Below are 72,089 nucleotides of genomic sequence, written 5' to 3'. Positions count from 1 at the left end.
TCGCTACATGGGTTTAACTGAAGCCCTAAACGTCATTTCTAATGATGGGTTCGAGGATTCGTTTTCTTTTAAGAAAGCAATGGAGGATGTTGATAAGGATGAATAGATTAAAGCCATGAACTAGGAAATGGAGTCTATGTACTTCAATAACGTCTGAGAGCTTGTGGATCCGCCTGATGGGGTAAGACCTATAGGGTGTAAGTGGATCTATAAGCGAAAGAGAAGTGTAGATGGAAAGGTGCAAACCTTTAAGGCTAGACTCATGGCAAAGGGTTATACCCAGGTTGAGAGAGTTGACTATGAGGAAACCTTCTCACCAGTTGTCATGCTCAAGTCTATCTGGATTCTCCTATCCATAGCCACGTTTTATGATTATGACATATGGCAAATGGACATCAAGACTTCACCTTTCTTAATGGTAATTTTGAGGATATCATCTATATGACTCAACTAGAGGGGTTCATCGTTCCAGATCAAGAGCAAATAGTTTGCAAGTTTAACAGGTCCATTTGTGGGTTGAAACAAGCATCTAGATCTTGGAACATCAAATTTGACACTGCTGTCAAATTGTTTGGCTTTGACTAGAATGTTGATAAGCCTTGTGTTTACAAGAAGATCATCAACAGCAGCTTTTCTGGTACTGTATGTAGATGATATCCTACTCATTGGAAATGATGTAAGGTATCTGACTGACATTAAGGAATGGCTAGCTACCCAGTTCAAAATGAAAGATTTGGGTGAGGTAAAGTATGTTCTCGGGATCCAGATCATTCAGGATTGCAAGAACAAAAGGTTAGCCCTATCTCAGGCATTGTATATTAATCAAATGTTGATCAGGTACAGAATGCAGGATTCCAAGAGGGGTTTGTTACCCTTCACGCATGGAATCATTATGTCTAAGGATCAATGTCCTAAGACACCTCAAGAAGTTGAGAAGATGAGACGGATTCTCTATGTTTTTGCTGTAGGAAGCTTGATATATGCAATGTTATGTACCAGACCCAACATTTGCTTTGCAGTAGGGATTGTCAATCGGCATCAGTCTAATCTAGGATTTGATCACTGGACAACAGTCAAGACGATCTTCAAGTATCTTTAGAGAACGAGGGACTACATGCTTGTGTATGGAGATAAAGATTTGATTCTTACAGGATACACGGACTCTCAATTTCAAATCGATCGAGATTCTCGCAAATCGACATCGGGATCAATGTTTACTCTGAATAGAGGAGTTGTAGTCTGGTGAAGCATCAAGCAAGGATGCATCGCGGACTCTACTATGGAAGCCGAATATGTAGCGGCTTGTGAAGCAGCTAAGGAGGCTATTTGGCTGAGGAAGTTCCTTTCAGATTTGAAAGTTATTCCAAATATGGATTTGCTGATCACACTGTATTGTGATAACAGTGGGGCTGTGGAAATTCGAAGGAACCTTGAAGTCATCGTCGAGGTAAGCACATAGAACGGAAATATCACCTGATCAGGGAGATTGTGCATCGCGGTGATGTGATAGTCACGAAAATCGCATCGAAACACAATGTTGCTGATCCTTTTACACAGGCCCTCACGGCTAAAGTGTTCAAGGGTCACCTAGAGAGTCTGGGTCTGTGGGACATGCGACATCTTGTCTAGGGCAATTAGGAGATGACATTGGGGTATGCCCTAGTTTATTGTATATTTTACAATTTTAAATTGTATTGTATATTAGTCTCCTGAGTTATTAGGACAAGTGGGAGATTGTTAGGATTGATATTCTAATTCTCCCGGAGTCTCGTTGTTTTGTAAAGATACACATTGTTTAATGAATAAAATAAGTGTTATTTAATTCTGACATTTACTCATATCCAATAAACAAAGCTCCTTAGTTATCTTATGTAAACTTAAGCATGTATATATGATAAACAAGTGGATCATGCCTTAAGTGATAACCTAAATACGTCTGTAGTATAAGGATTAAGGTGGGATACCTGATCCTGGTGACACTACGGATACGGCCCACTTTGTAGAGGTTTGCAAGTGTTGTAAACTACTACAAATGATAGATTCTAACCAGTCATGTAGAGACGTGCGAGCGGGGGTATCCTATACAAAGAGTTTGTATAAGACCTGGACCACGAGATGACTAGACTCTGTATATAACGTCGTTGATACTAGAGACTTATATCTCACCTAAACGACCATAGGTGACACGACTTCAATCTTGAGTGTTTTGGGAACTCCTGCCTTTGAGGGTGGTCCTTTGATTAGTATGAATGAGAGTGACCAGATTGCCAACTCAACATGCCTACCTTTTTGGGGATTTGTCTGATCTGGGAGCTGGGAACTCAATCCACAAGATGGAATTCACTCATTTCCTGAAGTAAGGATAAGTAGAGAAATTGCTCCCTTGAAGGCTAATTCCGAGGCTTCCACAACTTCTCTTTAGAAGAGAAGACTCAGTCATAGTAGGACTATGACTTATGTTCATTAGAGGAATCAGTGGTACTTAAGGAGACAGATGTAACTACAGGGGCATAATGGTTATTAGCTCAGTTGTACTTACGAGCGATCTATGAAGGGTTGTTGTACTGCTTATTAGTTAAGATGGACACATAATATATCTGTGGTAAGGAGAGTTCAGCTGTCGGTCTTTAGTAGAGTGCCTGGCAGTTAACAGATAGTGGATCCCGTGGCTGAAGAGTTTAGCCAGTTATTCACGTACTGTTGGAGCTTCGAGCTACAGGTCCATAAGGTCCCCTTGGTAGCTCAATGAATTCAGTTGAGGATCAGTTCTTGGTGTTGATTTGAAATGTTCAAATTGACAAGAGGTATTTTGATTATATATGATATAATCAGTATGATGTATGAGATACATCTAGTGGAGGATTGATGTAAATGAGATTTACATCAAGTACCATAGAATAGAAAAAGAACTATGGTTTATATGTTTCATGAGATGAAATATTAAAACTATAGGTTATAAATATAGTATGATAAGTTGGTTATCATTTATATTTATAATAATATTAATTATTGGGTAATCAATTCTTTTTCTTTAATAACCAATTGAGTGGGTGGTTATTGGATTCATGGTAACCGTGAGATAAAAGGAAAATGGTTTTCCTAATTTTAGTAAAATTTACAAACTGTTGAAAAGTTTTCATAAAAAGTTTTGAGATTTCTCTCGGCAAAAAAAGGATCTCACGGTAGTCGTCACGTAAATATAGATTTACCAAACGACGGCTAAGGCGAGCTAAACGATCCTGCAGTGGCGAGCTAAACGATCGTATAGCTTTGCTAGATGATCGCTTGCCCAAAGTAAACGATCGTGTAGTGTCTGTAGGTAACAGATAGAACTAAGCGATCGTATAGCTTTTGCTAGACGATCGCTTAGTTTTATCTAAATGATTGGGCATCGACCTATACGATAGGTCTCTGCCATCTCCCACTTGCCAAGTTTTGTACACGATCGGTGTTTCCTCTTTCATCTGCCTCATTCCAAGTACGAATAGAGCCCACCCTCTGGATTCTCACACCGAGAATAACAAGGTAGCCTTGTTGGTGGTGTCATACTTAACTCGACACCGTCAAGGTTCTGTGGAGGTCTTCGTGTTGTTACTGAGAGTTCGTGGCTGAGGCGATCATTGAGGACGAGCGCGAAGTGTTTGTGCTGTGTTGCGGTAGTGTAGATCGAGCGTTCGAGGTTGCTGTTGTTCGAGCAGTCGTGCGCAAAGGAGTGTGGAGACGCATCTCCAAATATTCGTAGAGTTTGCTCTTTGTTCATTTGAGTTATTCATGGTATAATTTCTGTAAGAATTGTATAACTGCTTGTTTGGAAGTCGACTGTAATATGTATGGTTCATTCACGATTGTGATTTGGAATAATCTTATTTCCACTGCTCATGGAAATCTCGAATCTGATTTCCTTCATAGCTACACTCTTCGCGTATATTTCTATGTTTATTGGATATAACCAGTCAACAATGTGATGACCCATCACAAATTGCTCATAAGTACAGTTGGGCCAAAATTACCGTTTTGCCCCTGTATTTACATTTAACTTCTTAAGTACCACCGATCCTTGTTATGAACAATATACGTCATAGTTCAACTATGACCAAACCCTCTTGAACCAAGAAAGGGTGTGGCACCACATTGTTCAAGACCCAAAATCAGTCCTTAAAAGAGCAATTTATCTACTTACCCTGACAGTAGGGAAGAAGTGAATTTCGTCTTGTGTAGCTGTGTTTCCAGCTCCTCAATCAGAAAAATTCCTAAAATTATAGGCCTATTGAGTTGGCGATCTGGTCACTCTCACCCATACATATAAAAGTGTCACCTTCATAGGCATGTCACCTGTGGTCATCCTGGTGAAATGTAAGTCTCTATTATGAACAATGTTATATAATGAGACTAGTCATTTCGTGGTCTGGTCTTATATAAATTCCTTTTTATAGAACACCTCACTCATACATCTCTACATGAATGATCAGGATCATATCATTTGTAGTACTTTACAACAATTGTAACATCTACAAAGCAGTCGTATTCGTAGTGTCACAAGAATAAGGTACCCAACCTTATCCATCTACTATAGACCATTTAGGCTATCACTTAAACACGATTTGTATGTCTCTATATACATGTTTAAGCTACATAAGATAACATTAGATGTTAATTTATTGGTTCGTGGGTTAATGTTACTAAATGTCAAATAAAATATCTCATATTTTATTAAATAAATAAAATATTTGTACATTACAATTACAAACTACATGATCCATGAGATTTAGGACATCCACCTCAACATCTTCATCATTAACAAGTAGGAGGTGGATTATATGGACACTAATATGTGTCATCTTGAGAAACATGGACAATACATAGGATAATGGATAAGTGACACTTAGTCTTTGGACACTAAGAATAGACATCTAAATTACACCTTCTTTTGTAATATTTACAATAGAATAAAGTTTTTTTTAATCTTTCTTAAAAAAAAATAATATATTTTCTAAGATAACATGTGTAAGAGATTTCATAAAAAGAAATAATTATTTCATTTAAGGGTATTATTGCATCAAACGATTTTAATATTCACCAATTAAAAATGTTAATATATTTTAAAAAATAAAAAAGCTAAAATATAACCGATAACGGACATTTCAAACAAAAAAAAACCAAAAAAAAAAAAAATGTAAGGGACTAGGTTACAAAAAAAAAATAACCAACATAACAATCTAGAAGTTAGAGGTTTAATTTCCTACCGTGGTTGTTCACAGCATTAGAATTTAAACATTTTTTTTGAGTTTAAAAAGAAAAATGTATGTGTGGTCAAGTTTGGAAATTTTGGTAACTTGATTTTGATTTTAAGTGTTCTATTGGTGTATTATTTATTTTTTTAATTCTCATTTAATTTTGAAACTGTACTTAGTTCACCATTTATCTGGATAGATTAGAGTTTTTTTTTCTTTGAGAAAATAAAATATACCGTTAAAATTGATTCATCACCTATTGACTTCATATTCTCATGAAATTAAAATGTCAAATCAAATTTAGAATGATCAAAATGACCATAGATTGATTGTTGGCTATTTGTCCCTTTTCACCGAAGGTTAGAGATTCAGATCTATATACCTCTATTTGTACTAAAAAATTCAAATTTGGAACATTTTTAATGAGACAAAATATTTGTGTAAGCGATCTCTTCATGGAGAATAGTTCAACTAATTAATGTGACATCCTCATCCAAGTAATCCAATATTCAAATTTTCATCGATGTTGATTAAAAGAAGATAATTGTTTTTTTTTTTTTTTTTTGTGAAGATGAAGAAAATTGGTTTTGAACCAAAAACGAAAAGAAAAGAAAATTGGTTTCAATTTTATGTTGGTTTATAAAATGTTTTCTCTCGATAACAAAATAAGTTATGATTGTTAAATAGTAGAATATCAAATTTCCAATAGGGTAATTGTTTTAATTGCAAAACTACTGAAATTTTTTCAAATATAGCAAAAAGTCATTGTCTACTCTCAATCATTTTGCTATACTTTTAATATATATATATAACTTCTATTGTTTGTATAAGAAAAGAAATTAATTCATTATTACAATACTTCTAGTTAATATTGTCCAGAAGAAAAGGGGAAAAATCTCCAAAAATCTTTCATATTTCTATTACTTTCCTAACCATGAATGTCCAACATTTTCAACGTTCACATCTTAATTAGTAATGTTTAGGAAAAAGAAATTCGTCAAATGACATATTTAATATTATGCACAAAAGTAAACTATAGGCATATTTTCCTCTCCTAAATACCATTTAGCTAAAAGATATAGAGAGATTTTTGACATATTATGAGAGAAAAAGAAACAAAGAAAACCAAGCAAGTTAAACAACCAACCAATTTTCTTTCCTTACATCAAAGGTTTCTTATAAAACCAAAACAAATTTAGCTAACAAGAAAAAAGTTGTAAAAAAAGAAAGAAAGAATAAATGGATCAGTGTGTCTCAAGAAAACCTGATTATGGCATGTGAAATTTGAGCTTTATTTTTAAGCACTTTTAGATACATGAAAATGCAAAGCAACCAACAACACTTTTTTAACAAAGAGAAACAGAAAATTCCTCATCCACCACAATAATAAAGCTTTTGATGTGCTTCTTCATCAACATTCATTAAACCTCTACACCTTTGGTTTACCTAATGTACAACACAATCTTTCTTAAGCCATTTCTCACTGCTTCTAATGAAAACAGCAAGCATTGCTGCTTCTCTGCCTCCATAGAAATGTAACCTGTTGCAGCACACAAATTTTTGTACAAAGTTTAATGAAAGGCATCAAGAAAATGTCCAAACAATGATATATGTTGTGCAAATATATAGATAGTAAGAGTTGATTCATACAAAATGATCTGAACTTGTGTTGTTGGCTTCAGTTTTGTCAAAAGGTAACTGAACAAGAGACTAAATGAAAAATAGGTTACATTTCGATAAAGAGAGACGGATGGTCGAAGACTCGAACCAATAAACTAATGCTAGTATACAAACATGTATAAAAAAAAAATGACAAGAGAAACAAGTAAAATCAATGTCAAGAAAGTTACTAACGTTATCATAAGAAGTGGGATTAAAGCAGAAAAGTCAAGTCCAAAGTGCGTGAGCTAGGTTGTTAGGAGTTGTGAGGCTTATATGGTTACTTAGGGACATTTAGGTAAGAAGTGGAGTTGTAAAATTTGAACAATTGTTTCGTCATGAGCCCACAATGTAAAGAGTATATAAGTCATGGGATTGATATTTTTCAGTTCTGGGACCCCTGGTAGATCTAAGAACTCCTTGAGCCAAACAAGAACTCCTATTCCTTGGGCCAAAGATGCCCAAAGTTGTGATGTAAACACGAGTAAGGTAATTTGTGAGTGCAAACACATAATGGAGAGTATAAAAGCTCTAGCCCCAGATCTAAATACCAAAACAAATACGAAGAAAAGTAAATGACTAAGTAAGAGAAATAAAATCATTCCAGATCAAACATAGAGAAACTTGAGACCAAGCATAATTTGTACCTCTCTTTTCACTTTCATCTCTACCCAAAATTTTTTCCTCTCTAACTTATTTTCTTCAAAGAGAAATTCTCTCTAAATTTTTTGTCTCTGTCTAATTTCCTTTCCCTTGCTAAAATTTGTTTTTCCTCTACATCTCTAACTTGTTTCTTCCTAAAATGCTTCTTCTTTACCTATAGCTTTTTCTGTCTTAAATTTTCACCACTACCCCTCTTAATTTTATTCTCTTTCCTTCTTCACTTTTTTTTAGAATATAACACCCTCTTTGGTAACATAATTATTCTAAAACCACGTATAAAAACAAACATTAACCATTCAAAAACACTTTTAATTATACCAAAACCACTTTTTAAAATGTAGAACAAAAAATGAAATTACTCTATTATTAAACGCTCTCTACAAAAGCAATTATAATCGAATCAATTTGGCTTAAACCACCTATATTTTTTTATAGAAAAAAAGAATTTGGGTTTAAAACACCCATTCTAGATTCACTTCCAAACATGACCTTATAAGCAATGACATTCCTATTCTCATTGGTGATGTTTTGAAACATCCTCCTAAGTTGTATGTTCAGGCTACTAATTGAAAGTGAAACCTTACTGATTTAAATTAAAACTCTCATAATCTCCTGAAGTTGACCTTCAACCTTGATGAGAATTGGCGAGATAAGGGGTGGATTATGAGCATAATGCAAATAGTGGAGCTCCCGACAATGTATTTGTCATATATATATACACACACACAGATACATGTTGACTATATAGACCGAGGGAAATGGTCAACCTAAGTACAAGTCAACTAGTTAAGAGATACAAATAAGAGATCAGAAGTTCAAATCCTACCCCAATTGAGCTCAAAATAAGATAAATCCTACCCCAATTGAGCTCAAAATAAGATAAAATAAAATAACTAAATAGATAGTGGGAGATGATTACCTTTACGCCTAAAACTTTGAAGCTTTAACCTGAGATGAGTCGTGTGCATCCTTGGTCCCATCTGTGTTCACCCCATTAAGGATGAAATTTTCTACGGCTACTGCATCACTATTTTCCATTGATAATACTAGCTGGGGGTCAGGTATTCGATCACTAGCACTTTTTGCAAATTCTTCTACTTCTTGGTCCAGAGGAAATAGTGGATCAACATGAGGTCTTTCTCCTTCTACAGTCTTCAAATCATCGTCCAGATCGTCATCATATTCCAACCTCCTCAATATCTCAGGGATTGGGAAGGCCTCATCCTCCATAAATCTAGTTCCCCTTTCAAAGTCAATTTTCTCCTTTGAGCTAAGAACACCTTCTTCAAGATTAGGAGTAACGGCCACCATCATGTGATCATCCTCGACAACAGATCGGAACTTATTTGATGAAAGTGGTATCTTTGTGAAAAATACTTCTCTAATGTTCTTTACCATTCCCCTGTTATATGGATTCTCCTTCTTGTCATACCGATACCGGAAATTCTCGTAGGTGGTCTGTATTAGAAGTGACATAAATGTTTAAACTGATTAGTGATAATAGAAGCTGAACATGACTTTATTAGAACAAGCAAGCAAGTAGAATATTCAACAGTTAGCTAGCATTTGTATAAATGGTAAAAAAGAAATGACATTTGTACTGGATAAAAACAACTAAAACGGAACTCTCTAGTATGAGCTGTCTGACTGTTAGGACTTAACCCCGTTACCTTCATCTCTTCAACTAATAAATCTAGCATAAAAGGAATTTACAATTGCTCAACAATAAAATGGTTTGCTTTCTGTTTCTTCTTATTCTATCAACTACCGTGGCATTTCGAGTACTTTTGTTGTTAATAACCTTAAATGCCACAACAGACCATTAACCACCTATTTCTCAAACTTGAATTAGCAGAGGTTTTCCAAATGCATCAGATTCTTCTTATTCTATCATATTTCACATGTATTATTTTTCATGTCTACTGTGGCATTTCGAGTACTTTTGTTGTTAATAACCTTAAATGCCACAACAAACCATTAACCACCTATGTCTCAAACTTGAATTAGCAGAGGTTTTTTAAATGCAACAGAAAAATAAATGACAGTTTCTTCTGCTCGTCATTTAATCACGTCATCCTGAGAAATTTGAAAGGGGTAGAAAAGTCTTCCAAGACAAGTGTCCCCCAACACAAATTTAGCCCCAGCTGGAAGGTTTTCTTGAGAAAGAAAATCTATATGGCTTGGGGCTGTTCTTATTTTTTCTTTTGCAATATTTCATTTTTCTGTATAAAAATAAAATCAATAAGAATAATCCCAAGGTTTCTCTCACCAGACTATTGAAATCTTTTACTCATATATGTGTGTGTGTATTTGTGAGTGTCCTGACTACCTTGCACAAACGTTGGCTATTTCATACTATCAATGAACAAGTTTGTTAATAATCAAAAAGATGTTGCAACCATTTTGGCTTTAAGAGGAGAGCTGATCCTTCTTTTCAATCTTCTTTCTTCCTACAAATTTTACATTTTCCTATAAAACGATTTTGAAAACAAAAAGAAATAAACTTGTTCATAAGTTTTTTTTAATAGGAAACAATTTCGTGATAGTATGAAATGTTACCAAAGGGAGAAATGGCTGTTCTTTCCCCCTTTCTTTTGCAATATCTCATCACATCAATGAAATATTATTTTTCCTGAATAGAAATAAATAAATTAACAAAAAGTACCCCCAATGTTTTTTTTACAAGATAATCATGAAATCTTTTACTAAGTTATTCAATGTTGAAAAGACTTCTGCAACCATTTTGGCCTTAAGAGGACAGCTAATCACAAGTTAGAAACTTACAAAATATAAACCCAATCACATGCAGATACGATTCAAGGAAGTTAGATCATAATATGCATAAATTGTTAATTTAAATGGCAGAGTATAAGAACTCAAGAAGCTTACCTGGTTTGTACAAACAAGATAGGAATGGAATATGGTGAGGCCACCAACGAACCAAAAGGCGATGAAGCAATACACTACTAGAATATCTGAAAGGATATCTTTGGATACAGCCTTGAAAAAGGTTTCTTGATAATGAACAAGAATGGACAACGAAAATGACAACACATATACACACAAGATAGTTGAGGTTGTTATGAACATGAAGAAGAACCGATAATTACGCTGCAAAAGTAACAACAATGGAGACTAAGTTAGAACCCAACAAAAAGTAGCAAATAAAATGAAATAAAACCTGTTAGTACTTTCTGAGGATTTTACAAAGATTAGAATACATATTTCGATATCATCTTCAAAATACTTCATAAGAACCTTTTATCATCTAATCTTAGATGTTGTACCATGCATTCTCAATTATATGAAATAATAAAGGTCCTACCCAATGCCCATGCCCCTTTAAGGCCTTTTAAATCAAAGAATGCTATGTCTTTTAAATCCCATACCGAGTTACTGGTGCTTGAATTCTACTTATTTGTGGATGATTTGACCTACTCAAGTCAACAATTTTATGAAAAATTTGATCAACATTTTGAATATGTGCCAGCATTGTCTCATGGCAAATAGAATATGTAATTTAGAAGTAACTTGGAGCATTTTTTATAACCATTGTGCTTGTTTTCTTTTTATTTAAAAAAACAATAATAAATCTCATTTACTCAATGTCATTGTAGTTGTAGCTACATTTTAAAAATGTTTTCAAAGCTGCAGTAGCCAAGCCAATACTTAAAAAGGAAAGGAAGAAAAAGAAAACAGATTTCAAAACCTTTTTTGTTTTAAAGATTTGATAAAGAATTTAGAAGTGCACCTAAAAGGGTTTATAAAGTAAAAAGACAGTCAGTAAACAAGCCTAAGACCTTAAAATAGAAAACTGAAAATGGAGGAACTTAACTCAATACAGCAACCAACTGATAAAACTAACTTCAGAATTCAAATTGTGAAAGCAGAAAACTTTAAGACTAAAAAACAAAAATAAACCTAGTAAGGAGGTATTCGGGGCAAAGAGTGGAGTTGTTAAGTCTGACGAGTTGTTAAGTCGTGGAGCCCACTATGTAAGGACACAAGATATGAAATTGATGTTTTTTTAGTTGTGGATCCCACGAACTCCCTTGGGCCAAACACCCCAAAGTGTTTTAATCATTACTCAACAAACTAATTTTCATTACTTTAAAAACCTCAGAATTATGGGAACAATGTTTGAGCTAAAGCTTAATCACTTTGTTTAAGCATGAACTTACTATTCCAATGCACTGCCCAACCCATGGACAGTGATGATCAAATCTCTGAACACAATTGTTGCATATGGAACAATGAGATGCACGAGGAGGCCGATAAAACAGACAAGTGTCGCAGTACTTGACTTTTACTATATGACCATTTATAGTCACGTCTTTAGTCCGAGGGATTTTCAGATGTGGGGTTCTTCCATTGATCCATTCCATGGACGGTGTAGCCATGTCATCTGATTCATCTGACTCAAGAGGCCTTGAATTTCGAGGCAGTATTCCAGGATCTCTACTGGAAGTCAATAAGAGAAACGTCAAATCCTGCACATAGTTTACTTGGCGTGTGATTTTCTGATTCAAACAAGAATGCTGTTTGATTTATGAATAATGAAAATGCACTAATTTGACATTCAAGCTTTCATCTAAATTGCTAACAGTGGAAAAAGCTTTTAGAGAGAATTTAGAATGACCTGCAAGAGAATGTTGAAACACTTTTTCAACAAGCATTTTGAGAAATTTTGAGAGAAGTGTTAATTAAGTGCTTACACTAACAATAATTTCTAAAAGGACTTTGTAACCAAATGCTATAAAGATTTTGAAACATGAATTTAATTCGTTAAAAGTACTTTACAGCTTTAACCAGCCATATATTTCCATTTTAAGTTTCCCATCACTTCACCGAAGATCATGCCACATCTCAAATCTAGTGCCAAAATGATTTTCTCAAATTTTCCAATTCTTGATGCAGCAAATACAGCTTAAGAGATACCACTCCAAAAGAATCCTCTGGAAATTGGAGAGGTCATGTGTGTAAGCATGCCTGTTGCCAGCTACAGATTCTCTCTTTTTCTTTATAGGGTTGCCAGCTACAGATGCTCAAAAAGCTTATTATTTATGGCCACTAACTTTCACCCTGTTACTTGCTTACACCACTATGAAATTTAAATAATCAATTAAGTCAAGAGTTATCGATATACACTGCTCGGTTTTAGTTTTTGTTCTTATTTTGTTGTCAATAATCATAGAAGAATAATGACAACTCTAAAGTATTAAAAACACTGAAGCTAATGCTAGATAATCATGGGAGAAAGTATTCTACACAGTCTCATCTCTACAGTTCTCTTTCTTTCATTCTTTCAAGCCCTTTCACACCAATCAAATAGACAGTCCTACTAAGAAAATGGACACATAATATAATAATTTGTCAAAAGAACAGAGAATGGCAGAAGCTATGATTGTGGATAGAAATTAAATGACAGGGCAAGATTCATGTAGCCCGTATAAAAAGAATATTGGGGGCAACTTTAAGTCCAATCAAATCAAAACTCACCAGAATAGTGAGACTGAGACCACCAAATAATACAGGATACCAATGAGTGTTCCCAGGAGGTTTCTCATCATGAATCTTCAAAACTATCTTTACGCAGAAAGCAACAGCAGGTACAACAATAAGACATATGGAGAGAAACAGAGATGATACGTCAGGCCCAAATATCAATCTCCCACCACAGAAAAATCTCTGAAAAGACAAAAAAAAAAAAAAAAAATTAAGTATCGTATCAATTTGAGTAAGTATGCAATATGCATAGAAATATTCATCGGACCAAATAGTTTGAGGCAGGTATTATTCTACAACTCATATACATTTATTGATATCTTCGTCAGTGTAAATAATACATGGGATATTATGACCATCAAGACTTCACAGTCACAAAAGATTTGGAAAAGTTGAAGTACTTATTAAGTATTGAAGTGATGAGAAGCAAGAAGTGTAACACAAGTGGCCTGTCCAAACAAGAAGAGTGTCATTTTTTCGTCAAATAGTATTAACCCTTGAGTATGAGCTTGATTTTTCTTTAATATACAGGAGACAGGAATCGCATTCTTATTATTTTGATATCCAAACACTCAGCTACGGTTTCTAAATTTAAATGCAGATGATCTACACTATTTGACCAATGGCACATAAGACAAAATCTTTCAGCCCCAACCAGAAGAAAAATAGCATGGTATCTGATCATGAAATACACAAGAAATCCACTAGTTAATTCTGTTTACGTGATATTAGAGAAAGCAGAAACACTCTCACATACAACTTAGATATTTCATTCCATCAACGTTCTCAGCTCATAAACAGAGTCATCAAGTTGAACTAGGACAACATCAATCAATTGTAAAGAAAGAAACGTCACTGATACATCAAACACTATCTTAAATTGCAAACGTTGAATCAATCAATCAAACAATGAATTGAAAACAAACCCATCAACAAAACACAAAAAGGCTAAGAACTCACATTACTTCCCCTCCAAACTTGGTAAAGTCTTTTGGGTTTCTTCGGCGTGGCCATACCGAGTCCGGTGAACGATCCACCCAACTCGGAGAATCCTGTACCCAAAACCAAGGAAGAACAGAACAACCCGCTCTTATTCGTTCACCAGAAAAGCCATGGAAGAAAAACAAACGAACCCACCTCTAAAAATCAAAACCCAATTCAAAAGATGATTCAAGAAACCAGAAACACCCCTTCTTTTGGGGTCGATTTTTTTTTTTTTTCTTTTTTCAACGAAACAACGTGCGTACACGTGAGATAAGAGAAGAACAAAAGTTGAATCTAAGAGAAAAACGAGAGAAACAGAAATGGGAGAAAAGGGTTGGGACGTTTTTGGATAAAAAACCAGCTGAGCTTCTGTGATCATGAAAAGAATCGATTTCCAGAATTTGAAAGAACGCGGAGTAACCCAAGACAGAGGTTCCTCCTCTGGATCAAATGGGGTTGCTGGCAATGATGTGTTAGGCGGAAGTTTCAATTACTCGCGGCATTTACGCACGACGCACCCAACATTCTTTGTCGTTTGGATTGGAAATCGAAAGCGAATAGAAAAATAAATAAATGATGGGGGAATTTTGGTTGAGCTTTGAACTTTGCTACCTCCATCATTCCAATCATGAAACGTGCTGTCACATAGTCTCACGCCCTCCTTTATTATCATCTCCCATTCCACGGGAGTTAACTTCACACTCGTCGCTTCACTGCCAAGTCACCTTTAAATCATATTCTTTTAAAGGGAAAGATTAATTAACAATAAATTTTAATATATCTACACGTTAAATTTACTCACATTCAGCATCTCGTTAAATGATTTATTAATTTATTTTGTAAATTTCACATAGTCTTTAAATATTATTTTTATGATAAATAATAAATCCAAGTAGTATGAAAATTATTTATAGTACGGTATTAGAAAATTCTCCCAGATGAGTGTTGACAGGAAATTTGGGACTTTTTTTTAAATATATATTATTGTTATTATTATTATTATTATCATGTTTAAAACTTATTATTAATATGTAATGATTTCAAAATCTATTAGTAAAATATTGTAGTTTTTCATACACGTAGCATCTTATTTAGATAGTTATTTTATTGACTCCAGTTTTTTTTTTTTTTTTTTTTTAAATCTTCGTTTTTAGTTCGGTTTATATTTTTTTAATATATTCACAACATGAATGAAACATTGTTTCTCGTCTTTTTAAGTGACCAAAATGTTTGTGTGGATTAGGAACTACCATATTTAAGTAGTAGTAAGTTTCAAAACTATTATATATCAAAAACTACAATATTATATATATATATATATATATATATATATATAAAAGTTTGAAGTAGATGTACGCTTGTTTTTAGTGTAGATACCGACATAAATGTTAAGTTCTTAATTTCCTTAAAAAATGTCCATAAAAATATTGATAAAATTGATGGATGTTTTTGAAGTCAAAAAAATATAAATATAACAAATTTATAAAAAAATTTAATTAACAAATAAACATTTCACCTATTTTGAATATTTTAAAATTTGTTCTTATTTAAGGTAGATGCGAATGATCTTTTGCTGATGTTTTTTTTTTTTTTTTTTTGATTATATTCCATTGATTTTGTATATGTAACAAAAATGTGTTTTTTACCGTGTATAATGAAAATGTTGATTCATTTCTCATATGCTATTAAAATTATTAACATGTGGAAATGTTTATGTGTGAATGTAAATTTAAAACGTTTAATGATTTGGAGAAGATATTTTATATTTCATTTTTTTAAAATTGTGGGAAACTTATCTGGTAGTATTGTTTTTCAGTTTATTTTCCTTCAATCTTTTCTAGATTTTTTTAATTTAATTTGTTATTTACAATAAGTGAGTTGAGAGAATTGAAATCTACAACCTCAAAGAAAAGATTACATGTCAATTTTTGATAAATTCCGATCAACCTAGCTTTTGGAGATATCGTGGGTTTTCATATTTCAAAAAGTTTATGGTAGATCTAAGTTTTTAAGTTAAGGTGGTGTTTATTTTTTTTTAAAAAAAAAAATGTTAACCAACTTATATTTTTGTCTCTCTAATTTTAATTCGATGTCTATTTGGTCCATAAAATTTGAAGTATGACACTTTTAATCATAAAATTTATTTTAAAAAAATATATACTAAACGATCCTAGGTTAAATTGATAGTTAGTTTTCTTTTTATCTTTAAAGGAATTCATTCATAAAAAACTTAAGAGTTAAGTTGATGGTTAGTTGGCATTGAAGAAATGATGTGGCATGTTAAACAATTTTAAAGAGTGATTTTTTTTTTGCTTACTTTTTTTTTTTTAGCTCATCTGACTTTTTTTTTCTTTTTTATTTTTACAATAGTTGTGGATGGAGGGATTGAATTTCTGACCTCAAAACACGAAGATCATGTCAATACCATTAACTCGCTCACTCTAAATTTTTTTCACCTAATGTTTAATCATTAATGTATGTGTCTAGTTTTTCAATAATAGGTTTAGTAGTTAAGTGGCATGCTTCTTCAAAAATCATGTGGTGAACTGATTTGATTTTCTTTTTCAAAAAAAATTAATTTAGGATTTTTTTTGCCTGATTAATTTAAGTTCCATTTGGTAACCATTTAATTTTTTGTTTTTATTTTTTAAAATTAAATCTTTTCTACATTTCTTATGATTTGCATATTTCTTAAGTACAATGGTTGAATTTTTAGCCAAATTCCAAAAATAAAAACAACTTTTAAAATACTTTTTTTTTTCTCAAATTTTTCTTGGTTTTTTAAACAATTAGTGAAAAGTAGATTAAAAAAAAAAAAAAAAAATTGGAGGTGGAAGTAGTCTCTGTAGTCGTAATTTTCATAAACAAAAACTATAAATAAAATGGTTACCAAATGGGACCTTAGGTATTTGATAGCATACAACTTGCTGAAGTTTATGATAAATATTTGTTAAATGAAATTTTGAAAGGTCAATATATACAATTCATTTTAAAGTTTGGGAACTAAATAAGTTTGATTAAAAAAATGTAAGAATATATATAAAGATTAATATAGAAATAAGTAACTAAACTTATAATTTAAGTTTATCACTCAAATGTTCAACCCATCTTAAAAATATTTTACAAAGAAAATGGCAACGTGATAGTTAAAAGATAATTTGATATTAGATATTCAACTACTTAATAAAAATGTAAATAGTGCCATGTTTTTTTCTTATTTTTTTAAGTAATTTTTTCTAATTGAATTTGGTTAATTAGACTTTTTTCTTTTTTTTGGATACTTAACATATATACCATATATTCATGGAAAATATTAAATTTCTTGTATTCTAACATCAATTTTTATTGAGTAGATATTCGATTGAAAAATATTTTGTATTTACCAGTAAAATAAAAAATTTATAAATTAAAAGAGTTATTTTTAAATATAAGAAAATGAGCAAATTTATTTACAAATATAATAAAATATTACTATTTATCGGTGTCTATCATTGGTTAACAGTAACATTTTACTATATTTAAAAACATTTTCAGCAGTTTTGTCATTTAAAATAATTATGATGACTATATAAATATTTAGTCTTAAATTTACTAATAATAGAATCACCAATTAATTTCTAAGTGTAATTTAAATTTGATGGGTAAACAAAAAATATCTTTTTTAAAAAGACGAAAAATAAAATAAATAAATAAAGGCCACATAGTACAAAATATTGTGAAATTGAGGAGCACAACGAATATGAAGAAAATATAATATAATAACATATCATTATAATAATAAATAAATAAACAAATATGATAATAAAATTAAATAACTAAAATTATGAAAATTTAGTGAAAATTTGAAGTGGATTTCTCATCAATGTCTATGATTTTAAGATTCACTAAATGTCACTATTTATAGGCAAGTAGGGTGTGGTCTTACATGGATACTAAACATGAATAACTACAAAGCACATGGACAACATGAAGATTGACACATGACTTTTAGGACATTAAGTAATGATCATCTATTTATTTTTATAATATTTATAATACTCTCCCTTAGATGCCCATATATATATAAAATATGTCTTGTAAAAATCTTACCGAGAGAAACCCAATGGAAAAAAACCCTAGTGAAAGAAAAAAAGTACATATTTCATATAATATATACTCCTAAAAGAATACAATATATTTAGCATGAAAACATTACTTAAGATCTTTAAGTCGTCGTACTCAAATGTTGTGCACTAATTATTCAAAAGTCGTGGTTGGTAATACCTTTGTAAATAAGTCCGCCAGGTTATCCTTCGAACAAATTTGTTGTACAGTGATGTCGTCATTTTCTTCAAGATCATGAGTATAGAAAAGCTTCAGTGAAATATGTTTTGTTTTATCTTCTTTAATATATTCTACTTTGATTTGACTATGCAAGCTGTGTTGTCTTCGTATAATATTGTTAAAAGATTTTTATTAGAAGACAAGCCACATGTTTCATGAATGTGCTGAGTGTTGGGTTGTATGTCCTAAAACTCACAGTTTGTAATATTAAACATATTCTATTATTAATAAAGATGTTATTCACATTTATTCGATAAAACTGTTATTGAATATGTAGAATGCCACTTGTAAAGACTAAATTCAATAAACTAAAGATTTAGGGCTATTATATGAATACTTGAATTTTATGTGGTGACATAAAGATGGATCAAGTTCGAGTAAAAACCAAAACGGTCTATAGTATATAAATAAAGTTGGGTGTCTTATTCTGGTAACACTATCGGATGCGGCCCACTCTGTAGTTGTTACAATTTGTTGTAAAGTGCTACAAACAAAGTGATCATGATTCGTTCATGTAGTGACATGAGAAGCAGGGGCGTCCTATGCAATGGGTTTGCATAAGATCGGACCAAGAAATAAGTCACTTTTACTTTATAACGTTGTTTACTGTTTAAGACTGACTATTTCAAATCGATGACCTAGGTAACTCGACCTTAATCCTGAGCTAACCATGAACTTCTATTTATTCGACATTATTCTTAGATTTGCATAGGTGAGGATTGGCTCAACAGCGCCAGCTCAATAAGCCTCCCATTTCAGGGGTAAGACCGGGTAGATAGCTGGAGACATAGGGTGCAAGACGAAATTCATACCTACCCAATTTAAGGTCTTGAACAATGGGCCATACCCTCTCATTAGCTCGAGAGGACTTAGTTTAGCAATTGGATTGCAAACCAATTGTTCATTAGAGGATTAGTGGGACTTAAGAAGCAAGATGTAATTTCGGGGGTAAAACAACATTTGATCCAGCCGTTATTACGAATAACCTGTGAAGGATCGACTTACTGATTATGGTTAAATTAAGTGGATAGAAATATATCTATAGTCAGAAGAGTGCAACTACTGAACTATAGTGGTGTGTCTCGGTAGTTAATGGATATTGTTTAATTTGATTTAAAGAGTTTAGCCAATTAATCTCAAATCATTGGAGTCATAATCTGTAGGTCCATAAGGTCCCTCTACTAGCTTGTAAATTTTGGATTAGTGAATTGAGGGGTTTTGAAATATTCAAAATCGAAATTAGGGTTTCGATTTGAAGTATTCAAATTGCAAATTAAGGTTTGAATTTAAAATGTTCAAATTCAATTTAGGGTTGGAGAATTATATTCGATATAATTAACGTTTAATTTATCGAAATTAAACGTTATCGGAAAGATTAAAATATTTAAATGATGATTTAAATAGTAATTACATGAATATGATTCATGTATGATTTAAGTGTTTAGTTAATTTAATATTTGATATTAAATTATTTAATTAATTAATTAAATATGTTTAATTAATTATTTAAAATACTAAATTCATTTTTTCAAATTTCAAATTCATTTCAAAATTTGAATTTTGATTTTAATTAATTTAGAATTAATTAAAATGGAAAATCAATTTGAGATAGTGGGAAATTCCATATTTTGAGTTGCTTGGTGGATTAAACACAAAACCAATACCTAGCCCACTTCCTTGTTCCATTTTGAAACTTTTAATGATCAACAACTGCTCAATTAAAGAGAATAAAAGTACATTAAATATTGGATTAGATTGGAAGCCATATCTCGAAACTTCCCACAAAAAAAAAAAAAAAAAAAAACAGAGATAAGTCCAAGTGAAGCTAGACACATTATATATCTCGATTCAAAATAAGTCCAAGTGTTTGTAATGAGAAAGAGTTGCAGGATTTGAAACAAAGCAAGGAGGAGACATTTGAATAGCTCTGACCCCATTGAGTAACCATTTATTTTTTGGGTATATTCTTTTAAACCTTCGTTTGTAATTATTCTCTAGAATGAGTGACTGATGCACATCAAATTTTCAGCAAAAGTTACTTACAGTTACATTCAGTGTATGATATAGGAATAGGTAAAGTTCATTAATGAAAATATTTTATTTTCAAAAGGATAAATTGGAAATGATGTTGATTGAGTTAGTGGTTGCATGTAATTGTTAAATAAAAACCTTTAATTTCTGAAATTGAAGGGGGAGATCTAAAAAATTTGGAAAATTTCTGCAAAATTTCAACTTCTCTCTCCAACCCTTTCTTCTCTATCCTAATTAAGCTCAATCTAGCGTTTCACCACTCAAATCCAAGTTGGAGAATAGTAAAGAAGACACTCTTGGTGGTCTACTGTTAATTTGGAGGTCGAATTCGTGGAGAGCAGCTTGGATTTCGTGGAATTCTTCAAAGGTATGAGTTTTGAAACTCTTCTCTTTGAAATTATTTTCATGCATGTTTTGAAACTCATATTAAATGCAATTAGAGTGCTTATTGATTCTGATTGCTTCCACCGTATGCTTGTACATTCCATCAACTGGTACAAGAGTGTGGTTTAAGCACTCAATAAACTATAATTTGAGTTGGTGGGTGAATTTCTATGGATGCATGTCTGGTTGACCGATATGGTTCAAATTCAACTTTGGCATTAGATTTCTCTTTGATTATGAAGTTTAATTTGTAATTGACTCTTGTTTGATGAGCTTATGTGTGTTCTCTAGAATCTATATTTTTACTGGAGTCAATAGAGTTAAAATTAGGCTATAATCGAAGATCGAAGCAAACATGATCGGCTGTAGAAACTGGAAGTTCAGCTACTGCCCTCGCAGCGTCATGATGCTATTCATAAAGCATCATAACGTTGTTCATCCTGGAGCTCGAAGCGTTACAATGATGGGATGCAGCATCGTGATGCTGTTCATCCCAGCCTAGAAAGATGCGCATGTTAGTGAGCTAGTTCGTGCTGGTGAAGCCAGTTTGACCAGGTTTGGTTGGTTTTTGGTCTAGTTCGGCCTCGCTTTGAGCCTTGAAGAGCCGATTCAGGCAGTTTGGATCGGGTCAAGTAGTCCAGGTTCTTTTTTAAGCTAATTTTGAATTATTTGTAATAATTAGTTAGTTTTTCTTGCTTAGGATGTCAAAATTGAATCATATTAGTAGTGTTTAAATATTTATGCATGTGATGTATGTTATATTTAAATTAAACATGTATATGCATAATGTATGCCATGTAGATTTAAAATCCCACCATAGGATGCATGTTACTATTGGGATTGGTGTCCTAATTCTCCCAGAGTTTCGTAGTTTGTGAACACTGTATACATTGTTACAAATAAAATAAGAGTTATTTTATTTTGCATTTACTCATATCTAATAAACAAAGATCTGTGGTTATTGTATGTAAACTTAAGCATGTATATGAGATATACAAGTGGATCGTGTCTTAAGTAATAACCTAAAAAGGTTTGTACTATAAGGATAAAGGAAGGATACCTTATCCTAGCAACACTACGGATACGACCCACTTTGTAGAAGTTTACAAGTATTATGAACTACTACAGATGGTCTAATCCTGACCATTCATGTGGAGACATGCGAGCGGGGATGTCCTATACAAAGAGTTTGTATAAGGCTGACCACGAGATGATTCGTCTCTTTATATAACGTCATTGATACTTGAGACTTACATCTCACTCAAACGACCATAAGTAACATGACCTCAATCCTGAGTGAGTTGGGAACTCCTGCCATTGAAGGCAGTCCTTTGATTTGCATAGGTGCGAGTGGCCAGAGCGCTGACTCAAACCTACCACTTTGGGGATTTGTCTGATTTGGGAGCTGGGAACTCAACTTCACAAGATGAAGTTCACTCCTTCTCCAAAGCAGGGGTAAGTAGATAGATTTCTCCTTTAAGGGCTGATTCCCGGGCTTGAACGAGGTGGCGCCACACATCTTCTCATGGCCCGAGAGATGTTCACACATAGTAGGACTATGTTGTATTGTTCATTAGAGGGATCAGTGGTACTTAAGGAGTAAGATGTAACTACAGGGGCAAAATGGTAAATTAGCCAAGCTATACTTACGAACATATGTGAAAGGTCATCGTACTGATGATTGGTTATATCCAATGAACATAGAAATATATTTGTGGTAAGAAGAATTCAGTTGTCGGTCTTTAGTGGAATGTCTAACAGTTAACGGATGGTGGATATCGTGGCTAAAGAGTTTAGTCAGTTATTCATGTACAGTTGGAGCTTCGAGCCATAGGTCCATAAGGACCCCTTGATAGCTTGGATACAAGTTGAGAATAAGTTTTTGGGCCAGTTTGAAATATTCAAATTGACAAGAGGGAATTCGATTATATATGATATAATTGAACTAGTTAATTATATATTATATAATTAACTTTATGTATGGGATACTTTAATTTGGAGAAAATTGGATATAAATAAGATTTATATCTAGTGGAAGAAAAATACTATGATTAATATATGATATTAAACCATAGGTTATGAATATAATGTGACTACATTTATTATCTATTAATTGGACAGTTATAGGATAATTGACCGATGTCTCTTCTATTTTCATAACGAATGAGTAAGATGATGAATCGCTTTGAGACACTTAAATAGCGCATGGTGTGTTAAGCATTAGATTGGGCATATATTGTTGAAGTGTGTCATCGTTTAGTAAAACCAGAGCCTATACGATAGTGTTGAACGATCGCTTACCTATACAATAGTGCTGAACAATCGCTTAATGCTTACACCCGCGCGCGCTATTTACTAAATGATCGTTTAGCGCCCGAGTTTTTCTAAATGATCATATAGACGATCACTTAGCTTTTCCTACACGATCGTATAGACGATCGCTTACCTTTTCCTACACGATCATATATTTCACCTAAACAATCAAGCATTTTGTTTATACGATAGACGAGGCTTTGTCCCACTTGCTTGATCGTTGTATACAATCTCTCTTTCTCCCCTTCTCTACCAAATTCGAACAAAGCCCACCCTTCGGATTCTCACTCCGAGAATACCGAGGGCTCCGAGTGGTAGTGTCGTCCCCGTTTCCTTCTGTTCATGTGGAGACTGTTCGTGGCAGACGATTGGGTGTTGCTGAACGATAGCTTATCATTCTAGCGAAAGTGAGATTTGCTGTGAAGAAAAGGTCTTCAACTGGTATGGTCTCTTGGTCTCTTATTTATTGATTCTCTAAGCATGATAGTAATTTAGCGTTATTAATGCATATCTGTATGTTCGAATGTATATGTAGAAATTTTGTTACAATGAATTGGAAAGATCCGCTTCCGGTCATAACTACTCTTATATAAAAGTTCCTTCAATTAGTATCAGAGTCAAGTTTCTGATATTCCAATTCATTACTACAAAAGAATTGCATTTACATTCTCGGTGGGTGCAGCATGTCTACTCTCTGTTTTAATTGTTAAATCGTTTGTGGATATGTGGATTAATGGAGTTTTCTGGGATGTGACCTCGGTTTGTTAAATTATCCAGTTAATTAAAAAGGCCTCTACATTTTTTGGCACAATTAATTGCTATCAAGTCTGTTATATCAAAGTTAGTTTGAGTCTTTAGTCGTTCATGAAGAATTTCGGAGCAAGGGTTGCTATTCTTCGAGGAAGAAAACGATCAAGCGTAGGTCGAGTCGTGTAGACGATGGGGTAGATGATCACTGAGTATCGGATGCTCGGGTGTCGTTTAATGTGCGTGCGCACTAAACGATCGTATAGCTCAGCAAGCCTCATCACTTGGTTACCGTCTATATGATCGTGGAGTAAATACGTGGTAAATCATTTACCTTTAGCGTGTTAAGCGATCGTCTAGACGATCAGGCTTCGCGGTCTTGTTGTAATCTATGCGATCGTTTAGCTTTCACGCTATCGTCTAGTGTGCGCTACACGATCGTTTACCTGAAGACGTTTACTAAACGATGGATCTTCTCCCGATGGTTCAAGACTCAGTTCGCTTGTGAACCGGTTTGCTCGATGGAAAAATGTAATAGATAGAATTTTCATTCGGGTTTTGTGTTGATTCATCCCGGTCCATTAATCCATGGTTTTATACATGCGATGTATGTTTTTTTTTATGTCATATAGTATGCACGTATAGAAAAATCTCACCTTAGGTTATGCATTGGTCATGCATATTCTCTTTATTATAAGTGTTATGATTTAAAGAAGCATGATTTAAATTACGTAAGTGCATGCTCATGCATCATATAATATAAGGGTTATATTTATATATGCATTATTTATTAAACGTTATATTTACAAGCATTATAAATACCTCGTTGTGTAGAAATGTATATTTTAGTTGTTTCTTTTATAAAGGTTATAAAATGAAATTAGAACTAAAATCAATAATAAAAAGTTAAAGTGTAACAAATCTATCTATAAGGGACCTTTTATCTAAGGCGGGTTCTGTCTAGGCTGGAGCATTTAAGGTGACGGCAACGACACCCCTACCTGGGAACCTACCTGGAAAGGTGAATTAGATAGATTTGACGCATGCATGCAAGTTAAGGACAATTCATTAAAGAGTTTAATATGACTACTTGAACTTTTTTTATTTCAAAGACAAAAGTTATTTTTTAACAAACTTAATAAATGACTTAGATTATAATCAGTAGCCAAATTGTTTAGGTTAATAAACCTCTAGGTAGAACATTCAGTAGAAGGTACTTGGGGCATATGATGCTTCATTTAAACTTTTCACGTTTCTCCCTTATTGTCTACAACGTAAGATCTATCCTTAGCCTCATGACACCTTGGGAGTGTCCCCCTAAAGGATGGTGTTTAGGTAGGTCAATATCAAGGTGGATGGAGAGAATGTTCATAGTAAGTGGGAGCGGGAAGTGCGACAACATATCCCACGGTCTCTCTCGTTGGATTAAATAAAATTTATGTGCATCGCCTTGAGGCACCCTGGGAGTGTCACCCTATAGGATAGCTGTTTTACGCATTTTTTTATTTGATCTCCTGTAAGAGGATATGGTTACTTAGTCTCTTGTCCTAATCTTCTTTTTCCCTATGGTGGGCACATTAGGGCGGGACTCTAGAAAGGGGAAAAAGAAGAATGGTGGTAAAGGAAAGGGAAAGTGCCTGCTAACCCGCCACCTGTCGCCCAGAAGAAGCATCCACCGCCGGTTGAAAAAGTAACATGTTTCCACTGCAACCAAGACAAACACTAGAAGAGGAATTGTCCTTGTTATCTAAAGGAAAGGAAGGCAGCCAAGGCAGACAAAGATAAATATAATTTACTCATGTTAGAAACTTGTTTAGTAGAAAATGATGATTCTGCCTGGATAATTTATTCAAGTGCCACTAATCATGTTTGTTCTTCTTTTCAGGGGATTAGATCCTAGCGACAGCTGGAGTCTGGTGAGATGACATTGTGAGTAGGCACCAGGCATGTCATCTTAGTTGTGGCAGTGTGAGACATCCATTAACTTTACATAATAGGTTTCTTGTATTAAAAGATGTCTTTGTAGTTTCTAAACTAAAAAGGAACCTTATTTTTGTAAAGTATATGCTACAATACAAATACACTATTTCTTTTAAATTGAATAAAGTGTTTATTCATAAGGATGGCATTGAAATTTGTACAGCTAAACTGGAAAATAACTTGTATGTGCTAAGACCGTTAGTCTTAAGTTCCCTCCATAACATAGAGATGTTTAAATCTGTCGTAACTCAATCTAAACGTCAACGGGTTTCTCCAAAAGAAAATGCCCAACTTTGGCACCTTCGATTAGAGTACATCAATCTCAATAGGATTGAGAGATTGGTGAAGAATGGCCTTCTAAGCAAGTTAGAAGAAAATTCTTTACCAGTGTGCGAATCTTGCCTTGGGGGTAAGATGACTAAAAGACCTTTTACTGAAAAAGGTTATCGAGCCAAAAAGCCTCTAGAATTAGTACATTCTGACCTTTGGGGTCCTATGAATGTGCAGGCTCGATGAGGTTATGAGTACTTTATCAGTTTTACTGATGATTACTCTAGATATGGGTATATTTATCTGATGCAACGAAAGTCTGAATCTTTTGAAAAGTTCAAAGTATTGAAAGCTGAAGTTGAGAATGCTTTGGATAGATAGATTAAAATACTTTGATTAGATCGGGGTGGAGAGTTTTTGGATTCAAAGTTCTAAGAATATTTATTAGAACAAGGAATCGTTTTCAAACTCTCGACATCAGGTATACCTCAGTAGAATGGTGTAGAGAAAGGAGAAACAGAACCTTGTTGGATATGGTTCGTTTGATGATGAGTTAAGCTTCCTTACTGGACTCGTTTTGGGGTTTCGTAATGGAGACTGCAGTATTACATACGCAACTGTGTTCCTTCCAAGTGTGTTGCGAGAATACCTCTAAAGTTGTGGAACAGGCATAAAGCTGGTTTACGTCACTTCCGCATATGGGGTTGTCCAGCACATGTGCTTGAGGAAAATCCCAAAAAGTTAGAATCACGGTCGAGGTTGTGCCTCTTTATAGGCTACCCTAAAGGTACACGAGGGGGTTACTTTTATGATCTGTCTGAAAATAGGGTGTTTGTTTCCACAAATGCTACTTTCCTAGAGAATGATCATATTAGAGAGCACAGTCCACTTAGTAAAGTCGTGTCACATGAGCTTTCCAACGAAACTACTGAAACTTCAACAAGAGTTGTTGAAAGACCTGCTTCATCAGCCAGGGTTGTTAATGATAGTTCATTTGGTAGGTCGGTTCTACCTCAAGAGTTGAGGGAACCTCGACGCAGTGGGAGGGTTACGAACCCGCTTGATCGCTATCTGGGTTTCACGGAAATCCTAGTTATGGTGGCAGATGGCGACGTTGAGGATTCGTTGTCTTATCAAAAGGCAATGGAGGATGTTGATCAAGATGAATGGGTCAAAGCCATGAATCTCAAGATGGAGTCGATGTACTTCAACTCAATATGGGATCTTGTAGATCAATCTGATGGGGTAAGACCTATAGGTTATAAATGGATCTACAAGCACAAACAAGGTGCTAATGGGAAGGTGAAAACCTTCAAGGCTCGACTTATGGCAAAGGGTTATACCCAGGAGGAGGGAATCGACTATAAGGAGACTTTCTCACTTGTTGCCATGTTAAAGTCGATCTGCATCCTCCTGTCCATTGCCGCTTATTATAATTATGAGATTTGGAAAATGGACGTCAAGATGACTTTTCTAAATGGTAATCTTAGGGAGACCATTTACATGGTGCAACCCGAAGGATTCATTGCCCAAGGTCAAGAGCAAAAAGTTTGCAAACTGAATCGGTTCATTTATGGGCTGAAACATGCATCTCGTTCTTGGAATATTCAGTTTGATACTTCGATCAAATCGTATTGCTTTGACCAAAATGTTGATGAATCTTGTGTTTACAAGAAGATCGTCAAGAGTTCAATAATTTTCTTAGTATTGTATGTAGACGATATACTACTCACTAGGAATGATGTAGGTCTATTGACTGCAGTTAAGAACTGGCTAGCGACCCAATTCCAAATGAAAGATTTGAGAGAGACTCAGTTTGTTCTGGGTATACAGATCTTTCGGGATCGTAAGAACAAAGTGCTAACGCTATCTCAAACATCGTATATTAATAAGATCTTGCTCAAGTACTTGATGCAAGACTCCAAAAGGGGCCTATTACCATTAAGGAATGAAGTAACTTTGTCTAAGGACATGTGTCCTAAGTGAAGGATCTCTTAACGAAGAGCATCCATGAGCGCATTCGGATCTTTCTGATTTCATCTTGACTAAAATACAACATATACATTCTAACATATAGTTATGTAAATATACAGTAATTAATGGCATACTTTGAATAATAAAATTACAAAGAAAAGAGTTCTCATGCTAGTTGAAGACGCTCTTCAAGCTTTGGAACTCAGATGCAGTGGAAGAACCTCCACCCGTACTCTATCGCCCAGTAAATGCGTCGGCTACAGCAGCACAATCAGTCACGAACAAATGAACGCAACGGGGACGACACCACCAAAATGGAGCCTTTGGTATTCTCAGGGTGAGAATCCAAAGTGTGGTCTTTGAGAGTTTGGTATAGGTAGGAGGAAGAACAAATCGTGTAAACGATAAACAAGTGGGAGAGAAAAGGAAGCTATCGTATAGCTAAATGCTTATCATTTAAAAGAAGCTACACGATAGTGTAGGTTTTACTAAGTGATAGTTTAGGAAAAAGTAGACGATCGTTTAGAAAACACGGCATACTAAGCGATTGTTTAGGAAAGCTAAAAGATCGTCTAGGAACTAGCGTGCGATCGTTTAGGCGCAAGGTGTGCGATCATTTAGGCACTGAGCAACTATCGTATAGGCTCTCGACTATGTGATCGTTTAACATTTCCACACCGATGCCAAAATTTTCCGAACCTTTTGAACTTTTGCAAAATGAAACAAAATTTCATTTTATTCTTCGGTTACAATAACCGACGCGGGTGCTCCCACTAACGCACGTCCGAGAGAAATTTTAGGCCAATTATCATATATCTAAACAATTCAATAATTAATAAATATAATCATATTATATTCTTACCCTATAGTTTGATATCACATATCTACTATAGTAATTTCTCCTCTACTTGATATAAATCATATTTATATCTAATTTCCTCCAAAATAATGTATCTCATACATTTAGCCAATTATATCATATATAATTAACCAATCCAATTATATCATATATAATTGAACTTCCTCTTTTCAATTTGAACATTTCAAATTAACCCAAATACTGATTCTCGACTTTATCCAAGCTACCCAGGGGACCTAATGGACCTGTGGCTTGAAGCTCCAACGGTCCATGAATAGCTGACTAAACTCTTTAGCCATGAGATCCACCATTCGTTAACTGTCATGCATTCCACTAAAGACCAACAACTAAACTTTTTTCTTACCACAGATATATTTCTGTGTCCATCGGATATAACCAATCATGAGTACGATGATCCTTCACAGATGCTCGTAAGTACAGTTGGGCCAAATTTCCGTTTTGCCTCTGTAGTTACATCTCACTCCTTAAGTACCACTGATTTCTCTAATGAACAATACAACATAGTCCAACTATGCGTGAACACCTCTCGGGCCAAGAGAAGGTATGTGACGCCATATCGTTCAAACCTTGGAATCAACCCTTAAGGGAGCTATCTATCTACTTACCCCTGCATCGGGAAAGAAGTGAATTCCATCTTGTATAGCTAAGTTCCCAGCTTCCAAATCAGACGAATCCCCAAAATGATAGGTTTGAATCGGTGACTTCACCACTCATACCCATACAGATGAAAGGACAGCCCTCAATGGCAGGAGTTCCCAACTTACTCAGGATTGAGGTCATGTTACCTATGGTCATCTTAGTGAAGTGAAGTCTCTGTCATGAACGGTGTTATATAACGAGACGTTAACACTTCGTGGTCAAGTCTTATATAAACTCTTCGTATAGGACGCCCCCACTCGCATGTCCCCAACACGAATGATCAGGATCAGACTATCTGTGACAAGTCACAATACTTGTGACCATTCCACAAAGCTGGCCGCATATATAGCATTATCAGGATAAGGTTTCCCTGATATATCCATATACTACAGACCATTTTGGTTATCACTCAAGATATGATCCACTTATATGTCACCACATACATGCTTAAGTTACATACAGATAACCGGGGATTTTATGTTTATTGATTTGTGGTAAAGCAAATAAAACATGCAACTGAGCAAAAAATAAGATGTGAAGTAAATATCATATATTATACAACACAAGCGTTCGTACAAGCTATTTACAAACTATAGGACACGAGACTTTAGGGCATCAACCCTAACACTAAGACGCCTCAAGAGGTTGAGGAGATGAGACGGGTCTTATATACATCTGTCGTTGGCAATTTGACGTATGCGATGCTCTGCCCTAGGCCAGATATCTGCTATGCAGTAGGAATAGTCAGTAGGTATCAGTCTAACCCAGGCCAGGGTCACTAAACTGCAGTTAAGAACATCCTCAAGTATCTTCAAAGAATGAGAGACTACATGCTCGTGTATGGGTCTAGAGATTTGATCCTTATTGGATACACCAATTTTGACTTTCAGATTGATTAGGACTCTCATAAATCCACTTCAGGGTCAGTTTTCACTCTTAACAGAGGAGCTGTGTAGTGTGACGGAGCACTAAGTAGAGGTGCATTGCCGACTCCACGATGGAGCCCGAGTATGTAGCGGTTTTTGAAGCTGCTAAAGAGGTCGTCTGGCTCAGGAAGTTCTTGATAAAGCTGGAAGTTGTTCCAGATATGTCTAGGCCCATCACCCTCTGTTGTGAAAATAGTGGTGTTGTGGCGAACTCCAAGGAGCCTAAGAGTTACAGATGCGACAAACAAATAGAGCGGAAGTATCATCTCATTTGCGAGATAGTGCATCAAGGAGACGTGACAGTCACGAAGATCACCTCAGAGCAAAATATTGTTGACCCGTTTACAAAGGCTCTCATGTCTACAGTGTTTGAGGGTCACCTTCAGAGCATGGGTCTACGGGACCGCCCATGGCTGGACTAGGGCAAGTGAGAGATTTTATTGTACCGGTTTTTATACCCTATTTTATTATTTTGTACTTGTTTTTGTACACCTCATTTCGCTTTAGGACAAGTGGGAGATGTTGGGGTTGATGCCCTAAAGTCTCGTGTCTTGTAGTTTGTAAACATTTTTTTGTACGAAGGCTTATGATGTTTAATATATGATATTTACTTCACTTATTGACTTTGCACATTTGGATGTTTTATTTGCTTTACCACAAACCAATAAACTTAAAATTCTTGGTTATCTTAATGTAACTTAAGCATGTATGTGGTGCATATAAGTGGATCATATCTTAAGTGATAACCAAAATGGTCTGTAGTATATGGATATAGTAGGGAAACCTTATCCTAGTAACGTTACGGATGCAGCCCGCTTTATGGAATAGTTACAAGTGTTGTGACTCGTCACAGATGGTTTGACCCTGATCATTCGTGTAGAGGACATACAAGCGGGGGCATCCTATATAAAGAGTTTGTATAAGACTTGACCACGAAGTGTTAACGTCTCGTCATATAACACCGTTCATGACAGAGACTTCACTTCACTAGGATGACCATAGGTAACACAACCTCAATCCTGAGTGAGTTGGGAACTCCTGCCATTGAGGGCGGTTCTTTGATTTTCTTGGGTGTGAGTGTCCAAAGCGTCGACTCAAACCTACCACTTTGGGGATTCGTCTGATTTGGGATCTGGGAACCCAGCTTCACAAGATGGAGTTCACTCTTTCCCCAAAGCAGGGGTAAATAGATAGATTGCTCCCTTAAGGGTTGATCCCAAGGCTTGAACAATGTTGCGTCATACACCTTCTCATAGCTCGAGAGGTGTTCACACATAGTAGGACTATGTTGTATTGTTCATTAGAGGTATCAGTAATATTTAAAGAGTACGATGTAACTATAGGGGCAAAACGATAAATTGGCCTAGCTTACTTACGAGCATCTGTGAAGGGTCATCGTACTGATGATTAGTTATATCCAATAGACAGAGAAATATATCTATGGTAAGAAGAGTTCAGTTGGAATGCCTTGTAGTTAACGGATGGTGGATATCGTGGCTAAAGAGTTTAGTCAGTTATTCACGTACCGTTGGAGCTTCGAGCCATAGGTCCATAAGGACCCCTTGGATACAAGTTGAGAATCCGTTGTTGGGTTAGTTTGAATGTTCAAATTGACAAGAGGGAGTTCGATTATATATGATATGACTGAACTAATTAATTATTATGATATAATTGACTTTATGTATGAGATACATTAATATGGAGGAAATTTGATATAAATATGATTTATATTTAGTGGAGGAAAAATACTATGGTTAACATATGATATTAAACCATAGGTTATGAATATAATGTGATTATATTTCTTATTTATTAATTGGAATTTTATGGGATAATTGGGTGGTGTCTCTTCTGTTTTCGTAACGGATGAGTAAGATGAAGAATCATTGTGAGATGCTTAAATAGCTCACAGTGTAGTGCGAGATTTCAAGGGAGTGTGTCATCGCTTAGTAAAATCAATGATAGTGCTGAACGATCGTTTATCACTTACACCCATGCGCGCTATTTACTAAACGATTGTATAGATGATCACTTAGCTTTTCTTACATGATCGTATAGACGATCGTTTGCCTTTTCCTACACGGTCGTATACTTCACCTAAACAATCAAGCATTTTGTCTATATGATAGACGAATCTTTCTCCCATTTGCTTGGTTGTTGTATACGATCTCTTTTCCTCCTCCCCTCTACCAAATCTGAATAAAGCCTACCATTTGGATTCTCACTCCAAGAATACTGAGGGCTCCGAGTGGTGGTGTCATCCCTATTTCCTTCTGTTTGTGTGGAGACTGTTCGTGGTAGATGATTGGGTGTTGTTGTACGATAACTTGTCATTCCAGCAAAAGCGAGATTTGCTGTGAAGAAAAGTCTTCAACTGGTATGATCTCGCGGTATTTTATTTATTGATCCTTTAAGCATGTCAGTAATTTAGTGTTGTGAATGTATATCCATATGTTTGAATGTATATCTGAAAATTCTGTCATAATGAATGGGAAAGATCTGCTTCCACTCATAGGTACACTTGTATAATAGTTCCTTCAATTCCATCTCTGAGTTATTGATCTTAGCCATACACATTCTCAACTAATCTCGTGAATTGCAAAAATTTCAGCATGATTTGAGGAAGTGGTCGTTATGGTCTGTTTTACCAAATGCCATGATATAGTTGTTCCTCCACATATAAACAGATAACCTGTTTGAGATCTAACTTTGTGTGGATCAGATAAATATCCATAATCTGCATAACGAACTAGCTTAAAATCTGATTTATTTGAATAAAACAAACTCACATCGATTGTTCCTCAGAGATAACAGAGTATATGCTTAATTTCGTTCCAATATCTTTTTATAGGAGAAGAACTATATCTAGCTAATAAATTTATTGAAAATGCAATATCTAGTCTTGTATTATTAGCAAGATACATAAATCCACAAATTGCACTAAGATATGGTACTTCAGGATCAAGAAGTTCTTTATTATCGTCTCAAAGTCGAAATATATCTTTCTTTATATTCAATGAACGGACTTCCATTGGAAATAGATGTGCTTTGTCCATATAGAATATTTTCAATTTTTTCCTTGTATAAGTTGATTAATGAATAAATATTTCATCTGTTAAATGCTCGATTTGAAAACTAAGGCAAAATTTTGTTTTTCTGAAATCTTTCATCTTAAATTCTTTCTTAAGATATTCTATTGCCTTTGAAAGCTCTTCAAGAGTTCCAGTTATATTCAAGTCATCAACATATACAGTTATAATGGCAAATCTTGGTTGTGATTTTTTTATAAAAACACATGAACATATTGGATTATTTTGATATCCTTCTTTCAATAAATATCCACTCAGGCGATTGTATCATATCCGTCTTGATTGTTTCAATCCATATAGTGATCTCTGTAACTTTATTGAATACAACTCCCGAGAATTTGAAGAATATGTTTCAGGTACTTTAAATTCGTCTATGATTCTCATATAAATATCATTATCAAGAGATCCATATAAATATGTTGTGACTACATCCATAAGATGCATATCCATAATTTCATACACGATCAAACCAATTAAATATCATTGTGTAATTGCATCCACTACTGGAGAATATGTCTATCTATAATCAATACCAGGTCTTTGTAAAAAACCTTGTGCAACTAGTCTTGCTTTGTATCTTGTGACCTTATTATTTTCATATCTTTTTCTTAAAAATACCCATTTGTATTCTACAGGTTTGACACTTTCTGGTGTTCGGATTACTGTTCCAAAAACATAACGTTTTGAAAATGAGTTTAATTCTGCCTCAATTACTTCTTTCCATTGACGCGCCAATCTTTTCTATCTTGACATTCTTCAAAAGATTTTGGTTTAGGATCCTCATTTTCAGATATAATATCAAGAGCAACATTATACGAAAAAAATGTTGTCAATAACTACATTAGTTCAATTCCATCTTTTTCCTGTCATGACATACTTTATTGAAATCTCGTTATTATCTTTAGGTATTTCACCTTCCTTACTAGTAATGTTGAGAATTTCTTCATGGGTATTTACATCCTCAACCAAGTCTTTTTTACTATTAATTATTTTCCATTTTCGAGAATTTTTATCTTTAGAATCTACTGGTCTACCACGCTTCTAGCATGCTTCAGACTCATTAATGACAACTTGTTGTATTGGGATATCAATTTTTTATGGAATATTTGTAGTTAGCATATGTGACTTGGTTACTTTCTTTGCATCTATAAATGCATCTTGTAATTAATTTGCTATATTTTGCAAAAGAATTATTTTCTAAACTTCAAGTTCACATTAATCTATACAAAGATCTAAATGAGACTATAACGATGCATTCTATGCAATTTTTCTTTTTCCAATTTCTTAATTCATCCCCCCTAATGTTGGAAAATTTGTCTCATTAAAATGAAAATCAGCAAATCATGCAATAAATACATCACCTGTCAAGGGTTCAAGTTATTTAATAAATTGATGGGAAATCATATTCAACATATATTCCTAACTTCTTTTGAGGACCCATCTTAGTGTGTATGATGGAGCAATTGGAACATATACTGCAAATCCAAAAATTCTCAGACGAGAAATATTTGACTCATGACCATAAGCTATGTAATGACGAGTACTTATGATAAGCTACTGTCTTAGTACATACAAGTGACATTGCATGCAGAATAGCATATCCCCATACAGATGAAAGAAGTTTAGCTCTCATAAGTAATGATCTTGCAATTAATTACAAACATTTTATAAATGATTATGCTAAACCATTTTGTGTATGGACATGAGCTACAGGTTGTTAAGCACTTATCCCAATTGACATACAATAATTACAAAAAACTTGGGATGTAAATTCATCAGCATTGTCAAGACGAATGGTCTTAATTGTATAATCAAGAAATTATGTTCTTAACTTAATTATTTGAGCAAGTAATCTTGCAAATCCAAGACTTCGACTTGATAATAAACATACGTGTGACCATCTACTAGATGCATCTATTAATACCATAAAATATTTAAATGGTTCACTTGGTGGGTTAATAGGTTCACATATATCACCATGAATTCGTTTTAAAAATGCAGGTGATTTAGTTCTCACTTTAGCTGATGATGGTTTAATTATTAATTTTCCTTGAGAGCAAACATCACATGATAATTCATTAGAATGAAGAATCTTCTGGCTCTTCATTGGGTGTCCACTTGAATTCTCAATAATTCTTCTCATCATTATAGACCCTGGATGACCCAATCTCTTATGCCAAATAGCAAATATATCTGGATTCACGAACTTCAGGTTCATTGTTGCATATGTTTCAATTACTCGTATATGAGTATAATACAATCCAGAAGATAAAGCAGACAACTTTCCAATATATGTTTTTCATTTGAGATAATAGAAATAATATATAATATTCAACATTATTCTTACTATCATTCTCATTATGATAACCATTGCAACGTATAACTTTAAAACTTGGAAGATTTCTCTTTGATTGACTAGAGAACGATGCATTGTCAATTGTAAATTGTGTTCCTCTAGGTAAATAATATTTGATTTTTCAAAACCTTTGATCAAGTTTGCAGAACCTGATATTGTATTTACTTTTGCTTTCAGTATTGTCAATTTGGAAAAGTATTTTTTATTTGTAAATATTGTGTGTGTAGTTATACTATCTGCTAGATATAGATCTTCTTTGCTCATTTTTTAATCACCCAACATATGAAAATGATCTATGTTTCTTCATTAACAAAAAATTATTACAATAAGAAAACAACACTTAAAATATACAAAAATTACATAAAAAAAACATGAAGATAGATAAAAGAAAACAACAACATTAAGTCTAGATGTTCTCAAAGTCAAAAGAAACACCTGAGTTTCGTCAAATGTGCCAATCTTTTTTTCGGGATATTCAAAGAAGCTCACCACATCCAAAATTGTCATATAGGATGAGTCAAATATGTCATTATCCTAGTATGCAAAATTTGCTTCCACATTTTTCTTTTTTTCTTTCAGGGAGGCTTGATAGAATTCAATTAAGTGTATTGACATACGATAGGTACGTGACAAATGCCCAGTCATTTCACATCGAAAGCATCAGAAACATTTATTTTCAACACTCTTTGAACTATTATTTGTGGAGCTTTTCCTTTGTGATCACCATTTTGTGTGATTTTTCTGAAATTTGAATGATTAGAACGATCACCACGAAAATAATAATTATTTCTTCTCTGCCACGGTCATGACCACGACCTCGACCACGATTATTAACATTCACAGTATTCACTTTAGGGAATGGTTTGTTCTAGTTGGTCGAGATTCGTGGTTCTTCATCAATAACTCGTTATTGTGTTCGGACACGAGAAAACATGAAATTAGTTCAGAATATTGTTTAAAACCTTTATCTCGATATTGCTGCTACAAGAGCATATTCGAGATATGAAACGTAGAAAATGTCTTCTCTAATATATCAGCATCAGTAAATTTCTCTCCACATAACAACAATTTTGAACTGATTTTAAATAATGCAGATTTGTAATCACTTACTGATTTAAAATCTTGGGTCTTAAATGCATCTACTCATAATGAGCTTTAGGAAAGACAACTGTTTTTTATGATCATACATTTCTTTCAAATTTTTCCACAAGATACGTCGATATTTTTTTGTAAGATACTTTATTTTTAATCCCTTATAGAGATGATGACGAAGGAAAATCATAGTTTTGCTTTATCCTGACTGGATGTCATATTTCATTTTTTTAATTGTTTCTCCCAAGTTTTTAGCATCTAGGTGAATTTCGGTATCAAGCACCCATGACAAATAATTATTGTCATTAATATCAAGGGTTGCGAATTCTAATTTTGTAAAATTTGTCACGACAACACTATCACAAAATGTTGTATTTATATTAGAAATTTAATATGTACTAAATATGCAAAATAACATTTAATTTATTTATTATAATAAAGAGGAAAAAACTGACCTACTTTTAGGAACTACCTTCAGCGATGAAAGCAACATGAGCTCGTGCTGATAACGTGTTGTAAAATTAAGGAACATAACAGAGCCCAACGGATATGGAGAAAATATAATATAATTAATTAATTAATTAATATAATAAAAAATGAAATAACTAAAATTATAAAATAACTAAATTTGTGAAAATTTAATGGAAATTGAAGTAGATTTCTTACCAATGTGTATGATTTTAAAATCCACCAAATGTCACTATTTATAGGCAAAGCGACAAGTAGGATGTGGTCTTATAAGACATCAAATATGAACAATTACAAAGCACATGGGTAACATAAAAATTGACATATAGTTTTTAGGATACTAAGCAATCAACATATATTTATTTTTATAAGATTTATAATAAAAACAAAATTTAAAGAATACACCAAGTTGTCACCTGTTTTCCCCCTTAAAATAATAATACCAAAAGAAAAAAAAAAGGTTGTCACCAAGTTGTCATCTCCATCATTAAAGGATGCTATATATCTATATATACACTTTTTCTTCCCTTTTTTGAATTTCAGGGTATACATAAGAGGATCTTCAAAAATAGAAAATTAAGGAAATCATTTACATAAAATCGCAAAAATTTAATATTTTTTTATAGAAGCGGATAGAAATCTAATAGAAGTCTATGAATGATAGAAACTAATAGAAGTCTATCACTAATGGACAATAATAGAAGTCTATCCGATTCCATAAAAAAAAAATTATTATTATTATTTCTATAAATAGTTTGACATTTTTTTTCCATAAAAATTTCTCATATATATATATTTCCAGACTTGCATTTCAGACTTCAAATATTTTTCTTGAAAAGAAATAATAACCTTTCGTGTACCAAGTCTTACAAATAGTATCTATCTATTTTTAGAATTTAATTACATTTGGAGCATGATGGGATTGATTAGAAAAAAAATGTTTTTCAAAAAAATAAATTTTTTTATTTTTTTTAAAAAAAAATTAAAATACACTTTGAAAATGTTTTAAATGTTATTTTGAGTTGTTATCAACCACTTCATTTTTTTTTTCAAAATTAAATACTTGAAATATTTTGAATGATTGTGACACTCCACTTTTTTTCAAAATGACTTATTTTCAAAATTAAACAAGTTAAACCAAATACGCGTTTCAATTTATAAAATTGTAATTGATGTGGAGACACCATGTTTGGGAGTTGTCTTCTAAAAAAATAATAATAAAGGTGGCCCCAATTAAATTTTGGTTTTCTATTTTAGAAAATAATTATCAAACAAGTATATTTTTGTTTTCATTAAAAAAACAAAAGTAATCAAACATGATCTTCAAATTAAATTATTTTAGTTGAGTTATTCTTATTACTAAATCTCAAACATTAAAGGGCATAATTAAACACACTTGAGTTTCTAAAATTTGGAGAAAGGTCAATTATGTAACAAAATGTGATTAAAAAAGCATTTTGAAATGTGTTTTTAATCACTACAAACACTCTAACTATTCGTTATTTTTCTGTTGAGAAAATAAAATATAATATAATATAACATTAAATATTTCTTTTTTTTTTTCCAATGTGTGAGTAGAGGAGTTGAACCTCGAAACTTAAAGTTGATAGTACAAACTTATATCAATTAAGCTAGGCCGTGTGAGTGATTACATACTTCCTTTAAAAATACTTTATAACACAGCTGCATAGTTTTGAAATTATAACAAAAAAAAATACATTGAAAAAAACCTTGGCTGACTGTTCAAAGTTTCATCATTTTATACTTTATCTTCATTAATATGATTCAAGTAGTGCATATGGATGTATAGATATATATTTCTTTAGCCATAGGTTTAGAGGAGGATAACATCTAGGTCCACGTAATGAACTTTTAGATATAGAAAGAGTGATTTCTTTAGTTCAATCATTACGGGTGGAGAGTCAAATAATCGATTTTCGAATGATAATTGATGTCGTATCCATTAAGCTATGTTTGAATTAATGCAAAAGATGTCATCTGTAATAGCATGAAATATATTATCTCCATGAGAATGAAATGAAAAGTATCACAGTAAACAATTATATACATTTTGAACAACCATCAAAGACATCCATCAGCAGAACAACTCACTTCAGCAAGTTCAGTCATTCTGATTTCTTCTTCATATTTACTTTCTCCTCTTTCGGTTGTCGAAATAGTAACTTAAACGTCAATACTGCTACTATAGTTCCTTGAATCGGAGCAATCCAGTATACAAGAATATGTTCGATTGTTATATGTTCCCCACGAGCATACGCCCATCCCATTACCTACAAAAGAAAAAAGTTGAAAAAGATTAATCTGTTGAGTCTCCATTTGACGTCGAAAATAGACGCAAATAAAATGATATTGTTGTTTAGATGAAATGTGGTTGTCGACACTTACAGATGCAGGGTTCATACAGCCACCAGTTAAGTCGGAACCGAGAATATGAAGAGTTAACTTGGATAAACTTGAGATCCAAATCTTCATGAAGAAATTTCCAGTGATTTTCCTCGAAAGTCCAAGTGAGATAAAGACAATGGCGAACGTTAACAATCCTTCTGTCAAAGCACCGTGATGGATGCCAACGTTCAAACGAGGTCCTCGTCCTGCTTCGGGAAACGTATAGATAATCAGCCTAACAGCGGTAATAGCTCCCATTACCTGAAGAGTGAAGTCAGAAGCATCGTCTGTTATTGTTGTTGAGATATAGAATTGGAATTGAATCATTGATATGTTTTTGAAAATACAACAAGCATGTAGATCCATGTTTAGGCTATATCTTTTCCTTTCATGTTTTTTTTCAAAGAAAAACTCGAGTATCACAAGAAAAAAAATGAAGGAATATAAAGACAATCAAAAGCTCACAAAAAGGAACCAAGAAAGGAGCCAAACTAAAAAAAAGTCTCCAGTCAAAGAGAAATGAGACCAAGCGAATAATTATAAAAGAGCCTATTAACACAGCCCTTTCTCGTTCATGTTGTCTCACAACCTCACATATAACTTTTGTAGTAAATTACATGTTTGATCTCTAAATCCAAAATCTAACAGAGCAGTCCTGAAGATTTGAGAATGGGTTTAAGATGCTTTGTTTTCAATTTTGTTTTTTATCTCAATAAAAAAGTCAAAAGTACAAAACTATGAAATTATATTAAATATTCCACATCAGCATGAAACTAATAAAACAGAAATGGTCACTTCATTACCTAACATGTCTAATAATTTTTTTATTAGCATTACTAACAATGTATTGACTTCAGAGATCAATGAGTTTTTGTCCAATTTGCATGCATCTAAGACGATTTTCACGGGACAACGATGATATTTGATTGTCAAAGTAATTCATAGAATATCAAATCTTATAATAAGTAGCCATCATGGTTTGAATACATTTTCTGACCCTTGTTCACTAGACCAACTCAGTGTCAGGATTAAAGATGCCAAATTCATTAAACACCATAAACTAGTTCATGGATAACAAAGCTCTTTCCACAAAATGCATCAGATATGTCAGAGAGACCTTCACTCTTTGTTGAAGGAGACCTTAATGAATTCTCCTATATGCGATAAAGGGAGAGTTCTGTGGTAGGTTTGGTGTTTTGTTATTTTGTGGGGAGTGTGGCTTGAGTGGAATGACAGGATTTTTAGAGAGGTTGAGAGGTCTTTGGAGGATGCGTGAGAGGAAGTATAGTTTAATGCATCTTTAAGGGCATCTGTTGCCCTTTTTTTCCCAGCTCAGTATCATTCTATTGGATTGGAGGTCTTTCTTGTAGTCGAGGACTCTTTTTGCAGGCCTATTTTTCAAGCTCTCGTATATTATTTTATTTTTCTCAATGAAAGTTTGGTTTCTTTAGACGAAGTTTACTAATAGATTTCATAAGAGAATAATTTCAGCAGTATCAATGACCAAAAGAAGGACATAGTATTACAGAACATTTTGATGAAAATAGTTCAGGTAAAACAAAACCTCCCGAACCATCCAAATCTCATCTCATTTGTGCTGGGCCTGCTGGCTTTTGGCCTAAGGCTTCAAAATCCCCAGAAAAAGAGGGCTACTGAACTTGATAGTAAAGCAAGTAAAAATCCAGTTCCAAGTCCAGCAGTCCTTTAAATGGTTTTGATGGAATTAAATAAGAGTCTGTTCCTGTAAAAATCTGATTTCAAAGGCATCTTCATGCCAGACCTTATACAAAAAAAATTTGCGTAAATTTGCTTAGACTTGGTTAGAACAAAATCAACGGGTTTTTCATGGTAAGCCCCTCCCTTGGTCTATTTGATTGGATTCAGCTCGTCTTCTTGCCTCCTCTTGGTATTCTCATTCTAAGACTTTCTCTAATTATTCTATTCAAAACATTTGTTTGAATTGAAATGATTTCATTTTCTATATTTAAATTAGTTTATATCTTTTATTTGAACTTTTATTTTCAGTTTTTATTTCATTGTATTTTGAGCCCTACACTCTTTTCATTATATCGATGAAAGGTCTTGATTTTTTTAATTAATCTTTCTTTGGAAAAAAAATGGTCCATAGTGTCAGTCCTCATGTAATACGCATCTGGCTCAAAAGTTGACTACATAAATAATTCTAACCTTCCTCTCATAGAGAATATATATATCTCTATATATCTATATATATAAAAAAATCATCTACTTTCCTAGGACACGATTGTACAGCCTATAGAACGGATCTTGTTCGAGCAATATTATAAAATACTTCTAACCTTCTAAAGTGAGAAAAATAAAGAGGGAGTGGAGGGGTGAGAACCAGATAGAAAATAGAAGAAAGAACAACAAGAAACCCCCAAAGGATGGAGATCCATAGACAAACATCTCTGGCCCCAAGGCGGAAATGGAAGTCAACCAACAATGAAGGCAAGAAAGAAGCAGCAGCATAAGCTTCTCAATAGAATAAAGGACGACCAAAATCAAAGTTGCATTGTATAAGTGGCCTCACAAAAAAAGGGCAGAAGCCATTCATGAAAGTTTCAATGCAAAGAGATAATAAAGAACGAAGAGAGAACTATCCCCAACCAACAATCCTCCCACAAAAGTGAATCACCAAACCATCCCCAGTAGAGATTGAAGAACTTCAAATTCTAGAAGAACATTAGGTCACCAAAAATTAGCCCCCAAGGATGACCACCATAACCACTTTGCAAGAATCACCTCACTCCAAACTTTCAAGTTCCATATACTTAAACACACCCAGAACAATCATAGGCAGCACAATTTCCCACCAAACCAAATGAGACTCCACGATTAAGTATCGATATATGATTAAGGGTGTGTTTGGTTTAACTTTTCAAGTGTTTAATTTTGAAAATAAATCATTTTAGAAAAAAATTGGAATGTTTGGTAATCACTCAAAATAGCTTTTGAAACACTTTTAAGGTTTATTTATAACAATTTTTATCTAAAGAGTTGGAATAAAAATGACTTTTTTGAAAAACATTTTTTCCCTAGTCAATCCAAATGGGCCCTAAATTTATCGCTTTCCATCTACTTAAGTTTTTGGTACAATTGTGATTTATCATGGTATCACAGTATGCTACTCCTATATTTGAATCCTAATGACATTCCCTCTTCAATTAATATTGATAACCATTGGATTTTGTGCAAATTTCTTAGTGTACGAGTGAGAAAGACTGTTAACATGCAAATATAAGAGCAAATTTAAAGGCTTCCCCTCTTCTTTTCCACTCCTGAGCTAACACAAAAATATTAAATTCCATACAATCACCCAAACCAAATGTAGTAGGGTAAAGCAGTTATCCTTTGAGACCAATCTGAGTTTCACACAAGCTTGGCTCAAATATGCACAGATATTAAAAAGAAAACAAAATCATGGCAATGTAAACAACCATAGTACTCAAACTAAGTTTTACAAATATACAAAATGAACGGGAAAAGAACCTGGGCAGGGATTCTGGCACCAGCAACGAAGAGAAAGCTACTGAAATCCCCAGAAAAAGCAGCAGACAATATGGTAAGAGGATTATAAGCCGCCCCTTTTGAAATTTTCACCAAGAACGCAAAGAAAAACATGTTGAGAATCGAAAAGGCAGCCTTGACAATCTCACTAATCAGATCATTTCCAAACCCCAATATCCCAAAAACAAAGATCTTAACCAAAACCCCCGACCATAACCACATAAAAGAGAGGACAAAATCCAAGACAAGCAATCGAGCCCCAGAAGACATCGTTGAAAAGGAGATCTTCTGGGGTTCTTTCCTATGTCCCGTTTCTTCACTCGGATTGATCAATTTTAAGCGCTCAAGTGTGAGGAGAAGGAAAATGGAAGGAACATCGGTGGGTATGTATGATTTTGATTGGACAGAGATTACCTTAGTAATAATGTCTGAACGACATTGGTCCTGTTGACGATGTTGTCGGATTCCAATGTGGAGGCGGTCGATCAACGTTCATTGGCCTTTGAAGGAATATTTTAAATTTTTTATATAGAAAAAGTAGGCCTTTTCGCTTAATATTTTAATACATAAAAGTAGAAGAATTGCACAATGGACCCCAATGAAAATTAACCCCAATTTTGAAAATAAATAAATTTTGGTTTTCTACTTATATCAATACCATGAGAAATTATCATTTTTAATCCTAAATGCATTTATTCCTTCTTCTTCGTTTTACAGCTACTCGATTTGGGAAAAAAATCTACGTTTTTTTTTTTGGTGTTCATCTTCTTCTTTTCTTTTGTGTTCTTCTTCCGCTTCTTCTTCTTCCGTTTTTTGTTGGTTTTGCTTTGTTGTCGTCTTCATCTTCTTCTTCTTCCCATTTTATGCGTTTTTCTTCTTTTTCTTCCATTTTTTTCTGCATTTTTCTTCTACCTCCTCATTTTTCTTCTGTATTTTTCTTTTTCTTTTTGTAGTTTTTTTCCTCTCCCTTCTTCATTCTATATTTTTTTTCACGAAGAAGAAAATTGCATTTGTATCGAACGAGAAATTAGAAGAAGTGAGAAGCTAGAGTGAGAAACGAGAGCAAGAAGCGAGAAGAAGAATCCTAACAAAGAAAAAAATTACAGTTGTGCTTTGTGGGAAACTAAAGGAAAAAGCGAGAAGCGAGAAGAAGAATCTGAACAAATTAAAAAATCGGAAAAAAAGATTGCAGTTGTGTCTGATGAGGAACTATAGGAAGGAGTGAGAATCGAGGAGAATCGAGAGTGAGAAGTGAGAGGAATAATTCAAACAAAGAAAAAAATCCAAGAAAGAATTTGTAATTATATCTGATGAGGAACTATATGAATGAGCAAGAAGCTAGAGCGAGAGAAAAGCCCTTGAGCGCGTTTTGAGGTCAAATGGGTACTTTCACATGTGACTTGAAAGAATCATTAAAGGTCGTTGAGTGGAAAACGGGATCAGACCCAAATCTCAAAATTTACAAAATTGAGAATTTTACAGCAAATATACAAAAAAAATAAAAAAAAAATAAAAAATTATACATCTAATTGATAATTATAATATGCCTAAAGAAAAATACAAAAGGAAAAATAGGTTTAGAAAACCCTTACCTTTGAAGACCGATCTTCAAATGAAAATCCTCGAACCAAAAGGAACACCATTACAATGTAACCACTGTATTCTCTGGATGAGAACCTAAGAGATATGGGCTCTAGCTATTTTAGATGAGAGAAATTGAGAGAAGAAAAGAGGAAGAGATAGGGAAGAAATCTCGTAACGTTTATATATATGTGTGTGTATTTCTCTGTGAAAACCAGAGGGAGAGGATGAAACAACCAACAACCCCCACTATCACGTTTAAGAGAGAAAGAAGGGTAGGGAGTTTCAACTCTCTCCCAAAAATGAATTTTTAAAAAATAAATAAATAAATAAAATTGATTTATTTTTAATAAATCAATAATATATATTATATATATATATATATATATATATATATATTGACATGATAACTACCTTATCATGGAGTTTCAACTTTCTCCCATAAATGAATTTTAAAAAAATAATAAATAAATAAAATTGATTTATTTTTAATAAATCAATTATATATATATATATTAAAATATATGTTATATCAAATATAACATATAGTCTATAGTTCTATATTGTAACAAATACAATATAACCTATAGTTTTATTTTCTTATCACCAATGACTTTTAATAAAAATAACATTTATATCAAAATTTAATTATATGAATCCAATTCACATGATTAATATTTGAATCATATACAAATGTTTATTTCATCTCAAATAAACTTTATGTTATAATATATCAAATACATTATAATAATTATATCATATATAATTTGGTTAAATTAACTATATCACATGTAATTAATTTGAACAATTCAAATTAATCCAAAAATTGATTTTCATTAATTTCCGATGAGCTACAGAGGGGACCTCATGGACATGTAGCTTGAAGCTCCAACGGTACGTGAATAATTACTTAGACTCCTTTAATTAAAGTGTTCATCATCCTTTAACTATCGGGCATTCCACTAAAGACCAATAGCTTCACTTTTCGTACTACGGATATATTTTTGTGTCCATTGGATATAACTAGTCAACAGTACGATAACCCTTCACAAATTGCTCGTAAGTACAGTTGGGTCAAAATTACCGTTTTCCCCGTATAGTTATATTTAACTTCTTATGTGAAACCCGGATCTCAATTTTCCTACTTAAGCAGGTAATTAAGGGAATTAACTAAGTATAAGTTAAATTCTATGTTGAAGAGAAGAAAAATATCTAAGTGTTTGAATAAGTTTGTTGAGTAGCTTTGAGTTGAGCCTAAACTAGTAAAATCTGGTTAAGTGTATAGTAAAAAAGAAACCATGCGTTTGATGTTAAGAAACATTAACGCATGAGGCTCTAATGAGGCTAAGAGACAACCATGCGTTGAGCTTGTGAGGAATGGACACATGTTGGCCAAAGCGTTGACAAAAGGTGCTGCCCAAAGGTTGCTCATGCGTTGGGATGATAAGAGGTTGCGTGAGTGAGAGTGAAAGGGCTAGACAATGAGGCAAGGCACTGGGCGTTGAAGCATACGTGCGGACGATCACGTAGCTGCTTACAGCACTAGACGATAGCGTAAAACGATGAGCTTGGGCGCTAGACGATAAGTGTAGATGCTAGACGATGCGTTAAGCGCGAGCGCTAGGTGATAGACACAAGCACTACACGATAGGCGTGAGCGCTACACGATGGGCGTGATGCATTAGACGATGGTGTTACCACTACACGATGAGTGGCAATGAGAGATGCGCGATGAGCGACAACGAGATCGTTAGGTGATAAGCGACAGCGAAAGATCACCAGACGATGGGGCTATGCGATAGGCGCAGGGGCTAGACGATGAGCGACAGTGAGAGGGCTGGATGATAAGTGACAGTGAGAGATTACTAGGCAATAAGCTATACAATGAGTGCAAGAGCTACATGATGAACTAGATGATGGGCCAAGTGTTTATGCGTTGCTGAGGCTTACGGTACACAAGACTGATGGATTCACCTGAACAAGTGGCTAAACCGAAAAAGGGTTGAGCTTGAGTTATTAGGAGGTGGACAAATAGAGTTTCATGCAAGGAAAACTTATGCATGAGAAAGACAACTCAAACTTCATGCAAGTAGAAAGTGGCATGGAAGTAGGTGAGTGGCATGGAGAGTAGGTGGTGGCAAGGCATAGTGCAGACACTCCAAAAGTTTCTAAGTAGGAGGTTTCATGCGTTTGAGGCCTTGAGAGATGATGAAGATCAATTCCTAAAGCCTATAAATACCACCACGAAGTGTTTCTTCAGTTTATAACACAAATTCTCTTCAAGGAATATTAGGAAGAGTGTTTGAGAGCAGATTCGGAGGAAGCTATATGTTGATCAAATGGTTCCAAAAGGAGGAGGTGTTGTCGAACAGTGAGGTCTTGAAGTAGCATCAGCTTAGGACGAGAAGTTCTCCTAGACTACTCATGCGTTTTGAGTGATTTCTAAACCACCTGAAAGCTCTGAGAGTCTAGTTTTCAAGGCAGGGCTTCCAGAGAAAAATCTTAAAGGAATCAGGCTGTAGAGTGAGGAAAAGATGGAAGGGTCGAGCTCTCGGGTAAGCTTGAGCCAATCTTGATGATTTGAGGATTTCAGTCAAACCCCGAGGAGTTCAGAGCTGATATTTTAAGGTAATATTTCTGAGACATCTTAGAACATGTTTATAGGAGAAAGTGTCTCAAAATAAGGTATGAAACTATGAGTAATCTAAGCTTGTAGTTGAATCTGGAATTTAGGGTTCAAAAGGGAGCCCGAGAAAACCAAGGAACTTCTAGAGAGAAGGTTCTTAACGACCAAGGTGAGTGGTATTTTCCTTTAAGTCTTAAGCATATTTTTTAGAGTATATGTATATGTTTTTGTTGTGAATGAGTAATTAGAATGAGTATGATATTATGTGATCGAGGTGGTTAGGGGGTCAATAGACCTAGTTCTTGAGCCTGGAGCAGAACCTCACGTGATGGTTAGGGGACCGAAAGGTCTAATTCCTGAGTCTGTGGGAAAAATCTCGTATGGGATGGTCAGAGGGCCGGCGGACCTAGCTTTTGAGCCCATAAGCAGGGATTCATGTGCACATAAGGAACGCAGGAGAGTATTCGTTTATGACTAGTATCAGTTTAACTATCTACCGCATGTGTAGATAGAGTTAAGAACAGACTTATTATGATCAGTTTAACTATCTACCGTGTGTGTAGGTAGAGTAAGAACATACTCATTCAAGACTGAGGTTTGAATGTGAACCTCATAGTTGTGATATGCTTGTATTATTATGAGTTGAATTAGACTCTAGAAGTTGTTTACCACTTATTGAGCTTCTTGAAGCTCATTCTTTTCTTTCATGTTTTTCTTCCAAGTAGCGAAAGGTGAGGAGTTCCAGGGTGCTGCTAAGGTCAAGATCTGTCACAACCACAATCACACTTCCGATTTTAAAGTTGTTGATGTAAACTCTGTAGGTAACTTAAGGGAGTTGTATAAATGTTATACTGTTTGTAATAAAATAAGTTTAGTCAAATGGTTTTTGTTTATAACCTTGGCTTGAAGTTAATGAGTATAAAGAGTTTCATATGGCTAGTAGGTATCCCAAAAGGGTGGCATCTGTGGTCCTCCTTCCCCTTGGGGTCAGAAGGCGGGCTTGGGGCGGGGTGTGACACCTTAAGTACCACTGATCCCTCCAATGAACAATAAATCATAGTTCAACTATGACCAAACCCCTCTCGAGCCAGAAGAGGGTGTGACATCACATTGTTCAAACCTTGAAATCAGCCCTTAAGGGAGCAATTTATCTACTTACCCCGATGGTGATGTTGGGGAAGGAGTGAATTTTTTATTGTGTAGCTATGTTTCTAACTCCCCAATCAGATGAATACCCAAAATGGTAGACTTGTTGAGTTAATGATCTGGCCACTCTCACCCATACAAGTCAAAGAACTGCCTTCATAGGCAAGAGTTCACAACTCACCCAAGATTTAGGTCATGTTACCTATGTCATCCTGATGAAATCTAAGTCTATATCATGAACAGTGTTATATAACAAGACCATTATATCTGTTACTAATTAAACTTTTCTTTGAACTAACAATAGAATTTTTGTGTGAATAATTACTAATTCAATCTTACTTGAACCAAAATTTGACCATTATATTTGTTGTAAATGACATTATGCCAAAAACCTATATAAAGGACAAACGTCTAAAAATTAAACAGATAGAAAATTTATCTAATTGTACTCTAAGATTTTTCTTGATTAATAAATTGATTAGCTCCTGATTGCACAATGGATGTAAGTCAATTTCAGACCGAATAACTTAAATCTTCTTCTTCTTCTTCTTACCTTTGATCTTTGTTATTGGAATTGTTCATCTGAGTTAAATTTTCTCGTTTCTTCTTCTCTGATTTCTTCTATTCTTCTTGTTTGATTTGATAATCTTCTAGCCTGCATGCAAAGTTTACTAAAGATTAGTAAAAACGGGGAAGTTAAGTGTTGTTTGATTATTAATCTACGTGTAAACCTCAACAAATTTGTATTAGAGCCCTAAAACATTCAATAAGAGTTCAAGGTTCAAATTCTTGATTCTTTCATCAAAGAAAATGGTTGTTGCACGATATGATCTGGAGAAATTTCATGGAAAAAAAAATTTTGCATTATGGAAGGCAAAGGTAAAGGTTTTTCTTGCACGATAAAAGGCCTTAAAGACCTTAACTAATCCAACTAAACTCCCAACCATAATCCTAGTAAAAGAAAAAGAAATTATGGAGAGCACAATATATGGAACTATAGTTCTAAATCTGACTAACAATGCGCTAAGGGAAGTAATTGATCAAGAAACGACCTATGGTATGTGGACTAAACTTGATGAGTTATATCTTGTAAGAGATCTTCTTAATAGAGCATACATAAGAGAAAAATTCTTCACATGTCGAATGGATGCAAACAAATTGTTGACTAATTATCTGAGTGAATTCAATAGATTATTTGAATAATTCAAAACTTTGGGTGACAAAATTGGTAAATAAAATAAGTCCTTTATTCTCTTAAACTCATTGCCATAGTCATATAGAGAGGTAAATGTTGCTCTTAAGTATGGGAGAGAAAAATAACCATAGATAGTGTTATTTTAGCTATCAAAACCAAATAGCTTGAGAATCTTGTTGAGAAGAAAGACCGGAAGAATGGTGAAGGTTTGTTTGCAAAAGGGAAGAACAAGAATCAAGGGAAATATAGTAAATTCAGAAGGATAAAAGCAAATTCAAATGTAGTTACTATCATAAGAAAGTAAAGGTTTGAAAATCGAAGCAAGCGAGAAAGGCATGGTGTCTCTTAATTTAATTTTACAGAACAATAGTAAATCAGAGAAGATGGAAACTTTATTGATAAACATTCATATATCTAGCATGCTTTTACATGATATAGAGAGAAACTAAGGGAAGGTCACACTTACCCTTGAAGCCCGATTAATCTTTGTGTTTCCTTTCTGATACTGCTCGAACGCAACGAAAAAACTCTCCAGAGACAACAACACCAAAACCCAATGTGGGCACCGCCATAATGAAACCTCAGTATCTCGGTTGGGTGAGAATCAACGAGAGTGGTGGGCTTTGCTTTAATTTTGGAAGGGAGAAAAGTTTTTTCGTTCTTTAGAGGAGTGTATAGAGAAACTTGAGAGCATGAAGGTTCTGGGACCTTCTGTGAAGAAGATAAAGTCTCTGTCTTAATGATCTCTCCACGTAAAACCAATTTTCACGTTCATTATGAGAGAATGGGTTGAGGAAGTTGAAATAACTTCCTCCCTATTATTTAATTTTAAATTCAAAAAATGGATATTATATATATATATATATATATATATATATATATATATAAACTACTCTATACATATAACAAACCTTATATTATATCAAATATAACACATAAATTATAGTTTATATTATATCACATATAATATAAGCTATACTTTATTATTATCTCATTTAACCTATAGTATTTAATATGAATCAAATTCATATTAAATTTAACCCATGACTCACATTCAAATAATTAATATTTGAATCATATTCAAATATTCATTTCCTCTCAAATAAAACTTTATATTATATTGTATCATATACATTATATCAATTATATCACATATAATTAATTAATTATATCATATATAATAAAATCCCTGTATTAAATTGAACTATTTAAATTAATTCCCTATATTAATTTGAACTACTTGAACCTGTAGATTAAAGCTCGAATGGTACTTGATTAATTAATTAAACTCTTTAACTAAATTAACCAATTTCCATTAATTGTTGGTCACTCCACTAAAACCAACAATTGCACTCTTCGCACTACAGATATACTTCTGTAGCCACTGATATAACCATCAACGATGGGTTGACTCTTCACAAATTGCTCGTAAATACAGTTAGGCCAAAATTTTCGTTTTGCCCATGGAGTTACACCTAATTTCTTAAGTACTATTAATCACTCTAATGAATAATAAGACATAGTCCAACTATGATCAAACCCCTCTCGGGCCAAGAGAGCGTGTGGCGCCATACTGTTTAAGTCCCATAATCAGCCCTTAAGGAAGCAATTTATCTACTTATCCTAACACTAAGGAATGAGTGAATTCCTTATTGTGAAGTGTTCCCAGCTTTCTAATAAGACAAATCCCCAAAATGGCAAGTATATTGAGTCCGCGATATAGGTCACTCTTACCCATCAGATCAAATGACTGCTTTCATAGGCAGAAGTTCACAACTCACTCAGAATTCAGGTGAATTCACCTATGGTCATCCTGGTGAAATGTAAGTCTCTTATATCAACGGTGTTATATAGAGGGATTATTCATTTCGTGGTTCGGTCTTATACAAACTCTTTATATAGAACACCTTTGCTCACATGTCTTTACATGAATGATCAGGATTAGATCATTTGTAGCACTTTACAACAATTGTAACAACTACAAAGCGGGTCATATTCATAGTATCACTGGGATAAGGTACCCAACCTTATCCATCTACTACAGACCATTTAGGTTATCACTTAAACATGATCCACCTGTATGTCTCCACATACATGTTTAAGTTAATAACCTTGAATCTTATTTTACTAGTTTTGTGAGTTAATATACTACTAAATGTCCTCTTATTTTTGTAGATAAGTAAATGGTTTGTACAGTACAATTACAAACTATAAGACCCACGAGATTTAGGGCATCAACTCCAACAATCTCATACTTATTCAAGAGAATGAATAAGTGGTCTGATATAAAGCGCAGACCCCTCGAGTTCCAAGTTGGGGACAAGGTTCTGATCAAGATGCGACTAGAACAATTCTATTTTTGGAGCCAGAGAGACCAACACCTCGTACAGAAATATGAAGGACCAGTTGAGATAATTGAGAAATTCGAGAAAACTTTATATAGGGTTCAGTTACCCTCGTGGATGAAGATCCATCCTGCCATCCATGTGACTATACTGAAGCTCTATCACATCGACCCCAATGATGAACAGCGTAACATGCTAAGGCATCCACCCTTCACGAAGAAGAATCCAACGGAGAAGGAAGTTGAGCGAATTCTAGACAAACGTACATGCCGTATTGGAAGATCAAGACGGGAGCTGACAGAATTCTTGGTGAAGTGGAAAGGCCTTCCTGATGAAGAAATCAACTGAGAGCGTGCAAAAGACCTGAAGAATGCTGCTCCAATGATCACGGAGTTCGAGTAGAGTCGGTTGATGGGGACATCAACCAATTAAGTGGGGGGAGAATATCATAGTCATGCTTGTCTAGGACCTGTTGCCCATGGCCGCATGTCTATCTCATCCCCTTTTTATCATACTTTCATCTTATGTATTTCATTATGTAAGTTAGTTTGCTTTGTTAGTTTATGTTGTAAGTGACCGCTTGCCTATGTCTATACGCAAGGGTGACAGTCACAAAATTGCTTAGAATGCACTATATGGGGATAAGACTAACCACCATATCCTTATATGTGGAGTGGTATGCTATAAAACCGTTGTTGTTGCTTATTGCTTTCTACCTACTACAATCTTTCTTCTCTCAACTCATACTTTCAAACACTTGTGAAAACCTTTTCCTCTAAACCCGTTTTCTCCAAAACGGGAGTAGAGGTTGCAAGAGGCACTCGGTGTGTGCCATCAACAATATGAATTCGAATTGGTTGACTAATTCGTGAACGGGAACAAATGTCGCACATTCATTAAGTGAAACTCCCGAAAGTGCGATTGTGACATTTGGTGCGCATAGTTAAGTTGAGTTAGTAATTATTATGTAGGAAGTTAGATTATCTGTAGAGTTTGATATTGTCTTGAATTTTTTTCCCTTTTTTTTTTTTTTTTTTTTTTTTTTAAAAAAAAAAAATCCAACTACACAAAATTTTTTCTAAAATTTTTAACACTAAAAAATGCTTTTTTTTTTTTTTTTTTTTTTTTTTTTTTTTTTTTTCCTGATTTTAAAACACAACAAATTCCTACAAAGTAAACATATATGAAACATAAATTTTGAATTCGATTTTTGAATACTTAGTTACATAATATATATTTTTAAACATATGTTAAACAAGTGAAAAACTTTTCACAACGACTTAACCCTCGATCATGAACACTAAAGAAGCTTAAAAATTGAAGGACATTTTATTTTTCCTTATTAAAAAATGTAACATATTTTCACCACACAACTCGAACATTCAATTGTATAACAATTTTATCTATATCCCTGAAGAGATGTCATATTCCAATGAAATGAACATGAAGAAAAAACCAAGATAAGAATTAGTTTCGTTTTCTTTTATTCTTTAATCCCTAATCCTCCATTTTTAACTCTCATTTAATTTTAAATCAACCATAAATGTTAATTAAAAAAATAAAAGAAAACAAAACTAATTCTTATCTTGTTTTTCCCCATTGTGAAATATGATTTTCAATTTTTATGGTTAATGATTTTTTCTTTTTTTCTTTTTTTTTTTGGTGCAAATGTTTGATTATTTACATTTTACACCAATACAACAAAATGATTTTTTTTTTTTTTGTGCAAACTCGTTTTTTGCAAAAAAAAAAATTGTTCAAACATTTTTTGTGATTACGTCTACTTTGCCACTTACAAATAAAATAGTTCACAAAAATGCCTATGTATAGGTAAAAAATGCATAGTAATGAATAACAATCGATACATCACAAAATTATTTCCTAACAATTAAACAAAAAATATAAAAAGTAGACTTCGAACATAAAACTAATGAACCTCAAACTAATTATTAGAGGAATTGTGCAATTAATTTGGTAACCACCCTTATATGAAGGTAAAAATGAAAGTCAGAAGTGGAAAACAATATAGTTACAAAAGGATAGTACAATCTTTCTTTTAGTAACCGCTCTTTTACTTATAAATATTGCATTTAATGTAGGAAAAATACTATTATTTATATAACCAACAAAGCTACAATATACTTTAACAATTGTAGAACAGAATGTGCACAAAAAATAAGGTATCATTAAGGGTTTATTTACATGTTCACAAAAACTAGGATTATCATTAAGGGTATCGTTAAAGGTGGTCGTCGTTGGAGTTGGTTGCCTGAGGTGAATGTTAGTGTTGGTTGACAGAGGTGGTTGTAATGACCCGAATTCAGGAGAGGTGCATGAATGAACCGATATCACACCCGAATGAGAGGGATCCTGAGGACATGAAAGTATGGTTAAGAAAGGCTTAAAATAATTGAAAGTTACTACCTATACCAACAAGGTCTACCTTCCTTTTCGGTGACTCAATCATAAGAACTCCAAAGTTAAGTGTGCTTAGCTTGGAGCAATCCTATGTTAGGTGACCTCTTGAGAATTTTTCTAGGATGTAGGTGAGTGAGGACAAAGCATGCTGAAAGGACCCCCTGGGCCATCAGGGGCCGAATCCGGATTCCGAATCTTGGGCTTTTTTACCAACTCAACTCAACTCATATTGGTGTGCTAAACACTCTTTGATATATTTGTACATTTGTCTAACGATCTTATATCTTGTATATGGACAAGAAGATAACACAAACTTATAGCAGTTGAATTAAACCTAAGTTGACATTCATCACATAATATTATTACAATAAGATGCCTTAACCACTAACCACTTTGAAATAGTACTATTTGTATCAAACTTTAATTATAAACAACAAAAATCAATCAAAAGAAACAATTTAGAAAGAAACCCATAAGATCATAATGCACATAAATGATAAAGAAGATGGCTTTTCTCACAAGGGCTATATGGTTTGAGAGTTTGACCAAAAAAAAAAAAAAAAAGAAAAAAAATCTTCACAGATCATCATGTGGCTTGGTCTCGCATGGCTTCCTTTAGAAGCCGGCACGTCCATATGTCCATCACCCAAAAAACAATACTTTAAAATGGCTTTCCCTCGCTTGCCATGAAACCGTCATCAAAGCTCTCACATGATCCAACGATGGCGATGGCTTCAGGATCAGGCATCCATGTATTATGGACCCACAGACAACCTTGCCGTTGAAAAAGTTTGGGATTTTTCTTTCCATTTTTTTTTTTTGATGGGTTTTCAGTCATAATTGGCAGCCCGGAAGGAAACGGATAGTTTCATCATTTTCGACAGGAAATCGATTTGAGAGAGAAAGAGAGACTGAGATTTCTGCGGTGAAATTAAACGCTGGAATTCCGGGTACGTTTTAATTTCTTCATAGCTTTAGAGGGATTTCAGCCTCTGCTAGGCTCTTCTTTCAGACAATGATCGTAGGTACTTTTTATCGGAATTTTGATCATAATCTTGTTAGTTTTTCATTTGGGGATGTGATTTTATCGATCTAGACTGGTGGGGTTTTGGTGTTTCGTTGCCGCGATTGACTTGTGATGCAGTGAATGGAATTTTTTCAATTTGTAGGCTGGTAAATGTGGCTGTGAAGTGGTGCATATTTGAGAGCTCTAGCTTTTCTTTCCCTTCTTGGCCCTGGAATTTGATTTTTGGTTTGTTCAGAAGGGAAAGAAAGGGCTATCTCGTGAGGGTTTGCCGGATTTTTGCATCTGTGTGATTGTACATATATTTGTATATTGAAAATGAGCGTTATTTCGGGTGTGATTTCTCGGCAAGTATTGCCTGCATGTGGGAATCTTTGTTTCTTCTGTCCGGCAATGAGGGCAAGGTCCAGGCAGCCTGTGAAGAGGTACAAGAAGCTTATTGCAGATATATTTCCTCGTAATCTGGTTAGTATTTTTTATGTTTATTGCATTTCACTATTGGTCCAGCATTATTTTGGCATGTGGAGGAGTTTGAAAGTTGGATTTTGCTTTGTTATGACTGATGCTTTTTTCATGTTCCATGAATGGGGTTTGCGGGGTTTTTAGTGATGATAAATCATGGCGAGTTTTATATTCAAAGTTTGAAGAACAAATTGGTCGATGCAACATTCAGCTTCTTACTAAGTGACATGCTTGTGTGTTTCTGCTTTATCCATTTCTAATGTTCTACACGTATTTTTAATTTATCTGTTTTTATTTTAGCCTACTGTCTACTGAACTGGTTTATTTAATTTATTTTGTTTTACTCTGTAAAGCAATGGCTTCGATCATTGTCTTTGCAACTTGGTGGTGTTGTTTGATCCTTTAGTGTAAACCATACTGGAAAATAATTTAATACAATGACCTTTTGATAGGGGTTTTACACTTTGGTATTTCATCAACATGAAGAAATGTGGACAATGAAAGGAATTTGGGAGACTTCCTGCTCCTACTCTCCTAAACTGGATTTCAATCCTACTCTTTCCAAAGAGACTTCTCTCTATTTAACTCAGTCCATCTCTCCCCTACAAATAAAGTCATCAAACTAACTTGCTCACATTACTCCATCATTGTTGTTTCTTACCATTCCCTCTCTCAAATGACGTGGGTTTCTAAAATTCTCCCTTCCTCGGGCCTAACACTCATGCTTTCTTCTCCCTTCCATCCAGGTAGGGGCCATCAAACAGCGTAATCCCCTCCCAGAATCTAATTATCATTACAAATGAGAAACAAATTAATTAGTCCCCAAGTGTATGTGGGCTTTAATAGATGGGCAAAATTGGAAGCATCAACTAAAGAAATTTGAAGATGAGGGATGAAAGTAGCTCTTTTTTGGTTGGATGATTGAAGTGGGGGATGTTGTTCGAAGGATCACTTATTCCTTTCTCTCCACCTATCCAAAAGAGAATCACCTTTATAGTTTGTGATTGACATTCTTACTATTGTGTTGGGAGTCGAAAGAGTGGAATTCTCTCATGTTCTGTGTTTCTTAAAGCTCAAGACCCAATCAAGCGCAATAGTCTTACGGGGCTTAAATGCAAGACCCAAAAAACTCTGCCAAGTTTTTTTTTTCCTCCCCCGAGGCACACTGTATATAAAAGTATTACCTAAAGAAAAGAAAGCATAGATGAAGTGGGGATATGGAAAAAAGAACCCTAAACAAAAGGAATTTTGTATTTAGTCTTGGTAAATTTTTTTTAGTTACTAAAGAAGGAAAAACCCTACTCATTACTATTTTTTTTTTTTTTTTTTTTAAATAATGAAAAAGCCTCAAGGTCTAGGGTTTTGGGCTTGGGGCTTCACGAAGGGCACATGCCTTGAGGCATCAGACTTGTGCCTAGTGCCTAGACACGTTCCCGGGAGGGCTCTTTAAAACACTGCTCATGTTTGTGTTGAACTCTAAAGGTATTATTAGCATTCCTGATATTCACTAGTGAAAGATTGATAGGAGTGGAGTTTTCACTATGTGATCTATCCTTGCTCCTCTTATGGAGGGGGCCAATTTCTCTGTCCTCTGTACTTTTTTATGGTGAAAATTAAAATGATGCTAACTCAATTCAGTGGTTGGGTCTAATATGCTGCTTTTCTTTTATAAAAAAGTTATTAATATTATTATTTATTTACTTTTTTTTTTTAATTAACAAGAAACAACTTTTCATTGTTTGGGTCTACATGTGCTTATCATTAACCCTTATTACTCAACAACTTCACATTGAATTGTTCATCAGTTTTTTGATATCCTCTTAATTGACTAAGGATAAACCCCATATTATGTTAGGAAGAAGGACCGAATGATCGGAAGATAGGGAAATTATGTGAATATGCTGCCAAAAATCCTCTCCGAATTCCGAAGGTAAAATTTATCAAGCCTTAACATTGTGGTCTGCCATGTGATATCACAATTTTATTTTTCTGTACTGTTCGTTCACTCTTGTTGTGGCTGGTTCACTTAATTATACATCATCAGCAAGTTAGGTGACATCGAGCTGGATAGCATTGTTCCCAAAGTATATTTGTATAAGTATAACTTCTCTCCAACATTCTATTTTCAGCATAACTTTTTTGTCTCTATCTTTTTGTTCATTTGCTTTAAATACCTCCTAAATATTCTAACTTACTTTAAAATAAGAATCTCTAGACGAATTATTTGTAAAACCCTATAGTATTTTAGTTAGCATTTGCCCATTTGTCTCAGATGACCAGTCTTCCAGAAGCTTCTCTAAGTTTGATTTAATATTGGCTTTCATTCAGCCGTCATGATTTTTATGGATTTAGAAAGTTTGATGATGGGACTTGGAGCATATGATTGATTGGTATTCTGATCACCGGAGGAACTCTTTCAAGAACCCTGTTTGGATAGTTTTCCAGCTTAACTCTACAATCAGGATAATATCATATGTTCATTTTTATTGTGTCCCTTTGTGCACACGCGTTTACTGGCATGCGACTTTACAGATTGAGCTAAACCAAGCCAGTATGCACATTGTATTAAAAGTAATATCTTATACATATATATGTATGTATGTATGTATGTACATTAGAAGAGAAACAAATTTCATTGGTGAGTGAAATGAAAAGATCCGAAACACCTATAGCTGAATTACATAGGGCATCTCCCATTGGAATCAGAAAAGAAAGGCTGGATTACTCGAGGAATATTCAAACTGTTGGAATAGGTATTGCTAGCATTTGCTAGTATACAAACACTGGACAAGTATACGATTATGGTCTTCACTTGCCTTCATGCATAGCACAGAACTGATGGACTAAAAGCCATTGAAGACAGCTTTTTTTGAAGTCTATCTTCTTTATTAACACATTCCCTTGGTTGAATTCCATAGTAACAGGTAACACATTTCTTTCTTTGGGCTACTGGTCTTCCCAACAAGCTTTGAACATCATGTAAGAATTATAGAATGACTTTACCAATGAATGAATCAAAATAGAGCCTGCATCCTCCAGCTTCCACCACTATTTATCATTTCTTTCATGATTATAAATACTACCATCCAGAGTAGAAACCATGAGTTTCAACTTGGAGAGAAATTATAGTATATGCTACCGAATGATGAGTCATGAACAAGGCTTTTTTTTATAGCAAAATTGACAACTTTTCATTGAATAAATGAATAGAGGCTAATCAAATTGGAGTAGCTTTTGTTTTCTAATCTGTATACATTCATGTATCTTTTCCAAAAGGGAAAATCACATCTTATCTTTTGTATCTTTGTCTCCAGTTGGAAGATCTCCTTCAATCAAGTTTCATATTTTCTTCTTGGATCATATTATCACATTAACAAAGGAGTATGCTAATATTTTTAAAACTAAATTTATAAGATGTAGTTTCTGCTCCAGATAAACCAATCATCTCAGGGAAGTTTCTGGTTACTGTGCTGCATGCATTCATGTATCCTTTGACCTTTGTGGAGTTCAGATTGCATTTTATCATTTGTATTGTTGTTTCTGTCATTGGAAGATTTCTTTAAATCAAGTTTCATACCTTTTTCTCTTTCGATGAAGTGTTTTACCCCAATAATTATCAAATGAATTAGCATGATAAATGTTTGATTATAGTTTTTGTACCAATTTTTGATCTCCAAATTCCATGATCAGATCACAACTTCCCTTGAGCAAAGGTGTTACAAAGAATTGAGGAACGAAAATTTTCAAGCTGTTAAAATTGTCATGTCCATCTACAGAAAACTTCTGGTTTCATGTAAGGAGCAAATGTGAGTAAAACCTTCTTTGCATTCTGTATATCTGCACCTAATATCTACTTCTCTCATATCTAAGAGAAAACACTTCAGTTTGACCTACCTAAAAATCTTCAACGTCTTTTATGTCAAAATATGTTTTTTTATTCTTTCATACAGCTCAATGGACTTAACCATGTTTTCTAGTGCTTGGAGCATGCTCCAGTCAATGTTTTTAGATATTGGGTTTGTGAGCACCTAGGCAGAAAGGAAATGAGGTTGAAATTTTAACATCTTTAATAAACTTTTTATGAAATCTATTAAGAATGGAGATATCTGCTGTCCATTAGAGGCACCATTTTTTTTTTAAAAAAAAATTAAACTTTTCTGTCACCGATCCATGGAATAACGTGAAACTTAGTATCTGTTCTAAACATAAGTGATTGACCCAAGCGGATGTGTGAAATACTTGTAGGCCGCTTTTTGCTAGCAGCTTAATAAGCATTATGCAAACTCTAATGGATCAAACACGGCAGAAGGAAATGCAAATTATAGGATGTCAGACTCTATTTAGTTTTGTGAATAGTCAGGTAAGTTAAAATTTTTGCTTTAGTTATCCTTATTTTCATTACATTAGTATGGAGTTTTATAATGTATACTTTATTGAATTGGTATTGAATTTCTGATGGTCCAGACTGATGGGACTTACATGTTTAACCTAGAAGCGTTTATTCCAAAACTGTGTCAATTAGCTCAAGATAGTGAAGATGATGAAGGAGCTGAAAACTTGCGTTCAGCTGGCTTGCAAGGACTTTCTTCAATGGTATTCCTTTCTATATCTACATTAAGCTAGTCAAAGGGAATTAATACTTTAGAAAAAAGAATAGAAGACAATATCCCAATTCTTTTTCAATTGTACATCTTTTCTCTTTCTTTCCCTCCTTTTAAACAGAAACATGACTCATTGATAGAAAATTGACAAGAGGAACGCTCAGGACTCTCCAGGTGGTAATTATGGTAGAGATAGAGTAACTATAAAATGGTTTGGATAAAGGACACCAAGTGGAGGCTGCAAAAACTTATTAGATTACATACCTCCTTCAAGTCTCTTTCAATATGTTGGAAAAATTTCTATTCCTTTGTTTGAAATTTATAATTAAGAAAGTAACACCATCAAAAGGTTTCCGTGGAAATTGCATTATGAATTTTCTTAGTACTTCTTTTTGGAGCCAGTTGAAAATTAAATATGCTGAACAACATGGAGAATGGGCAATTGAGAAATTGTAAAATTTGGTTTCCTACAGGATAGTGTAATGAACTTCATAAGAAGGTGGGTCCTTGTGAGATATCTCAAAGAATTGGTGTGAGTGCCTATAGGAGTAGAGTAGTTACGAGCTAATATCAAAAACTCTCCCATCTTCAATGCGACTGATTTTCAGGATTATACAAATAGGTTCCGGTTGGCATCCTAAAACATTGGATGACTAATTTTTGAGGGAAGGGATTTTATGTAATGCTCTGTGTGTGGCTGTGTGTATTTATATAGATTCCCCCCCCCAACCCATTTTTGTTGGTCATTCCTATTATTGATTAGTAACAATTAGAACTTTTACTGTGTGAATTTAGATAAGAAGGTTTCTTCTCTATTGTATGGTGCATTGTGTACATTTTCTGTGTGATTCTAAACACATATTCTTTCTTTCATTCTTCTTGATGATGATAAATTAATAAGGTACCCAAAGCAAAAAAATAAAAATATGAATAAGGTACCTAACTCATGATCTTGCAAGAGAGTACACATTGAATTGTTTATAATCTTTTCATTCACAAAGTATATTCCTTATTCTGTAAAATGTGTAGCATGTCAGAACTAATTTGGTTTATGTTTTCTTCCAGGTATGGTTTATGGGTGAATACTCTCATATTTCTGCCGAGTTTGATAATGTAAGTTGATTCAGAAAATCTGGACTGATCTGGATTTTGTTATCCCAAGTACTGTATATTATACTATTATTATATTTTCTTCAATCTATTATCTATGTTCCTATTTTTTAGTTATTAAATCAAACAATCCATCTCTAGGTTCATATCTTCCATGTCCACCCCAAAACTTATACCTTTGATGGAAAAACAAACATTATTTCTAATGACTAATATTAGCATGGTATGAAATTTGATGCATAGCTTGGTTTGTCCTGTGACCTCTCTTTACAGATTGTTTCGGTGGTCCTGGAAAACTACGGGGCTCCAGGAACGGGAGGAGGGTGCAAAAATTCAGACAACTCAAATAACCGATGGGTGCAAGAAGTGCAACGGGAGGAGGGTCATATCTCTTCATCATCAGTTGTCATAATGAACACACCATCTTGGAGGGAAATCGTGACTGAAAGAGGTGAAGTGAACTTGACAGGGTAATCATATGACTCTGATTAAGTCTCCATGCTATAATCTTGAAATAAATGTTTCATTATACATTAACCATCTTTGCTTGATAGGGAGGATGTCCAAAACCCTTGCTTTTGGTCTAGGGTTTGCCTACACAACATGGCCAAACTTGCCAAAGAAGCTACAACCATGAGGCGTATTCTAGAATCTTTGTTCCGTTACTTTGATAATGGAGATCTATGGTCTACTGAACATGGTATTGCAGCTCCAGTTCTGAAGGATTTGCAGTTCTTAATGGACAAATCTGGTGCGTTCTCAGTCCCGTTCTCCTTGTACCCTTTTCCTCTTTACTCATTCCAATGGCTTAACCTCATGTTTCCTAATGAATTTTGGTTGATTGTTTGTATTTTTATTTTGACAGGTCAAAGTACACATGTTTTGCTTTCCATATTGATTAAACATCTTGATCATAAAAATGTCCTGAAGCTGCCTAACATGCAGCTGGACATTGTTGCTGTGACTACTGCTCTTGCCCAAGAGGCAAAGGTTGAATCGTCTGTTGCGATAATTAGTGCGGTGAGTGACTGCATGAGGCATTTGAGGAAAAGCATACACTGCTCACTTGATGCTGCAAATTTAGGGAACAATGTGAAAAATTGGAATAAAAGCTTAAGTGAGGCAGTGGATCAGTGTCTGGTACAGCTAATATATAAGGTGATGAGAATGCTGTTCTACTTTCAGGATGCATTTGTAATTCCTATGAAAATTTGAACTGTTTAACTTCCATTATTGTTGTGCTATATATAGAATTTAAATGCCTAACTAAGCACTGGAAAGCAGGTTGGAGAACCGGGCCCAGTTCTTGATGCTATGGCTGTAATAATGGAGAGCCTTTCTACCATTACCGTCATAGCCAGAACTACAATTTCTGCTGTTTATCGTGCTGCTCAAATTGTTGCCTCCTTGCCCAATTTATCATATCAAAATAAGGCAAGAAACAATCTTCTGCTTTTAACTCCGATTTATTCTCTACAGCAAAGTTTAACCTTTTGATTTTAATAAATTCAGTGTTTTATGGCTTAGGCATTCCCTGAGGCTTTGTTTTATCAGCTATTACTGGCTATGGTCCACCCAGATCATGAAACCCGAGTTGCAGCTCATCGTATTTTTTCAGTTGTCCTGGTGCCATCTTCTGTTTGTCCTCGTCCATTCTTCTCAGATCTTGAGTCGATGACAGCATCTGACCTTCCTAGGACGCTCTCAAGAGCCGTGTCTGTTTTTTCTTCTTCAGCTGCCCTTTTTCAGAAGCTAAGAAATGAAAAGGTCTCCTCACTGGAGAATGGTCTTCCAGATATGAAAGATAGCTCTCTTGTCGATCGTGAACAGGAAAGTGTAAGTAATGGTATGCTAAGTAGGTTGAAGTCGTCCTACAGTCGGGCTTATAGCATAAGAAGTTCTGGACCTTTGAGTACCGATGCAACTACTATGAACGGCTTGAGCAAAGAACCAGTATGTTATGTGACTATTATTTCATTTTAAGTATTCTATTGGCAATAATCTTGTATAGTGTATAAAAACATACAGTCACCAGATTAGGCATTGGGAAATACTGATTACTATGTGACATGCATTTCGTTTATTGTTGTTCCCTGCAAATAGAAGTGATGTCATAGGTGTTAAAGTAGTCCATTGTTATAGTTTGCTTGCATTGTTATACTACTTGATGTTTTTTTATCCAAAAAAAGATGATTGGATATGTGCATGGGTGTTCTGTTGATGATTGACATGTCAACATAATAGTGAAATAGAATTTAGCCAAGTCTTTATTTTTTTTCCTTTTTCTTTTTTATAATTTTATTTATGGTAACAAGAATATTTGTTTCTATAGTTAAGATTGTAGTATGCATTCGTCTAGGGTTTATTATGATGTAGACTGTTAAAAGATTTGTGGCACCTAGATATACATGTATATATTTTTTCCGTAATTACCCGCTTGATTCTCAATGTCTTCAGTAGCATGCAGTTTTTTCTGGAAATGTCTATGCAACGTAGTTGACTTATGCTAATATGCTTTAGCTAGATTGCCAAATTAACGTTTTTATTTGAGTGTGACATGAGTGTGACATGGAAGTAGATGAGAGCTCAATCTGTGTTAGAATGACCATCAATGTTATCAAGTTTGGAGAATTTCTCTGATCTTTTGCATGTCATCAAGCTTTGGTAAACTTACTTTTTCCTTCTCTTTTCTCTTTTCCTAATCAAGATTCAGGAAGCTTATTCTCTACGACTCAGTAGCCGCCAAATTACACTTTTGCTCTCATCAATTTTTGTACAGTCCATATCTTCCGCCAATTTACCAGAAAATTATGAAGGAATTGCCCATACATACAGCTTGATCTTACTGTTTTCTCGAGCGAAGGTAATTGTATTATTAGGTTGAAGACGATACTTTTCAGATGGGTTGATTTTTCGTTTGCTTGGGATGTGAACTATCATTATTTTTCAGTTGAAAATTTCATTTTCTGGGTAGTAACGCTCACAAGAGTTTTCCTTATCTTGAAGAAGGCAGTTGTTGCATTCCATCCATGTTATGCACGGAAAAAAAAAAAGGAAAAGAAAAGAAAAGAAAAAAGGAAAAAAAAGCCTGAAAGAGATTTGTCCATAGGGTTCTCTTCCCATCAGAAAATGGGTGACCAATGAGCGTGTAGTTTATAGGAGACTGTAAATTATTAGAGAAATGATAACCTGAAAATTTCATACATCAATAGAGTTTGTTTTTTCATTGTTTCTTATCAAAAGGAGAATGATTTAAATTTTTAGTGGCAATTAGTCTAATGATATCATTTCTTGAAATTGGTCATCCTACAGTTCAGATGAACACTTTTAAGATTTTGAAGGTTATGTTGTTAAACTCCTCTAGAACCAGAAAAATATGGTACCTAGAACGACTTTACTATATATAAAATTTTTATTATCCTTTCAAAATATTTATTTCTTCCATTCTCTAATCTTAAAGTATATGGTTCTTTCCGTGCAGAACTCAAGTCACGAGGTCCTAGTACGAAGTTTTCAGTTAGCATTTTCATTGCGAGACCTTTCTCTCAGTAAAGGAGGTGAAGTTTTTAAATTTTAGAACAAATTTGGTCTTCAATCCAATCTCTTGATGGATTAGGTTTGAAATTTGCCACTGTCAAACTTTGGAGAAAGATGCATGATATGCAAGATGTCATTTCATGCATCTGTCATATATGTGAGGAAGAAATAGGAACGCGGTAGAGGTTGATGGTATTTAGACTAAAACATTGAAATGAAGAAATTTATGTGAGAGTTGACTGAAAGGAGGGGGTGTGTGGGGGCAAGATTATACTGAAGTGTCGCGAAGCTTGATTTTCCATCCATTTTAAATTTAAACTCTGCTACAACTGATGCTGCAGGATCACTGCCACCATCGCGATGTAGATCCCTATTTACTCTAGCCACATCAATGATCCTCTTTTCATCCAAAGCTTTTAGTATCCTTCCTCTTGTTGACCGAATGAAGGCTATATTTGCGAGCAGAATGGTATGTTGCCCATTTACTTTTTATTAAAAGAACTGATGCATATAGGTTTTACCTTAAGCAATCTGAGGTTCCATGTTCAATAATTCCTGTAATGGTTGTTTGTTTCTCAGTTATGCATCTGACCTTTTAGACCAACCATTACCTTCCAGATTAAGTCTGTGTCTATATCTGAAGCTGCTGTATTGATTTCAATCATGACTTGTTTCTGATCTCTTTAGGCCGATCCCTTCCTACAACTGGTAGAAGACTGCAAGTTACAAGCTGTTACCATACAGTCTGACATACGGACAAGTCTATATGGATCAAAGGAAGATGATGATTTGGCCTCAAAATTTCTTTCTGAAGAAGAAATAACCGAAGATCAAACTAGAGAATCCTTTGTTACTGAGATTATAAAGAGCTTGGATGTACTTTCAGACGTAAAGCACTAAACACCCATTTCTGGATTGGTTCATTTTTATTGATCAACAGTAACATTTTTTCACCTTTATGGTGCAGTCTCAATTCTCCAGCATAAAGGAGCAACTTCTCAGCGAGTTCTTACCCGACGACATGTGTCCTCTCGGAAATCAGCTGTTAGAGGAAACTTCGAATAAAGTATATCAGGTTATACTTAGAACTCTAATGAATTCATTAAAGAGACAATAAACATATGTAGCATAACTTTTCCTTCCTTAACTTGTGTTACGCGTGACTTGTGTTCTTCGCAGTCTCCACTTTTTAGCATTGATGAAGAATCATTTGGTGATTCGTTAGAAAGCCAAACTAAAGATAATCAAGAGTTGCACATTGTGATTCCCCTTTTGAGTGTGAATCAGTTTTTAGAATCAGTATGTCAGCAACTTCAAGGTCTCATTATTAGATAAAGTGATTAAAATTGGAAATTTCAATGGTAGCTTACTCTGTCACTTTTCATCTAATCAGGTACTTGAAACGACACATCAAGTTGGAAGAATCTCCATCTCTACCACAGCTGACGTGCCTTTCAAGGAAATGGCCCATCATTGTGAGCTACTTCTGATGGGAAAGCAGCAGAAGATGTCATCTTTGATGACTTCTCAACAGAAACAGGAGACGGTTATGTTTGTATCCCTACAAAACCAAGAGAATGAGGTAAACCCAAGACACGAACCTAATTATGTGTCAATATTGTGGGTCATATGTAAAAATTGTTTGCTGGGATATAAATTATAGTTATTCCACAAGTAGAAATTCTGCTACATGTATTTCAGCTCAGGAATACATTCATGAACGATCCAAGTCAATGATTGAGAAAATATGAAAGTTGAGAGACTGAGGAAAAAGAAACGATAATAGGAGAGATGAAATAAGAGAGAGATGAGGATATGGAAGCAAATACCAAATTGTAATATATCAAAACCATCTGTATGACAAAATGGAAATTTGTATGAAAGTCAAACTTAGTTATCCAGAATTTCTATAACTTGTTTATGTTGTTAGATCGTTGATATGATATTAAATTTACCGGCACACATCAGCTTAAGATTCTGGGTCAAAAACGGTAGATTTAACATTTTTAGTGGCAAATATACATAGTTTTCTTACTTTATATTTTCAGGATGCAACTTACAAACTTCTAGCATATTCCTGAAATTGCAGGTTGGCAATCCAATCATTGAACACTTCACAGCTAACCCATATCGACCTCCCTTTGGACCGATTGTGACGCCGTGCATGGCTGAATATCAGTGTCATACAAACTCATTCAGATTACCAGCTTCTAGTCCATATGACAACTTTCTCAAAGCTGCAGGTTGTTGATTCCATTCCCGTGTAAAGTATCCCATGTTCTTTCCAGATGAAACAGAAGTATTAGGTACTCGAGCCATCAATTTCGACAAGCGAGATGACTCGGCAACTGGAGTACATTTTGTAAGTAGTTACTACAGGAGGAAAAAAAAAGGATAAGCTTCACTACTTGTTTTCAGTTAAGTTTGAAGGTCTAAAATCTTCAATTCGTTCATTCATTTTTTCCCCTTCAAGTTTTCTATTCATATTTCTGTACTCCTGCTAAGACATGTTATTTTTGCTCCCTTCTCTAGATGATTAAATGTCTTTTGTTTTTTTGGAGGGCTTCCTTAATTTAATTGATTGTATATTTTGTTTTTCTATTGTTGTATTCAAACTCTAAACTAGTGTTAAAGTTATGCAATGGAACGGCATATCCTTGCATTACAGAAAAATGCTAGGTAATTAAAATTCAGTGAAGCCAGTTTTTCACCAAGACAGTTTCATATGATTTTTCATGACATTAATTTCTTTTTTCAATCTCAATAATGTATTTTTTAGACATGGACTTGTGGAAACTGTTATGATAGAGTGTATGGTTACCTGAAGTATCATTTAAGATATTTGAAGTAATGATATTGATCAAGATTAGAGTATTTGGGGGTGATGAGTTGAGTTAGTATGGGAAGTTAACTAGTCTGTGAAGTTAAATAATTTGTATTTGGGGTGTAGAGTTTAAACTGTGTTTGGGATGTAGAGTTTGTTTAACACGAAGTTCTTAAGCTTGTCTTTTTTTTTTTTGGTTAATTTTTTATGTTCTATATTTTAACCAAAATTTTCAACCCTAACCAAATTTATTTAAATTTTGTCTGCATTATTTGTTGTACCTTTTTATTTTAAACTTCAATCAAATTTGATTTGGAATGGAATATGAATAATAAATTTATTAACTTGAGATCAACTCAAGTCATTTAGATTTTAATTTTTTGAAAATTTTTGGGATAAAATTTAGAATGTCTTACTTTAATTCCAGGTAAATGATAGGACAATTGTTTTAAATGAAAAAATGGTTGGAAATATTATTAGTGATAGATAGTAATAGATATCTACCATTGTCAGTGATAAATACTGACAGATGTCTATCAATGTCTATTATTAATAGATAATGACATTTTGTTTGGTTCATTTTTCTATATTTGAAATCAGTCTTAAATGTTATATATATATATATATATATATATATAATTTCAAAATTTGTCTTTTTTTTTTTTTTTTTTTGGTGTAGTTATCGAAACATATCGGGAGGAAGAATGAAGATGAAGTTTGTCAATAAATACACAGACTTAAATAGTAAACACCGTTAAAGTTGAAAGAGTTGAATTATTTCTCATATATTGTAAAGTATGTGGATCAAATAAGAAGTTGATAGCAATACATGATACCTTAATAAAGGTCTTATATTTTAATTATGTTGACCTTTTCTATTATTTACGCAAATGTCTAAGTGGGTTGGTTAATTATACCAAAATTATGATCCAATTACCTTTTAGTCCCCAAGCTACAATTAGTGGTTGGAGAGAGAAATTGCATTTATGATATAGTTTTTCATATTTACGAATCATCTTCAATGTTAGAGAGAGAAAATGCATTTATTATGTTCTATTAATTATTTGAGATTTCTTCTCATTTTCAATTAGAGAGAAAATGTATTTAATATAATTTTATTTTTCATTTAACACATTTAGACGTATCAATTTCTAGTTATTTTAAATATATTTTAAAAAAATATTGTTTTAGATGTTTGTAAAATGTTTTAACCAATATATGAAATATATCATAGTATGTAAATCAGAAATTGCCTCAATGTTCAACATAAATCTGAGTATATATCATAAATTTCTTTTATTATATTCTGGGATTTTGTTGAACATTGAGTCAATATCTGATTTATATATTGTGGTATATTTCATATATTGGTTAGAACATTTGCAAACATCTAAAACAATATTCTAAGATATATTTAAAATAACAATGAATTCATCAGAAAAATTAGTTGCTCGATACGTCTAATGTGATAAATAAAAAATAGAATAATATTAAATACATTTTCTCTCCAATTGAAAATGGGGAGATCTCAAATAATTAATAAAATATAATAAATGCATTTTCTTTCTCCAATATTAAAAATGCTTCGAAATATGAAAAAATATATAATAAATGCACTTTCTTTCTCCAATTTTGTCTCTCCAACTGCACACCACAAGGGATATTTTTATCCAAAAATAGTATTAAGTCCCTTATATAAAAATATCCAAATATTTAGACATTTATGAAAATAAGTTTTCAAAAGGGATTAAATCAATAATAATCCCATCATTTTAATCAACTTCATCCAACTCAATCGATGGGCCAAACACTCCTTGGATGTCTATGCACCTTCATGTCTAATAGATCCTTGAAGTTAGAATTTTTATATGAAAAGTCTTCAGGCTATATATTTCACTGAATGTCCTTTCATTTGTATTTTCATTAGACTTTCAGTTATAATTTTGGACCATTTTAACCTTTTTAACAATTAATTTAATTTTTTGAAATTATATTTTGTTTCTTTATTGAGTGAAATTGAAATTTGTTATAAATATTATAAAAAATAGATACCCATTAGATGTTCATGCTTAGTATTCATTGACCATGTGTCATGCCCCCATTTTTCAAAGTATTATCCATGTGTCTTGTAAATACCCATTCTCAATGTACATGTAATCCATCTCCTATTTGCCAAATTGCCTATAAATAGTAACCTCTCGTAGGTTTTGAAAGACAGGCAAATTCCATACAAATTGAGGAAAGTGGAGAAATTTGAGAATTTTATCATTTCTCATTTTGTTAATTTATTTTTATTTTATTTATTTATATATTATGTTTTATTTATTTTAATATTTATTTATTTATTATTATATCATATTTTATTACCATCCGTGTTCCCGTTGTACTCCTTAAATTCACAACACGTTATCAGCACGAGCTCATGCCATTTTTCCCGCTAAAGATAGGTCCTAAAAGTATGTCGGGTTTTCCATCTTCGTTATAATTAATAAATTTAATGTTATTTTGCATATTCAATATCTGTTAGTTTTCTAACAATAAGTACAATATTTTATGATAGTGTTGCCATGGAAAATCTCACAAAACTAGAATTTTCCGTTCTTGATATTAACGACAATAATTATTTGTCATGGGTACTTGATACTAAAATCCACCTGGATGCTATGAATCTTGAGGAGACTATTAAAGAAGGAAATACAACATTTAGTCAAGACAAAACAAAAACTATAATTTTCCTTCATCATCATCTCTATGAGGGATTGTAAATGAAGTATCTTACAATAAAATATCCCTGTATCTTGTGGAAAAATTTGAAAGAGAGGTATGATAATCAAAAAACAGTTATTCTTCCTAAAATTCGTTATGAGTGGATATACTTGAGGCTACAAGATTTCAAATCAGTAAGTGATTACAACTCCGCATTATTTAAAATAAGTTAGAAATTGTTGTTATGCGGAGAGAAAATTACTGATGTTGATATGTTAGAGGAGATATTCTCTACATTTCATGTCTTGAATATTCTTCTGCAGCAACAATATTGAGAGAAAGGTTTTAAACAGTATTCTGAGTTAATTTCATGTCTTCTTGTGGTCGAACAAAATAACGAGTTATTGATGAAAAATCATGAATCTCGACCAACCGAAACAACACCATTCCCTGAAGTGAATACTGTGAATGTTAATTATCGTAGTCGAGGTCGTGGTTGAGGTGATGATCGTGGTAGAGGAAGAAATAATTATTATTTTTGTGTTGGTCGTTCTAATCATTCAAATTTCAAAAGAACCATGCAAAATGATGTTCACTAAGGAAAAGTTCCACAAAATAAGATTTCAAAGAGTGTTGATAATAAATGCTTCCAAGGCGGAATGATTGGGCATTGATCATGTGCCTATGGTACATCAAAACACTCAGTTGGCCTCTATAATGTTGGAAAGGTACCAACACGCAGCAGAAGTGACGAAGATCGATAAGCACTCTAATTGATTAATTTTGGCAAAAACGAAAGCATGCTCAAATAGAATTTAATGGGTTTCAAGATATACCTTTGAAGAACCGTTGAAATCTTGATTTCCTGCTGCTAATTCCTCCAAGTTTTTGTGCAGACCACCACAAGATCTTCCCTACTATTCTCTTGGTGCTTTATATTGAGTTGTGGGACTCAAAATAAGCTAGAATCAAAGGGAATTTGGAGAATGCTTACTACAACAACCTAAAGAAGAACACCTTCTTCTACTCGAATTTTCAGAAAAATTCAATCGGTTGCAATCACTTC

At 33.8% G+C, this 72,089-nt stretch overlaps 4 protein-coding genes across 12 annotated transcripts; 2 read left to right on the top strand and 2 right to left on the bottom strand.

The window, feature by feature from the left end:
* Positions 1-6,483: 6,483 nt before the first annotated feature.
* Positions 6,484-14,755, bottom strand: LOC120089749 (putative protein S-acyltransferase 4). 3 transcript variants are annotated; one of them, XR_005485317.2, is made up of 8 exons: positions 14,196-14,755; positions 14,019-14,110; positions 13,053-13,241; positions 11,735-12,043; positions 10,443-10,664; positions 8,473-9,011; positions 6,882-6,941; positions 6,484-6,771 (listed from the first exon to the last, which is right to left on the bottom strand). XR_005485317.2 is itself a non-coding variant. In XM_039047129.2 (7 exons), exons 1-6 carry the CDS (start codon positions 14,419-14,421, stop codon positions 8,481-8,483), a joined length of 1,569 nt encoding a protein of 522 aa, XP_038903057.1. In that variant the 5' UTR covers positions 14,422-14,755; the 3' UTR covers positions 6,484-6,771; positions 8,473-8,480. The 3 variants fall into 3 exon arrangements, 2 of the variants coding, with proteins under 2 accessions (XP_038903057.1, XP_038903058.1); XM_039047129.2 differs by lacking the exon at positions 6,882-6,941; XM_039047130.2 differs by lacking the exon at positions 6,882-6,941 and having other exon boundaries at positions 14,655-14,755.
* A 24,753-nt stretch (positions 14,756-39,508) lies between these two features.
* Positions 39,509-43,992, bottom strand: SIP2;1 (small and basic intrinsic protein 2;1). Its single transcript, XM_039047105.2, has 3 exons — positions 43,431-43,992; positions 39,921-40,181; positions 39,509-39,805 (listed from the first exon to the last, which is right to left on the bottom strand). Exons 1-3 carry the CDS (start codon positions 43,716-43,718, stop codon positions 39,641-39,643), a joined length of 714 nt encoding a protein of 237 aa, XP_038903033.2. The 5' UTR covers positions 43,719-43,992; the 3' UTR covers positions 39,509-39,640.
* Positions 43,993-52,263: 8,271 nt separating this feature from the next.
* Positions 52,264-52,689, top strand: LOC150032937 (uncharacterized). The gene has a single exon (XM_090307080.1). It carries the CDS (start codon positions 52,264-52,266, stop codon positions 52,687-52,689), a length of 426 nt encoding a protein of 141 aa, XP_090163206.1.
* Positions 52,690-55,409: 2,720 nt separating this feature from the next.
* LOC120090943 (protein SEMI-ROLLED LEAF 2) lies at positions 55,410-68,207 on the top strand. Of its 7 annotated transcripts, none has more exons than XR_016524545.1 (20): positions 55,410-55,709; positions 55,929-56,248; positions 58,101-58,175; positions 59,936-60,051; positions 60,491-60,605; positions 60,710-60,838; positions 61,912-61,959; positions 62,230-62,426; positions 62,511-62,707; positions 62,822-63,114; positions 63,241-63,390; positions 63,484-63,909; positions 64,664-64,819; positions 65,438-65,513; positions 65,835-65,962; positions 66,181-66,381; positions 66,461-66,568; positions 66,673-66,811; positions 66,887-67,075; positions 67,583-68,207. XR_016524545.1 is itself a non-coding variant. In XM_039048643.2 (20 exons), the coding sequence occupies exons 2-20, from the start codon at positions 56,102-56,104 to the stop codon at positions 67,742-67,744; spliced, it is 3,033 nt and encodes a 1,010-aa protein (XP_038904571.1). In that variant the 5' UTR covers positions 55,410-55,709; positions 55,929-56,101; the 3' UTR covers positions 67,745-68,207. The 7 variants fall into 7 exon arrangements, 6 of the variants coding, with proteins under 6 accessions (XP_038904571.1, XP_038904574.1, XP_090163260.1 ...); XM_039048643.2 differs by having other exon boundaries at positions 66,673-66,792; XM_039048646.2 differs by having other exon boundaries at positions 55,439-55,784; positions 66,673-66,792.
* The last annotated feature ends 3,882 nt before the right edge of the window (positions 68,208-72,089 follow it).

The sequence above is a fragment of the Benincasa hispida genome, chromosome 11, assembly GCF_027475165.1.
Source record: "Benincasa hispida cultivar pf3 chromosome 11, pf3_genome.v1.1, whole genome shotgun sequence".
NCBI lineage: Eukaryota > Viridiplantae > Streptophyta > Magnoliopsida > Cucurbitales > Cucurbitaceae > Benincasa > Benincasa hispida.
Note: the sequence above shows the minus strand (reverse complement) of the source record. Positions and strands in the feature narration are given on the sequence as shown.

Bases quoted from the DNA above. Each gene is read 5' to 3' on its own strand.
- LOC120089749 (XM_039047129.2), bottom strand. From the start codon at position 14,421: ATGATCACAGAAGCTCAGCTGGTTTTTTATCCAAAAACGTCCCAACCC. The intron at 12,044-13,052 runs GTGAGTTTTGAT...AACTATGTGCAG, and splicing joins GTCTCAGTCTCACTATTCTG to GATTTGACGTTTCTCTTATT. The intron at 10,665-11,734 runs GTAAGTTCATGC...TTACTTTTGCAG, and splicing joins TTGGGCAGTGCATTGGAATA to CGTAATTATCGGTTCTTCTT.
- LOC150032937 (XM_090307080.1), top strand. From the start codon at position 52,264: ATGAATAAGTGGTCTGATATAAAGCGCAGACCCCTCGAGTTCCAAGTT.
- LOC120090943 (XM_039048643.2), top strand. From the start codon at position 56,102: ATGAGCGTTATTTCGGGTGTGATTTCTCGGCAAGTATTGCCTGCATGT. The intron at 62,708-62,821 runs GTGCGTTCTCAG...TTATTTTGACAG, and splicing joins GTTCTTAATGGACAAATCTG to GTCAAAGTACACATGTTTTG. The intron at 67,076-67,582 runs GTAAACCCAAGA...CTGAAATTGCAG, and splicing joins TACAAAACCAAGAGAATGAG to GTTGGCAATCCAATCATTGA.